Source organism: Cynocephalus volans, chromosome X (genome assembly GCF_027409185.1).
Source record: "Cynocephalus volans isolate mCynVol1 chromosome X, mCynVol1.pri, whole genome shotgun sequence".
NCBI classification, from domain to species: domain Eukaryota; kingdom Metazoa; phylum Chordata; class Mammalia; order Dermoptera; family Cynocephalidae; genus Cynocephalus; species Cynocephalus volans.
In genome coordinates this window covers 123,022,850-123,094,938 of record NC_084478.1, presented here as the reverse complement: position 1 = coordinate 123,094,938, position 72,089 = coordinate 123,022,850, and the positions used below count along the sequence as shown (strand labels likewise).

The window sequence follows — 72,089 nt, the reverse complement described above, 5'->3', positions numbered from 1 at the left end:
TCTACAATGAAAACTACAAATCACTGCTGAAAGAGACTGAAGAAGACTAAAAAGATGGAAAGACATTCCATGCTATTGGATTGGAAGAATCAACATTGTGAAAATGTCCATATTACCCAAAGTGATCTACAGATCCAATGCAATCCCCATCAAAATACCAATGACATTTTCACAGAAATAGAAAACAAACCTAATATTCATATGGAAAATCAAAAGACCCAGAATAATCAAAGCAATCCTGAGCAAAAAAATAAGATAAAATAAACAAAATAAAGCCAGAGGCATTAGATTTCCTGACTTCAAATTATATTACAAAGCTATAGTAACCAAAATAGCATGGAACAGGCATAAAAACAGATGATAAGACCAATTGAACAGAATAGAGAACCCTGAAATCAACCCACATATTTACAGACAACTGATCTTTGACAAAGGCAGCAAGAACATATATCGGAGAAAAGACTGCCTCTTCAATAAATGGTGATGGGAAAACTGGACATCCAAATGTAGAAGAATGAAACTAGGCCCGTACTTCTCACCATACACCAAAATCAGTTCAAACTGGATTAAAGACTTATATTAAAGACCTGAAACTATGAAACTCCTAGAAGAAAACATACGGCAAACACTTCAGGAAGTAGGACTGGGGAAAGACTTTATGAAGATGACCCCAAAAGCACATGCAACAAAAGAAAAATAAACAAATGGGATTATATCAAACTAAAAACCTTCTGCACAGCAAAAGAAACAGTTAACAGAGTGAAAAGACAACCTTCAGAATGGGAGAAAATATTTTCAAAATATGCATCTGACAACAGATTAAAATTCAGAACATACAAGGAACTTAAACAACTTCACAGTAACAAAACAAGTAATCCAATTAAAAAATGGGCAAAGGAGATGAATAAGCATTTCTCTAAGGAAAATTATATATATATATATATATATATATATATATATATATGGCCAACAGATACATGAAAAATGCTCAACATCACTAATCATCAAAAAAATGCAAATCAAAATCACAATGAGATATCATCTCATGCCAGTTAGACTGTCCATTATCAAAAAGACAGAGAATAACAAATGCTGGCAAGGATGTGGAGAAAAGGAGACCTCCTCCACTGTTGGTGGAACTTTAAGTAAATGCACCCATTATGAAAAACAGTATGCAGTCTCCTCAAACAACTACAGATAGAACTGCCATATGATCCTGCAAACCCACTTCTGGGTATATACCCAAAGGAATGGAAATCATCATGTCTAAGGGATACCTGCACTCCCACATTCATCACAGCTCTATTTAGAATTGCTAAGAGTTGGAGAGAGAACTTCCAGTTAACATGGCAGAACAGATGGTCCCCAGCATCACTCTCTCCCACAAATAAACTAATTTACAACCATTAAAAAGCAATGACAGCCAAGCTGCGGCCGCTAGAGCTCAGGGGAAGATGAGGAGAGACCTACGGAGTGCATGAAGGCCAGAGCAGCCTCGATGAGAGAAAGAAAACACCCCTCCAACTGTTTTGAGCCCCAGCCTCTTCCAGGCTGGAGCAGTTGAGTACCCAGAGCAGGAGCCAGCAAAAGCCACAGCTGTGCCCTTCAGATGGAGTTATTAGGAGGCAGCAGGGGAGAAAAGGGCCTTGGTGGCCCCCAGGCCAACAAGACCACTAAGAGTGTTCCCCTGGACCCACATAGGAGCAAGGAGCCACAATGACTTAAAAAAAGGAGCCACTCAGAGGCCGGTGAGTCATTGCAAGAGACCAGCATACAGCCCATCCCATGGGACGTGTTCGCAGCACAGGCAGAGGGGGAGACAGGCACACCAGGAGGACACTGGGACACAGCAAGAAAAGCTGATCTGCCCCCCAAACAGCATAGGGACCACTCAGAGGACACTGGTCAGGAATATACAATTGCATGGGGTGCAGTTTGATGAAAAGACTCAGGCCCAGACCAGTGTTTCCACACAACCCGGGTGCACTGGATTTCACTAAACCTGGAAGTACCTATAAAGTCAACCATTAAAACCTGAGCTGCACAAAAAGCCTTCCCCAGGGAATCAACAGCAAAGCAGCAATTTAGCTCAACCACAGAACTCAAGTACTGGTCCCCACAGGAAGTTCCCCCACTTTAGAAGTAAGCAAAGGACAACAAATTAGTTCCGGCACAGAGTTTAAGTGGTGGGAACAGCAAATAATCCAACACAGAACTGAAAGAAAAAACAGAGTACCCACAACCAGGGAGAAAGTTTGATATTAACTAGTAAAGGTCTCATTTCACCAAAGAACACCTATAACACCTAGAAAGACCAGAACTCTCTGGGCTACCGACCCAGAAAGGGGGGACAACCAGGCACACCACCAGTGCCACAGGGCCTGCCCTGGGTCTAGAGGCATGAAACCAGGGTCTGGACCTCCTGCCCACAACCAGGCACAATGCCAGAACCATAGGGCCCACCCAGGGTCTGGAGGAAAGGAGCCAGGGATCAGACCCTCCACCCACAACCTGTCACACTGCCAGCACCACAGGGGCTGCCCAGAGTCCTGAGGCATGGATCCAGGGACTGGACCCTCCTCCCACAACCAGGCACACAGTCATTTCCACCAACAACTAGTTAAGGAGCATGCCAAAACCATCACCTCCATGTGGGTGGCCCACCTCAGCCACCACAATAACCACAGCTGCTGCAAAAGCAGCTAGATGCCACAACCACCATGCAGATGGTCCACCAGCCACTGGAGTGCATTGACACAAGGAGAATCACCAGCAGAGACCAAACAAGAGAAGAGGATGTCTCTCTCCACAAAGCCTATTCCAGAGTGACAAAAGAAGCATCTGCTCTATGATAATACTGGGGGACCTGAACACACCTCTCAGCATTGGACAGATCATCTAGGTAACAAATCAGCAGAGTAACCATTACTCTTTCAGAAGAGGAGAAGAAATCTAAGGTAAATAGAGGGGGGAGGGGGTAAGGGGGAGGCGGATGGGGAGAGATTGGACAAGGGGCATAAAGAATAAGTATGATTTGTAACAATATATGGTAGTAATATTGATTTGATGAATGTATGTCAATGTTGAACCCCAAAACTATGTATAATCAATTATGATTCAATAAAAATTTTTTTAAAAAAAGAATAGTGAAGAGTTGGAACCAACCTACATGTCCATCGACAAATGACTGGAAACTGTGGTATACATACATGATGGAATACTACTCTGCCATAAAAAAAAAATGAAGTTCCGCCATTCACAGCAACATGGATGAACCTAGAGAAGATTATCATAAGTGAAATAAGGCAGTCACAGAGAGAGAAATACCACGTCTTCACTCATAAGTGGAAACTAAAATAAATAAATAAACACACATGCATGTGTGCGTGAAAGAAAGATCCAACAATCACAATAATTCACTGAACTTTCAAAAGCAGAGAACAGACATCTCGTCAAGATGGCAAAATAGACAGTACCCAGCATCACCATCTCCCACAACCAACCAATTTACAACTATTAAAAACAACAATAGCCAGGCTGGGGCTGCTAAAGCTCAAGGGAAGAAGAGGAGGGACCTACAGAGTTCATGAAGGCAGGAGAAGCCACGATGAGAGAAAGAAAGGACTGCTCCAACCATTTTGAGTCCCAACCACTTCAAGGATGTCCCTGGTGAGTGCACAAGCAAGGACTGGCAAAAGCCACTGCTGTGCCCTTCATATGAAGTTGCTTGGAGGCCACAGGAGAGCAGAGGGCCTTGGTGGCCCCCAGGCCAGCAAGACCACTAAAAGGGTTCCCATGGACCCACGTAGGAGCCACAGGCCACAGCCAACTGAAAAAATGAGCCATTTAAAGGCTGGGGAGTGATCACAAAAGACCAGCACATGGCCTGTCCCATGGTAAGTGTCTGGAGTGAGGGGGGTAGGGGAAACATGCCCACCAGGGAAATACTAGAGCACAGCATGGACAGCTGATCTGCCCCCCAGTCAGCACAGGCCGACTCAGTGGAGACTGGTCAGGAGTATAGAACTGCATTGGGTGCAGTTTGCTGAAAAGACTCAGGCCCAGACCACAGTTTCCACACAACCCAGGTGTATCAGACCTCACAAGACCTGGAAGTACTTAAAAGGCCAATTTTATTATTAAAATTATAACAATAATGTTGTCATATGGAAATAGCAGCAATGCTTTGAAATTACCTTTTAAGGTCAATTAAAACCTGAACAGCACAAAAAACCTTCCCCAGAGAATCAGCAACAAAGCAGCAATTTAGCTCAACCACAGGGCTCAAGTGCTGGTTCCCCCAGGAAGTGCCCCCACTTTAGAAGTAAGTAAAAGACAACAAATTAGTTCCAGTGCAGAGTTTAAGTGGTGGGGGTAGCTAATAATCCAACACAGAACTGAAAGAAAACATCAAACACCCACTGATCAGAGACAAAGTTCTGATATTAACCAGTAAATGTCTAACACCACCAAAGAACATCTATAAAACCTAGGAGGACCAGAAGCCCCTCAGGCTCCCAAGCTGGAGTGGAGGGAGAGCCGAAGCCTTCAGCCATGCCCCCGTGACATCCACATCCAGCCCAGCAACAACCAAACCACTGCCAGAAGCCCCCTGGCCTCCCCTGCTGGAATGAGGGGGTGCCGCAGGCCTTGACCACGCCCCCACCCTCCTTCCTCCTCCTCCAACCCTATCTTCCTCTCATTACCCTTTTCCCCTTCCCCCACAACTGCTCCACATCTTAGAATGTAAACAAATAATAATTAATTAATTAATTAATTAATTTTTAAAAAGAAGATTGAACAGACCTACACACACACAAAAAAAAGAAAGCAGAGAACAGAACTGAGACCACAAGAGATGGGAAATGGGGATGGGGGGTAGGGAGAATTTGGTAAAGGACCACAAAAAATGACTACATTGTGTAATGTTGAATATACTAATTATCCTGATTTGAGCATCATTTATTGCACATAGGTATTGATATTCAATGCTGTACCCCACAGATATGTATAATTATGTTTCAATTAAAATTATAGTAATAATGTTGTCATATGGAAATAGCAATGCTTTGAAGAAAGTATGCAGTGACACAATTTTATTGCTCCGTTATGTTTTAATAAAAATGTAATTTGTTGTCAAAATGGTTTTCCTGATTTGTTCATATGAAAATTTAAAACTATAGCCTGAGAAGAACAAAAAATGTTAACATTTTATGTTATCTAAGTGTACAATAATAGTAAACTATGTAGCCAGCAAAAAAAAAAAAAAAAAAAATACACACACAAACACACACAGAGATATATGGGGTTAAATGAGGAAAAAATAAATAAAACAAAAAAGTATTAATTTGCAGTAAGGTTACATAATACTATCTAAGCTAGGCACAGTAAAAAATCTGTATAGGGTATTGTATGATTTAAAAAATAACACAACTGTAAAACTTATGCATTATCAAAGCTGAGAAAATAAATTTTACCAAACTCTTAAAAAAAAAAGTAGGCTCAATAAATTGGAGATTCCAAAGATGGAGAAAGTGTGAACTGAAAAGGTAGGAGGTACTGATAAAGGAGTGGAGTACTTGAAATTGAGATTAGAAAAGGGCTGCTATTATTGGTAATGACAACATATTGAGTTTGGCCATGAGACTTTATGACTAAAGTAAGGTGAAAGATAAGCTCATTGAGGCCAAGGACCTGAGCATTCAAAGTATCGTATCAAAGTATCATCTTCGTGAATATGAAAATCACCAATTATTATGACAGGAAGTGTTGGACAGAATGACAATGAGGCAGGCAAAAATTTTTAAGTGTAGGGGGGAGCGACACAGGGTGGTCACCAGCAGAGTACTGAAACGAGGAATAGGAGTACATAGTAAAGTCTGATTGAGATTCAAAACTGTGGATATTTAAAGATGAGAAAGAATGAATGGTCTGGGTATATCAATAATAAGATGGGAGCCTTAAGAGTTATGGAAGATAACATATCCACTAATGAAAGGGCATCAGAAAACAGCTTGGCTTTAGGGCAGGACTGGGGAATCAAGTCTTCTGTTAAATTAAGGGGAATGCTCAAACAAAAGAATAAGGAAATAGGGGATTTTTTGATAAGGGACTATAAGTTGCAGAGGGCAAAATGGAATGATTTGGATATTCATAGAGGGTTAGAGGATGGGGACAAATTAGGGCATGAATAGAATGATATTGGAATTAGAATTTAGGGACTAAGATTAATTGGAATCCTTGGGCTCCTTCTGATGACTGAATACACATCACGGTCAGTTCACTTAATCTACCTGGTATTCTTGTGGTGAGGCCATGAGTGTTGTGAAGCAGCAAGAGAAAAGGGTGAAATATGCTGAGTTTTAGGGGCCCCACTTTATGCATATCAGTGGTGGCATTTGGGCTAGGAGAGGAGAGGTGCAGGGTCAGTAGAAATAACCAGTTTCCTGTGCCTCTCTGGCAGCTCCACCAAATGACGGTGTAAAGTCTGGCAGAAGGGGCTAGTACAAGGGGCTCTATCTGTGTGTACCTGTCACTCCCTAACAGTAATGCTGATAGTTGTACTATAACTGACCCACACAGTACTCAAATGCTCAAACTTACATAAGCTCTGTCTCAGTGATCCAGGACTTTTCATTAACAATGTTTAAAATTATTACTATCATCAGATATCTCATTTCATTCAAAATTTACACACTATGCAACTACAAATAAGTTCTCTAATGCTCTATGCTGCTACTATTCTAAAAGAATCAAACAATGGTTGTATGAGTGCAAACATTAGGCAGTGATAAACATCCCATCTTCAGGAAAATAAGCACTTTTAAATAAAGGAGGAATGAATATTTTAGAGTCAAATATGAGCATAAAGACAGAACTGGTCACTTGTCTTTTTTAAACCAGCTTTATTGAGATATAATTCATATAACAAAATTCACCCATTTAAACCATAAAACTCAAGGACTTTTATTATATTAACAGAATTGTGCAACTATTACAATCTAATTTTAGAATATTTTCATCACACCAAAATCAAACCCCACACCAATTAGCAGGCATTCCCCATTCTCGCCTCCACCTAGCCCCTGGCAACCACTGATGTACTTTCTGTCTCTGTAGATTTGCTTAAGCTTAACATTTCATATGAATGGAATCATGTAATATGTGACCTTTTATAACTACCTTCTTTCACTTAGCATAATATTTTTAAGGATCACCTGTGTTGTAGTATGTATCAGTACTTTATTCCTTTTTATTGTTGAATAATATTCCATTATATACTTATAACATGTTTTATTTATCCATCCATCAGTTAGTGGACATTGGGTTGTCTCCAGTTTTTGACTATTATAAATACTGCTGCTATAAACATTCCTATTTAAGCATTTGTATAGACATAAGTTTTCAAATCTCTTGCTTATATAACTAGCAGTGGAAGTGCTGGCTCATATATGGTAACTCTATGCTTAACAAATGAGGAACTGCCAAACTATTTTTTAAAACAACTGCAGCATTTTACAATTTCACTAGTGTATGAGAGTTCCAATTTCCTCATATCCTTATCAACACGTGGTACTGTCTGTCTCTTTTATTACAGCCATCCTGGTGGTTTTAAGTGCTATCTCATTGTAATTTTGATTTGCATTTCCCTAATGACTAATGATGTTCAGCATCTTTTGGGGGGGGTTATGAATATTCATGAGGTACAAAGCAAATTGTCACCACTCGTGCTCAGCATCTTTTCATACGCTCATTGGTCATTCATGTATCTTCTTTAGAGAAATGCCTGCTCAAGTTCTTTGCTCATTTTTAAATTTATTTGTGTTTAGATTATTGAGTTATAAGAATTATCTGTATTTTCTGGATACTAATCTTTGTCAGATACATGATTTACAAATATTTCCTCCCATTCTGTTGGTTGTCCTTTCCCTTTCTTGATGGTATTGTTTGCAGGACAAAATTTTTAAATCTGGTAAAGTAGCTATCACATGTGCTTTTAGTGTCATATCTAAGAAATTATTGTCAAACCAAGGTCAAGAAGACTTACCCCAATGTTTTCTTGTAAGAGTTTTATAGATTTCCCACTTATATTTATGTCTGAGATCCATTTTAGTTAATTTTTGTGTATAGTTTGAGAAACGAGCCCACCTCATTCTTTTGCAGCTGGATATCCAGTTATTCCAGTACTATTTGACCATTATTTCCCTAGTGAATTGTCTTGGCACCATTGTTGAAAATTGATTGACTATAAATTTATGTCTTTATTACTGAACTCTAAATTCTATTCCATTTATCTGTATGTCTATCCCTACACTTTTTCATTAATATAGCATTGTAGTAAGTTTAGAAATTGGGAAGTGTGAGTCTTCCAACTTAGTTCTTTTTCAAGATTATTTTGACTATTTGGGTTCTCTTGAATTTCTATATAAATTTCAGGATCAGGTTGTCACTTTCTGCACAAAATAACCTAGGATTGTGATAGTACTGCTTGCAACGTATAGATCTGATGAGTACTGCCATTTTAACAATATTAATTCTTATATTCCATAAACATGGGACATAATTCCATTTATTTAGATACTCTTTAATTTACAATATTTTCTAGTTTTCAGTGTAAAATTCATGCACTTCTTATGTTAAATTTATACCAATGCATTTTAATGTTTTTCATGTATGTGATATGCAGAATAATGCCCTCCGCCCTCCCTTACACACAAAGATCTCAATGTTGTAATCGCCACAAATTGTGAACACGTTATTTACATGGCAAAAGGGACTTTGCAGATGTGATTAAATTAAGGGACTTGATATAGGGAGATTATCCTGGGTTGTCAGGGTGGGCCTAATGTAATCACGTGGCTTTTTAAAATCAGATCTTCCCTTGCTGTGGTCACATGGAGATGTGAAAATGGAAGAATGGTTAGAGAGATAAAGTGTTGCTAGTTTTGAAGATGGAGAAAGGGACCACAATCCAAGGACTGTGGGCAGCCTCTAGAAGCTGTAAAAATAAGGAAATAATTCTCCTTTAGAGACTCCAAAAAGGAAAGCATCCCTGCCTACATCTTGATTTTAGCCCAGTGAGATCCCTGTCAGATTTCTAACCTAAGTTACTGTAAGATAATAAATTTGTTTTGTTTTAAGCCACTAAATTTTGGTAATTTGCTACAGAAGTGATAGGAAACTACTACAAAGCAGGTTACCAAAAGAGCACTGCAGCAGTAAGAAATTTCTAAAAGTGTGAAAGCAGCTTTGGAATTATACAGTGGACAGAGCTGGAAGAAATTTGAAGAGCATAGTAGGAAAAGCCTAGATTGCCATGCAAACAGAAAAGAAAAACGAGCTGGAGTAGCTATTCTTATATCTGACAAAATAGACTTTAAACTAAAAACTATAAAAAGAGACAATGAGGGACACTACTTAATGATAAAAGGACTGATCCATCAGGAAGACAAAACAATCATAAATATGTACACACCCAATGTTGGAGCAGCCAGATTTATAAAACAAACTCTATTAGACCTAAAGAAGGAAATAGACACTAATACCATAATAGCAGGGGACCTGAACACCCCACTGTCAATATTAGACAGATCATCTAGGCAAAGAATCAGTAGAGAAACACAAGATCTAAACAAGACTCTAGACCAATTGGAATTGGCAGATATCTACAGAACATTCCACCTAACAACCTCAGAATATTCATTTTTCTCATCAGCACATGGATCATTCTCCAGGATAGATCACATATTAGGTCACAAATCAAGTCTCAATTTGGCAGATATCTACAGAACATTCCACCCAACAACCTCAGAATATTCATTTTTCTCATCAGCACATGGATCATTCTCCAGGATAGATCACATATTAGGTCACAAATCAAGTCTCAATAAATTCAAAAAAATTGGAATTATCCCATGTATCTTCTCAGACCACAATGGATTAAAACTAGAAATTAATAACAAACAAAACTCTGGAAACTATACAAACACATGGAAATTAAACAGCATTCTACTTAATGACATATGGGTCCAAGAAGAAATCAAGCAGGAAATCAAAAAATTTATTGAAACTAATGAAAACAATGATACATCATACCAAAACCTGTGGGATACTGCAAAAGCAGTATTGAATGGGAAATTTATTGCATTAAACGCTCACTTCAGAAGAATGGAAAGATGGCAAGTGAACAACCTAACACTTCACCTTAAAGAACTAGAAAAACAAGAACAATCCAAACCTAAAGTTAGCAGACGGAAAAAAATCATTAAGATCAGAGCAGAACTGAATGAAATTGAAAACCAAAAAACAATTCAAAAGATCAATGAATCAAAAAGTTGGTTTTTGGAAAAGATAAATAAAATTGACAAACCATTAGCATGGCTAACAAAAAAAAGAAGAGAGAAGACTCAAATAACCAAAATTAGAATGAAAAAGGCGATATTACAACTGATTCATCTGAAATACAAGGAATCATTCGAGACTACTATAAACAACTATATGCCAACAAATTTGAAAATCTGGAGGAAATGGATAAATTTCTGGACACACACAAGCTCCCAAAACTGAACCGTGAAGACGTAGAAAATTTGAACAGACCAATAACAATAAAGGAGATTGAAGCTGTTTTCAGAAGGCTCCCAACAAAGAAAATCCCAGGACCAGATGGATTCACAGCAGAATTTTACCAAACATTCAGAGAGGAATTGGCACCGATTCTTTACAAACTATTCCAAAAGAGTGAAACGGACGCAAATCTCCCAAACTCATTCTATGAAGCAAACATCATCCTGATACCAAAACCAGGTAAAGCTATAACCAAAAATGAAAACTACAGGCCGATATCCTTGATGAATATAGATGCAAAAATCCTCACTAAAATACTAGCAAACAGAATACAGCAACACATACGAAAAATTATTCATCACGATCAAGTGGGATTCATCCAGGGATGCAAGGTTGGTTCAACATACGCAAATCAATAAATGTGATACACCATATTAATAAACTCAAACACAAGGACCATATGATCATCTCTAAGATGCTGAAAAAGCATTTGATAAAGTTCAGCACTCATTCATGACAAAGACCCTCTATAAGTTAGGTATAGAGGGAAAGTATCTCAACATAATTAAAGCCATATATGAAAAACCCACTGCCAATATCATCCTGAATGGGGAAAAGCTGAAAGCTTTCCCTTTAAGAACAGGAACTAGACAAGGATGCCCACTCTCACCACTCCTATTCAACATAGTGTTGGAAGTACTAGCCAGAGCAATCAGAGAAGAGAAGGAAATAAAGGGCATCCAGATTGGAGAAGAGGAAGTCAAACTGTCCCTGTTTGCAGATGACATGATCCTATATATTGAACAGCCTAAAACCTCTTCAAAAAAAATGTTGGAATTCATAAATGATTTCAGCACAGTAGCAGGATACAAAATCAACACACAAAAATCAGTAGCATTTCTTTTCTCCAATAGTGAACATGCAGAATGAGAAATCAAGAAAGCCTGCCCATTTACAATAGCCACCAAAAAAATAAAATACTTAGGAATTGAGTTAACCAAGCATGTGAAAAATCTCTATAATGAGAACTACAAACCACTGCTGAGGGAAATTAGAGAGGATACAAGAAGATGTAAAGATATCCCATGCTCTTGGATTGGAAGAATCAACATAGTGAAAATGTCCATACTACCCAAAGTGATATACAAATTCAATGCAATACCCATCAAAATTCCAAAGACATTTTTCTCAGAAATGGAAAAACCTATCCAATCATTTATATGGAACAATAAAAGACCATGCATAGCCAAAGCAATGCTGAGCCAAAAAAATAAAGCTGGAGGCATAACACTACCTGACTTTAAGCTACACTACAAAGCTATAATAACCAGAACAGTATGGTACTGGCATAAAAACAGACACACTGATCAATGGAATAGAATAGAGAATCCAGAAATCAACCTACACACTTACTGCCATCTGATCTTTGACAAAGGCACCAAGCCTATTCACTGGGGAAGGGACTGCCTCTTCAGCAAATGGTGCTGGGATAACTGGATATCCATATGCAGGAGAATGAAACTAGATCCATACCTCTCACCGTATACTAAAATCAACTCAAAATGGATTAAGGATTTAAATATACACCCTGAAACAATAAAACTTCTTAAAGAAAACATAGGAGAAACACTTCAGGAAATAGGACTGGGCACAGACTTCATGAATACGAACCCAAAAGCACGGGCAACCAAAGGAAAAGTAAACAAACGGGATTATATCAAACTAAAAAGCTTCTTCACAGCAAAAGAAACAATTAACAGAGTTAAAAGACAACCAACAGAGTGGGAGAAAATATTTGCAAAATATACATCTGACAAAGGATTAATATCCAGAATATATAAGGAACTCAAACAACTTTACAAGAAGAAAACAAGCAACCCAATTAAAAAATGGGCAAAAGAGCTAAGTAGGCATTTCTCTAAGGAAGATATACAAATGGCCAACAGACATATGAAAAAATGCTCAACATCACTCAGCATCCGGGAAATGCAAATCAAAACCACATTGAGATACCATCTCACCCCAGTTAGGATGGCTAAAATCCAAAAGACTCTGAATGATAAATGCTGGCGAGGTTGCGGAGAAAAAGGAACTTTCATACATTGTTGGTGAGATTGCAAAATGGTGCAGCCTCTATGGAAAATGGTATGGAGGCTCCTCAAACAATTGCAGATAGATCTACCATACGACTCCGCTATCCCACTGTTGGGATTATACCCAGAGGAATGGAAATCATCAAGTCGAAGGTATACCTGTTCCCCAATGTTCATCACAGCACTCTTTACAATAGCCAAGAGTTGTAACCAGCCCAAATGTCCATCATCAGATGAGTGGAAACGGAAAATGTGGTACATCTACACAATGGAATACTACTCAGCTATAAAAACGAATGAAATACTGCCATTTGCAACAACATGGATGGACCTCGAGAGAATTATATTAAGTGAAACAAGTCAGGCACAGAAAGAGAAATACCACATGTTCTCACTTATTGGTGGGGGCTAAAAATTAATATATAAATTCACACACACACACACACACACACACAAAACCGGGGTTGGGGAAGAAGATATAACAACCACAATTATTTGAAGTTGATACGACAAGCAAACAGAAAGGACATTGTTGGGGGGGAGGGAGGGAGGGAGAAGGGAGGTAGGTTTTGGTGATGGGGAGCAATAATCAGCCAAAATGTATATCGACAAAATAAAATTTTTTAAAAAAATGAAAAGCCTAGATTGCCTTGAACAAACTGTTGGTAGTAATACAGATGTTAATGACTTTGCTAGTGAAGACTCAGAAAGAAACAAAGAACATGGAGCAGAAAACCTAAATTGCCCCTTAGAATAGTATTTTGTTGTGGCATATATACCACATTTTCCTTATCCAGTCATCTGAATACTATTCTGCCATATAAAAAGAATGAAATATTGTCATTCACAGCACAGTGGATGAACTTGGAGAAAATCATGTTAAGTTAAATAAGCCAGGCACAGAAAAAGAAATACCGCATGTCCTCACTCATTAGTGGGAACTAAAAAATAAACATATAAATAAAAAAAGAAAGAAAGATAGAACAATCACAATAATGTGTTGAACTTTCAAAAGGAGAACTGAGGTTACTAGAAGTGGGAAGAGGGAAGAGGGAGGAATTGGTAAAAAAGGGCCACAAATACTGATGGCATTGTATAATGTTGAATATAATAATTATTCTTTTTTTTTTTTTTTTAATTTTATTTTGTCGATATACATTGTAGCTGATTAATGCTCCCCATCACCAAAACCTCCCTCCCTTCTCCCTCCCCCCCTCCCCCCAACCATGTCCTTTCTGTTTGTTTGTTGTATCAACTTCAAATAATTGTGGTTGTTATATCTTCTTCCCCCCCCCCCCCGGTTTGTGTGTGTATGTGTGTATGTGTGTGTGTGAATTTATAATTATTCTGATGTGAGCATAACATATTGCACACAGGTATTGATAGTCAACTCTGTACCCGACAGATGTGTACAATCAACTGTTACAATAAAAATTAAAATTAAAAAAATAAGTAAATAAATAATAAATGAATTGACTTGGAAAATATATGAAAACACAGACTATTAGTAAAAACATTAATATTGAAGGTGCTGCTGATGAGAGCTCAGAAGAAATGAGGAACATGTTATTAGGAACTGGAGGAAAGAGGATTATTGTTATCTGGTGCCAAAAAGTTGAATGGGTTTGTGTCTTACAACTAAATATTAAACAGAACTTGTAAACAATTAACTTGAATATTTAGCTTAGGAGATTTTCAAGTAAATCGCTGAAGGTAAAACCTGGTTTCTTCTTGCTACTTAATGTAAAATGTGGCATGAAAGAGGTAAAGTGAAGGAAAGCTGGTAAGCAAAAAGAAATCAAGATGATGGTTTTGGAAATTCTCAGTAGCTTCAGATTGTAAAAGATGCTAACACTAAGAGATTTATTGTCAGGGAAGTGCTGTGCTTTAAATGTATCCCCCAAAAGTTCATATATTGGAAGCAATCCCCACTGTAACAGTGTTAAGAGGGTGGGAAATCCTATTATGGTAATTTAAAGGTGGGACCTTTAAGAGGTGATTAGATTGTGAGTACTGTGCCCTCGTGAATGGATTGATCCATTTATGGAGTAATGGGCAGGGTTCTGATGGCTTTATAAGGAAAGTGAGTGAGAAGGTTAGCTGTCTTGCTCAGCCCATTCTCGCCAGATGACACCCTGCATTGCTGTTGGGAGTCACCACCACCTAGAGCAAAGCCCTCACCAGATGTGTTCCACAGACGTTGGACTTTCCACCCTCTGAAACTGTAAGAAACAAATTTTATTTCCTTTAAAATACCCAGTTTTGGGTACTCTGTTGTAAGCAACAGAAAAGGACTAATACAGGGAGCATGATCCAGAAAAAAAAAAAAAAAAAAAAAACACAGAGTGTAGTTGGACAAATTTTTGCTAATACCTCAGAATGATCAAAAGGCCAGAATAGAGGGATGGCCGGTTAACTCAGTTGGTTAGAGCATGGTGTTATAATGTCAGGGTCAAGGGTTTGGATCCCCTTACCAACCAGCTACCAAAAAAAACCAAAGTCGTAGTATTTACTTACACAAAAGGCTCTTTGAAGAGAATAAATGTTTGACTTTCAGATCCTCTCAATCAAACCAGACAGCATCTCAAAAACTTAAAGTCATATTCCCTCAACCATCTCAGGAAAAGCTGAAAATCAGTAAAGATTCAGAGATAAGCCTTTTGTCTAATGGGGTGAATCCTGCAAAATATACAGGAAAACCACAAGGTTCTTGAAAATTTTATATCATCACAGACAGGGCCTGCTTGGATTGAAAAGGATGAAAGAAGACTGTTGGAACCCAAAATCCTACCTGCAGGAAACAGGCTAATAAAGCTACTGAGCTGCAAATACACACCACTTTTCATGGAAAAGGAAGGATGACTCAGAACTTAGCTATAAGCCCAAAAGTTGGAGCTGTGAATCCAGAGCGCTTGTGTCTGGGCATGATTGTCCTATCCTTGTCTGGTTTGCATTTCAGGGTAATACTGGCCTCATGGAATTAGTCAGGAAATGTTCTATCCTCTTCTATTTTTTGGATTAGTTTGTGAAAAATTAGTGTCAATATTTAAATGTTTGGTAGAATTCGCTAATGAAGCCATCTGGACCTGGGCTTTTCTTTGTGGGATATTTTTAAATCGCTAATTCAGTTTCTTTACATGTTATAGGTCTATTCAGATATTTTCTCTCTTCTAGTTTAAATAGTTTGTGTCTTTTTAGGAATTGGTTAATTTCATCTGTATTATTTAATTTGTTGGCATATAGTTGTTCACAGTATTCCTTTACAATATTTTTTGTTTCTGTAATGTCAGTAGTAATGTTCTCTTTCATTCCCGATTTTAGTAATTTTAGTATTCTCTTTTCTTTAAACAGTCTAGCTAGAGGTTTGTCAATTTTGTTGATTCTTTAAAAGAACCAACTTTTTGTTATGCTGATTTGTTCTATTTTTATAGTCTCCATTTCATTTATCTCTGCTCCAAACTTCATTATATACATCATTTTGATTGCTGTAGATTTACTTTGCTCTCTTTTTTTCTAGTTTCATAAGGTGTGTGGATAGTTGTTTTTTTTTTTTAATAAAAACACAGCTATAAATTTCCAATTTTGTACTTCATTATCTGCCTCCCATAAATTTTGGTTTGTTGGGTTTTCATTTTAATTCATTTACAGGTATTTTTTAGTTTTCCTTATTTCTTCCTTGATGTATTGATTATTTAGGAACATGTTTAATTACATATATCTATGCATTTCCTACATTCCTTTTGTTAATTTCTAATCTTATTCTATTGTGGTTGGAGAACATACTTTGTATGATTTTCAATCCTTTTAAATGTATTGAGGATTGTTTTATGGCCTATCACATGGTCTATCCTGGAGAATGTTCCAAGTGCACTGGAGAAGAATGTGTATTCTGCTGCTATTGATGGACTGTTTGTAGATATCTTGTAGATCTCTTTGGTTTGTACTGTTGTTGAAGTCCTCTATTTTCTTTTTGGTCTTATTTCTAGTTGTTCTGTCCATTATAAAAAGTGGAGTATTGAGACCTACAACTATTATTTTCTCTAGCTTCTTTTAAGATATTTTCTTGGTCTTTAGTTTTCAGAAGCTTAATTGTGATGTATCTTGGAGTAAATTTCTTTGGTTTACTCTGTTTGGGGTTTGCTCAGCTTCTTGAATCTGCAGGTTCATATATCTTTCCAAATTTGGGGAGTTTTCAGCCATTATTTCTTTGAGTACTTTACCAGCCCCATCCTCTTTCTCCTTTCCTTCTGGAACACTAACAATACAAATATTATATATTAATTTTTAGTCCCACAGATTTCTATAGATCTGTTCAGTTTTTTTCAGGCTATTTTCTCTGTTCTTCATATGAGATTGTTTCTATTGTCCTATCTTATTTACTGATTCTATCATCTGCACCCTCTATTCCGCTCTTGAGACCATCCACTGAGCTTTCTGATTCAGTTATTATAACTTTCAATTCTAAAATTTTTGCTTGGCTCCTTTATATATATACCTTATTCCTCTGCCAAGCCTTTTGATTACTTCATTTGTTTCAAGCATGTTTGTAATTGTTCATTAAAGCATATCTATTATGGTTTCTTTATTTGTGAGGTAACCTTAACATGTCTTTCATCTTGAGGTTGGTATGAATTGCCTTTTGTCATTCAGTTTGCGATTGTTCTGGTTTTTGGTATGATGAGTGAATTTCTACTGAAATATGGACTTTTTGTATTATGTTCTGTAACTCTGGATATTATTTAAGTCTTCTGCTTTAGCTGGTTTTCCTTGACACTGCTCTGGCAGGGAGTGTGAGGATGATGCCTTGTGTTGCCAGGTTGAGATAAGGAGTCATATTTTCCACTCAATATCTGTTGAAATCTGAGGGGTGTGCTCATTACCGCTGGGTGATGGTGGGTATTCTAGCTCTCCAGATGGTCTTCAGTGACACCAATGTGGGGGTGGTCTCATTAGTGCTGGGTGATGGTAGACATTCTGACTCTCCACCAGGCCTCCTCTGACAAGATTCTAGCTGGGAGTAGAAGGGATACCTCATCACCACCAGATGGTGGTGGACTCCATATTTGGTCTCCAGTAACACCACTGGTATCAGAGCTAGACTGCTAAATCTGCTAGAACAATTTTCCACAATGTAGAGGTAGAGGAAGATGGGTATAATCCCTAGCTCAAATGTCATGGTGTGAGGAAAATAGGATAATTTAGTCAGGCTCCCTCCTCTCAGGTCTGGTTGGGGGTCGAGCAGCACTTTTCTTGTAAACAAGTTGTGTGTGGGTGGAGCTAGTGCACATGTGCATGAATGTATCTTTTTAGTTTTTTGCTATTGTGTGTTCTTCAGTTTGTGAAGCAGGCTGGCTGGCAGAAAGCTCAAGTCTAAAAATAGAGCATGTTTACTCTGCTTGCAGCTGCTCAGTTTTTCTTTGGACTTTCCCAGCGGCAATTGAGTTTCTGAATTTCTCTGTGGACTGCTTGGCTCATACTGTTGTGTGTGCTGAATAAAGACTATTCTTTATTCAACCATGACTCCAAGGAACTTTTTGCCAGTTACCTAGCTCATAGACCTGCATGTGAAGGGTTTGTGAATGAGCTCGAGGGGTCTGCAAGCTCCAGACCCAGCCCTAGCTCTACACAGGGTCTCCTATTGTTCTTAGCATTTTCATAGATTTCATTGAATAAATGCTTGTTAATTTGTTTTAAACCTTCTAATCAATCTCCAGAGACATTGAATAATTGAATTTGCTAATTTTTACCTTTAATAGACGTCTCTCTAGGGAAGTTTCTTCAAGCTCTTCACATTGCTATTCCAAAAGTTCTGCTTCTCTTATTCTCTTATAACATTTGTTTGAATCACATTTAATAAAAATTTTCTAGACTTTGCCTGCTTGTATTTGGGAGATTAAGTTCAATGGCATTTCAAAGTCCTGTCAAATGCCAGACAGTAGTTTTTTCAGGTATTTTTAATGAGACAAAATTCACACAACACAAAATTCACCATTAAAATCACTTTAAAGTGTATAATTCAGTGGTTTTTATTACATTCACAATGCTATGCAACTATTATTGCCATCTAGGTCCAAAATATTTTTTATCACTGTAAAAAGAAGCCCCATACCTGGAAGTAGTCAATCCTAACTTTCTCCTTTCTCCAACCCCTGGCAAAAACTAACAAACTTCTGTCTCTATGGTTTTCCTTATGCTGGACACTTCACGTAAATGGAATCATACAATATTCTGGCTTCTTTCACTTAGGATAATGTTTTGAAGGTTAATCCATGTTATAGCATGTTGATGAGTAATTCATTCACTTTTATGGCTGAATAATATTTCATTGTGTGAATATACCATATTTTCTTTATCAATTTATCAGTGGGAATCTAGCCAGGAGTGGGATTGCTAGGTCATTTGGCAACTGTATATTTTAAAACTGTTTTCCACAGCAGCTGAACCATTTTACATTCTCAATGTATGAGGGTTCCAATTTCTCTACATCTTCATCGATACTTGTAATTTTCTAAATTTTTAAGTTATAGCCAACCTACTAGGTGTGAAGTGGTATCTCATTGTGGTCTTGATTTGCATTTCCTTAGTGACTAATGATGTTGAGCATCTTTGCATGTGTTTGCTGGCCATTTATGTATCTTCTTTGGCGAGATGTTTATTCTACTCATTTTATCAATTTTAATTAGGTTATTTGTCTTTTTGTGGTTGAGTTATAAGACTTCTTTATATATTCTAGATACTAGAACCTTTTCAGATATATAATTTGCAAATATTCTCTCCCATTCTCTGGATTATCTTTTTATTTTCTTGATAGTTTCCTTTGATATACAAATGTCTTTAATTTTGATGAAATCAAATACATCAATTTGTTTTCTTTAGTTGTTTATGCATTTGGTGTAATATTTAAGAAACCATTGCCTGATCCAAGGTAACAAATATTTATAACTATGGTTTCTTCTAAAGGTTTTATAGTTTCAGCTATTATATTTAAGTCTATGATCCATTTTGAGTTAATTTTTGTATATGGTGTAAGGGAAGGACCCAACTTCATTCTTTTGCATGTGGATATACAGTTTTCCCAGAATCATTTGTTGAAAGGCTATTCATTTTTGTAGTTTACATTTTTATTTTTCTAATTGACACATTGTAATTGTACATATTTATGGGGTGCAATTTGATGCTTTGATATATGGATACATATATATATATAGTATAATAATCATATCAAGGTATCTAGCATATCCATAACCTCCTGCATTTATCATTTCTTTATTGTAAGAATTCAAAGACCTCTCTTCTAGCTAATTTGCAATATACTTGCTGTTAACCATCCTCACCCTACTGTGCAGTGGAACACCAGAACTTGTTCCTCCTAATTGTAACTTTGAACCCATTGACCCACCTCTCCACATTCTCTCCACATTCTCTGACCCCTCCACTTCCCTCCCCAGACTGTCTCTGGTAATCACTGTTCTATTCTCTGGTTCTATAAAATCAACTCTTTTTTCTACCTTTTTTTCTTTGTAGATTACATGTATGAGTGGGATCATTTGGTATTTGTCTTCTATGCAGCTTATTTCGCTCAGCATGATGTCCTCTAAATCCATGCAGATTATTGCAAATGACAGAGATTCATTCTATTTTATGAATGAATAATATTTCATTGTGTATTTATAACACATTTTTGTTTATCCATTCATCCCTTTTTGGACACTTGAGTTGATCCCCTATCTCAGTTACTGTGGATAGTGCTGCAATAAACAAGGGAGTGCAGATATTACATCAACATGCTGATTGCACTTCCTTTGGATATATACTCAGTAGTGGGATTACTGGATCATATGATAGTTCTATTTTTGTTTTGTTTTGTTTTGTTTTGTTTTGAGGAACCCCCATACTATTTTCTTTCTTTTCTGGTTTGAGGAGTAGTAGTGTTTATTTATTTTTATTTTTTATTTTTTTACATTTTAGATAATTTATTTTATTTTATTTTATTTTATTTTTTATTTTTTTATTTTTTTATTTATCTATTTATTTATTTTTAATTTTATTTTATTTTGTCAATATACAAGGTGGTTGATTATTGTGGCCCATTACCGAAATCTCCATCCATCCTCCCTCTACCCTGTCCCTCCCAACAATCTCATAGCTGTTCACCTGTCATATCAACTTGAAAGAATTGTAATTGTTGTATCTTCCTCCCCCACAGTTTATTTGTGTAATTATTTATTCATTTTTAGCTCCCACAAATAACTGAGAACATGTGGTATTTCTCTTTCTGTGCCTGACTTGCTTCACTTAATATAACTCTCTCAAGGTCCATCCATGTTGTTGCGAATGGCAATATTTCCTTCTTTTTTATAGCAGAATAGTATTCCATTGTGTAGATATACCATCTTTTCCAATCTGGATGCCCTTTATTTCCTTCTCTTCTCTGATTGCTCTGGCTAGTACTTCCAACACTATGTTGAATAGGAATGGTGAGAGTGGACATCCTTGTCTAGTTCCTTTTCTTAAAGGAAAAGCTTTCAGCTTTTCCCCATTCAGGATGATATTGGCAGTGGGTTTGTCATATATGGCTTTAATTATGTTGAGATACTTTCCCTCTATACCTAACTTATAGAGGTTCTTTGTCATGAATGAGTGCTGAACTTTATCAAATGCTTTTTCAGCATCTATAGAGATGACCATATGGTCCTTGTGTTTTATTTTATTGATATGGTGTATCACATTTATTACTTTGTGTATGTTGAACCAACCTTGCATCCCTGGGATGAATCCTACTTGATCATGCTGTATAATTTTGAGTATGTGTTGCTGTATTCTGTTAGCTAGTATTTTATTGAGGATTTCTGCATCTATATTCATCAAGGATATTGGCCTGTAGTTTTATTTTTAGTTGTATCTTTACCTGGTTGTGTTATCAGGATGATGTTTGCTTCATAGAATGAGTTTGGGAGAATTGCCTCTGTTTCAATCTTTTGGAATAGTTTGTAGAGAATTGGTGTCAATTCCTCTTTGAATGTTTGGTAGAATTCTGCTGTGAATCCATCTGGTCCTGGACTTTTCTTTGTTGGAAGCCTTCAGATAACAGCTTCGATCTCTTTTATTGCTATTGGTCTGTTCAGATTTTCTACATCTTCTTGGCTCAGTTTTGGTAGTTTGTGTGTGTCCAGAAATTTATCCATTTCCTCCAGATTTTCAAATTAGTTGTCTATAGTAGTCTCTAATGATTTCTTGTTTTTCTGAGGTATCAGTTGTAATATCACCTTTTTCATTTCTGATTTTTGTTATTTGGGTCTTCTCTCTTCTTTTTTTTGTTAGCCATGAGAGTGGTTTGTCAATGTTATTTATCTTTTCAAAAAACAAACTATTTGATTGGGGAATTTAATCCTTTTACATTAAGATTTGTTATTGAAAAATGTTGATTTACAACTAGCATTTTATTGATTTTTGTTTGGATGTCTTAAGTGTCTTTTTTTCCTTTCTTTCTGATTTACTGTTTGTCTTCTATATTTGTTGGTTCCTTGGGTTGTAGGTAAACTTTCTTTTTTCCTCTTCATTGTTGGCATCTTTATTTTACTAGTAGGTTTTGATTTTTTGTTTCATTTTATGGCAGTGGCAGTTATTTTTCAGGTACCAAACCCTGTATTCCCTTGAGAACTTCTTGTAAGGGTGGTCATGTGGTAGTAAACTCCCACAGTTTTTGTTTGTCTGAGAAATATACTATTTGCCCTTCATTTCTGAAGGACAGCCTTGTGAGGTAGAGTATTCTTGGCTGGCAATCTCTTTTAGTATTTTGAATATATCATCCCATTCCTTTCTGTCTTTTAGGGTTTGTGATGAAATGTCTGATGTTAGTCTGATTGGGGCTCCCTTATAGGTGATTTGATGCTTCCCTCTTACAGCTCTTAAGATTCTCTCTTTGTCTTTCAGTTTTGCCAATTTGACTATAACGTGTCTTGGAGAAGACCTTTTTGGGTTGGATACAGTTGGGGATCTTTGAGCTTCCTGAATCTGAAGATTTGTGTCTTTTCCTATACCTGGAAATTTTTCTGCCACTATTTTGTTGAATATGTTTTCAATGCAATCTCCTTTTTCCTCCTCTTCTGGAATACCCATGAATCGGATATTTGAGCACTTAAGGTTGTCTGATATCTCTCTTAGATTTTCTTCAATGTTTTTAATTCTTTTTTCTTTTTCTTTCTTTTTTTTTGTCTGCCTGTGTTATTTCATACATCCCACCTTCAAGGTCAGAAGTTCTTTCTTCTGCTTCTGCAAGCCTGTTGGTTAAACTCTCTGTTGTGTTTTTTTATTTTGTTGAATGAATTCCTCAGCTTGGCAAGCTCTGCTACATTCTTTCTCAGGGCATTGATTTCCTTGTACATTTCTTCTTTCAGGTCCTGTATACTTTTCCTAGTTTCACATGTTATCAAGCTGAGTTTTCCTGTATCTCATTTAGTTTCCTTAGAATTATCACTTAAAATTCCTTGTGAGACATTTCAAGGGTTTCTTATTCTATAGGATCTAGAACTTGAGATTTATTACCCTTTGGTGGTATACTTTCTTGATTTTTTATATTTCTGGTATCTTTCCTTTGATGTTTAGTCATTGCGGCAGGGGATTTCACAGTCCACTGTTTCGACACTATTGTCTGGCTAGGATACTGCTGGGGCTGCCAATTTGGCACAGCTGCCTCAGTGTCTGTTGGGTCACCCACTGGCGCCTCGAGTGCATGGTTGCCTCAGGTCTTGGGCCTCTCCAGGGAGGCACCTCTCTGGTTGGTGCACACTCAGCCGAGCTGGGGATGGAGTCCGGCGGTGGTGAGGCCTACCTACTCATTCGCACGCTGGCATCACAGGACGTTTGGTCTCCACAGATCTTGGGCCTCTCCGGTGGGGCACCTCTCCGGTTGGCACCCCCCAGCCAGGCTGGTGAGGGATTCGGATGGTGGCAAGGCCTACCTGCTCAGTCACATGCTGGCACCACAGGGTGTGTGGTCTCTGTGTATCTCAGGCCTCTCTGGCAGAGCACCTCTCTAACTGGTGCCAGGCCTTAGATAATTTATTATACATACATGTGTGTACAACAATTTTCAATAATTGTGCACAACGTGTGGTCATTAAATCAGTATAGTTAGCTTATTCATCATTACAATACACAGTCATTCTTTGTGTCTGTTGACCAGTTCCTCATTAGCCCCCCTCCCTACCCCCTCCCATTTTCCACCTCTAGTTTTCTAAAAGTTCAATGTATTACTGTGATTGTTGTTTCTTTCTTTCTCTCTGTCTCTGTTTATTGTTCATTTGTATATTTATGGATTCAGCTCCTGGCTATGAGTGAAAACATGCAATATTTCTCTTTCTGTACCTGGGTTGTTTCACTTAGAATAATTTTCTCCAGGCTCATCCATGTTGCTGCAAATGGTAGAATTTCATTCTTTTTTATGGATGAGTCATATTCCATTGTGTATATATACCACAATTTCCTTATCCAGCCATCCATCAATGGATGTTAGGTTGGTTCCATCACCTGGCTTTTGTAAATAGAGCTGCAATAAACATGGGAGTGCAGGTATTCCTTTGACTTGATGTTTTCCAATCTTCTGCATATATCCCCAGTAGTGGGATTGCTGGATCATAGGAAAGTACTATCTCTGTTTTTTAAGGAATCTTCATACTGTTCTCCATATGGCTGTGCTAATTTACAGTCCCACCAACAGTGCAGAAGGGTTCCTCTTTCTCCACATCCTTTCCAGCATTTGTTATTCCCTCCATACTATTTTCCATAGTGGTTGTACTGATTTGCAATCCCACCAACAGTGTGTGAGTTTTCGCTTTTCTTCATATCCTCACCAACACTTGTTTTCTTTTGTCTTTTTGATAATAGATGCAATCTATTGTGGTTTTAATTTGCATTTCCCTGATGGTTGGTGATGTTGAGCATTTTTTCCTATACCTATTGAACACCTGAATGTCATCTTTTGATAAGTGGGTTAAGATTCTCTCCAACTTTTGTTCTCCAAAGTAATTGTTTTTGGAGCTGGCCAGTTAGCTCATTTGGTTAGAGTGTGGTTTTGGTAACATCAAGGTCAAGGGTTTGGATCCCCATACTTGCCAGTCACTAAATAAATACATAAATAAATAAATTGTTTTCAATATGATAATGCAGAAGGTTTTTCATGTTGGTAATGTGCCATGTTCTGACACATTAAAGTTTATTTTTTTGTTTCGTACATGTAGCAAGTTTATTTTCTCCGATGTTGAATTAACAGAGCGATGAGGCTACCAATGAGGTAAAATTGCAACATTTGTATAAGAAAAGTTTCTTTGAGATATCTACTTTATCAAGACTTCTGTTGAAATGACCCATTGTCAGATTACAAAAATTTCAATTCCAAGTTTGTTCCTTCATTCAAAACTTGGGAACTTTCAAAATAGCAATGTTATCCCAAATTCATAATTACTGGGAGAAAATAACTGTTTTCTAGGCCAGACAGGAAGTTTTAGTAGCAGTGTGTTATTGAATACGTCCATATATACAAAATGACCTTCATTGCACCTTAACAAAGCTCATAAGTTCCTGATATATCATTCTTGGAAATGTACTTAATGTGCCTTTTTATCCCCACAAAAAGTTCAATTAATATAAATTCAGAAATGATTACAATGTACTTGTCATTCATTTCCTAAAGCTATGATGTATTCAGTAATATGTTTTTGTTATTAATAGCATGTGGATCACAATAAAGAAGAAACCTATGCCTACATAAATATATATGCAAATGTAGCATGGCCTGTCCTGAAGTTGGTAATTTATCATTCATTGATATTCAAAATAGTAAATTATTAAATTCAATTGTTTAGAAAGATGATTTTTTTAAGGATATACACTGCTGAACAAATGACCTCCTACCTGCTCTCTCAAATGTTATGTACAATTTAACCTCCAATATTGAACAGCATTAGGGCAATAATGCAAAATATACTTACGTATGATTAATATCTTGAATTAGCCAAAGATACAAGGAAAAAGCATTACAACTATAGGCTTAGCTTATACTTCTTATATATATATAAGAACTTACATATATATAATTTAAAACTATATAATTTTAAAAACTCATAATTTTAAACTATATAAAGTACAATTGAAGTTTCTTCTGTGACCATTCTTGTTTATTTGTAGCATAGAATATATATCTTAATAATATTCCTTAAAGACATATCAAAAGAGAGGTCTGATTTAGAAACAAGCAATCAGATTTGGATTCATCAGTTCCAACAAAGTGGAACTTAGATTGAAAAAGTTTAGGAACCTTCATTTAATAGAACTCAAAAAAAAATATTCCTGGAGTAAGCCAATCCAAAATCCAATTATTAGATTTGAAATATTCTCCTGGAACTTACAATCTCATTAAGAGAAAATACAGTTTTTGACTAAAGGTGCATTAAAAACTCAATAAGATAGCCTACAAACTAATTTCACACTATTTTAATGAGTTACAGCTAAAAAAAAGATGAATGCCAACTTAAAATAAGTTTTGTTTCTCTGCTGTGGGATATCTTTTCTCCAATGAGTTCAAAGGACTTCATCTGAATTTTAAGATGTAAGAACTAGAGAACTTGGATTAATGCACAGGAATAGGGGTCGCTTTTAGTGCTTGAATTTATGAGAATCGTGTTTATAGCTCTATGGAGAACCATTTTATCAGAAAATAAAAACATCTGGGAAAGGGAGGAAGATTTTGTTTTCATGATAATGCTTCATCTATAAGTCGCTAAGTTTCTGTTAAGAAATAGAAAACCTATACAATTCAAATATGAGCCTTAATACTTTGTATATGTGGATTGCACAGGTCAGTTTCACCAAATACTGGCAGGCATTGATGACTCTGATAATGAACAGCAAACTTAATATAAATCAATACATTTTTTCTCTAGTCTTTGCTAAATCCCGCTTTCATCCTGATTTAATCCTTTAATCAACAGCCATTAAACTATTATACTTGGCATTCAAAGCTTTTTATAATCTGATACCATTGAAACTACCCAACCTTAATTTTTTTCCACTTCTCAGCATCTGCTATTTTCCCTATTTGACTAACATGCCAAGACCAGTCCTGCCTATGTCTTCATTTGGAGTGTTTACTTTGCTCAAATCCTACTTATCTTTCAAATTCTAGTTCAAGACCCACCTCCTCTATGAAACATTCCTTAATTGCTCCAGTTCACATTGATTTCATTTTTTGTATTCTTATAGCATTTAGTATACAGTATATAATTTACTCTTTAATTATATATGGATTTATCTTGGAATAATGATTTTATGTGTTTTCAATGAACATTTACTGAATATGCCTCTGAAATGCCTGGCACTATGCTAGGCACTCAAGATAAGAAAGTGCATGAGATATGGCTCCTTTCCTCAAGAAGCTCACAGTCTGCAGACACACAAAATGGTAGAAGTAATATTAAAGGGTTATAAGTAAAGTGTTGTGATAACACAGGGAAACAATTAGTTAATTCTGCCTTATAGAAAAGTATAGAGTGGCAGAGAAGGTTTTATAGAAGATTAAACATGAGCCGGGCTTTGAAGGATGAGTAAGTTTTCTGAGTTGGTAAGGGGAGGAAAGCACTATATGGTTTCCACTTCCTAGTATGGCCTACCAGATGAACCCCTACTCTACTTCATGCAAAAAAAAGCTGTAAAACATAGATAGTCAGGAAACTGCAAATAGTCCAGTGTGACTGAGCAGCATTTCCCAAAATATCTTCTATAAGAGTTTTATGCAAGGTGTTAAGAGGTGTTCTTAAAAAAATTAGTTTAATGGTCAAATAAATTGAGAAACAATTGATTAATATAAATAGGCCTCTTCACTATAGGATTTTGTCAAAGCTTTTAACATACTAATATAAGAGCAGTATATGCATTTCTAAGAAGGAAATATAGTATGTGGTACTTTCTACACTTATATGATCATGGAAACTTTTTTCCCAGAGCTAATTGAACTAAGGATCTACAGAAAAGACGTTAGAAAAAAAATTAGACAATATAATGTGCATTGTGGAGAGGATAGAAAATGATGTAGCTAGAAATAGAGATTGGGGTCAAATTTTGAAGGATCTTAAATAACTTTCCAAGGATATTAGGTTTGATTTTTCTATAAGCAATAGAGAAACATCAAATATTTCACATAAGGGAGTTATATAATCAGACCTATGAAAAGATAAATCAGGCAGGAGAGACTGCCTCATTTACAGGCAACAGCTTTGAAGTGTGGAGCAGGAAAAGAACTGTTTCTTAGCTGCAAAAGTGAGTCTAGAAACAGGGAACACGGCGCCAGGGCTGCTGTGGATGCAGACAGGATCCCGGAGGCCGGGGCCACGCTGAAGGTGGCCAGCTGCCCTATTCAGGATTTGAGGTTTCAGGCCAGCATTAAAGAAGATTCCTCGGAGCGCCCGAGCCGCACCACGACTGAACAGCCCAAGGCGGCAGCGGCCGAGAACGGGAAAGGCAACAAATCAGAGGCAGAGAGTGAGCACCCGACCTGGCACAGCACGGTGAGTGACCCCTGGCCCAGCTCTGTTCGGGGGGGCTGATGCCCACCAGGCTCCTGCCTGCATCACCGGTTCACTCAGCACCCCGGAGCTGCCTCCATTTTCCCAGGTGGTGGCAGCTCCGCCCAGCTCGGCCATCACTGAGCCTTCCCACTTGCTTGGCCCGGCGTGAGGCTTTCTGGAGCCTGCGGGCCAGCCTCCCCTCCCACTCCCTCCGCGGTTCTCTGGCGGGGCTGGGGGCAGGGGGCGTGGGGCGTCCCCGGCCAGTGTCGAGAGGGCAAGGAAGCACTGGCGGGCCGACTGTCACTCCACCACACCCTGGACTCTGGCCCCCGGTAAACTTCCTGTTACTGGGAGGCAGATACCATCTCTGCGGCCACCAGTTCGGAAAAAAGCCTAACCAATTTCTGCTTGGGAATAGTGTGGTAGGAGAGTTCCCAGGTCCGCTTCAACCTGCCGGAGAGCTGGCTGCAGGTGGGCGCTAGATTCGGTCTATGCCGGGGGGATACAAAGGTGAACAAGCCCCGAGAAAGATCTACACAGTGCTACAAAGGCACCCAGAGCAACCGGTCGTCTGTGCCTACCAGAAACCTGGTAGACTTCCTGGGCGAGGCGGTGCCGAGCAGGGTCTTGAAGGCCCAGCTGAGAGACAGGGGTGCAGAAGACACGCCCCAGCCCAGCACAGTGCGCACAGAGTGGGGAGACGTGCGGCCAGGGAGGCGGAGACTTGACAGAAACCACACACCCGGTGGGGTCGCCACTGCACCATCCAACAGCCTGGGCCAGAGCACATGGAACAGGGAGAAGTCCTGCACAGGAAGTGAAAGCTCAACAGAGATCACACACCCTGTGGTACGTGATCCACCAGCCCAGCAGAGTGCAAGCTGACCAGAAAGGTGGCTCCCTGGAGAAGCCCAAGACCCGAGGCAACCACAAACACAAGGCACTAGAGGACAACTGAGCAGTCACGGAGGGAGCCATACAAAATTGGTAACCACAGCAATATCCTAGTTATTCATTAGTCTCAAAGCGGTGGACTGTGAAACCCCCTGCCACAATGAATAAACACCAAAAAAAAGATACCAGAAATACAAAAAATCAAGAAAATACACCACCAAAAGTTAATAAATCTTAAACTCTAGATCCTATAGAACAAAAAGCCCTTGAAATAACAGACAAGGAATTTCGAGTGATAATTCTAAGGAAACTGAATGAGATACAAGAAAACTCAGCTAGACATCATGATGAAATGAGGAAAAGTATACAGGACCTGAAAGAGGAAATGTACAAGGAAATCAATGTCCTGAAAAAAAATGTAGCAGAACTTGCTGAACTGAAGAAGTTATTCAGTGAAATAAAAAACACAACGGAGAGTTTAACCAGCAGGCTTTTCGAAGTTGAAGAGAGAACCTCTGAACTTGAAGATGGGCTGTTTGAAATAACAGAAGCAGACAAAAAGAAAGAAAAAAGAATCAAGGACATTGAAGAAAATCTGAGAGAGATATCAGACAACCTTAAGCGCTCAAATATCCGAGTCATGGGTATTCCAGAATAGTGTTTGACCAAATATATGGGTACCTCATGACCCAGTCAAGTTGTTACATAAAATTAACATACACACATATATGTGTGTGTGCATGTATGTGTATGTGTGTGTGTGTATCCTAGTTTTTTTTTCTTCCACCTTACTTATAGAGTCTTGGAAGATATAATCAAGTTAACATGAGACCTTACTGGATTAGGGTGGGCACTAAATCCCATTACTGGTGTCCTTATAAGGACAGAGACATTTGGACAAACACAGAAACACACACAGGGAAGAAGTCCATGTGAAGACAGAGGCAAGGATTCAAATGATGCAGCCACTAGCCAAGGGACAAGGATTGCCAGGAATCAACAGAAGCTAGAAAGAGGCAAGTATGGTTTCTTCCCTAGAGCCTTCAGAGGTAGCATGGCCCTACTGCCACCTTGATTTCAAACTTCTAGACTCAAGAACTGTGAGAAGATAAATCCCTGTTCTTTTAAGCCACCCAGTTTGTGGTACTTTGTTATGGCAGCCCTAGAAAAACAAAACAAAACAAAAGAAAAAGGTGTTAATCTGTAAAGTACTTCACATTATTCACTTTATTCAAATAATAGCATCTTTCAGTGGCAAGAATACACACGCACACAAATACGCACACATATGCAAACATACATGTACTATATAAAATACACAGACACAGACATCTTAATCTCAAGTCAGAATCAATTAATTCATACAACATGACCTTTCCATTTCTTTATTTCTTGGAAAATGTAATCATTGTCACAAAAGATTTGTCAGCTTTTCACCTTTTCAGAGAGTATTGGTGAATACAATTTCCTCTGAGTAAAGATTCATTTTACAAAAAGTAATAGAGAACATGTCCGACTATTACACATCACGAAGTGCTTGGAACTTTACTACAACATTCAAAATACAGAGTTGAGCAGTCTTTCTTTTCACTTTTTCCTCCTCCTCTCTCTAAAATTCTCTGGGTTTATTATTAAAGTTTTAAGACTGTGAAATGTGGGTGAGGGGATGGGGGTCAGGATGTGCTGCATTCTTCAAAAGTGTCAGTGACATAAAGGACACCGAAAGGCCATGACAATGTTCCAGACTCCAGGAGACCAAATAGACGTGACAACTACAGGCGGTTTACCTTATTCTAGACTGAATCGTGTACAGGAGGGGTTTTAAAACGAGTTTTAAAGACGTTCGTCGATTGACAAAACTAGAGTACAGATGCTAGATTAGATATAACTATTGCATCAATGTTAACTTTACTAGTATTATATGGCACATAGAGTACTGGTTTCTTTCCCTCCCTTCAGGAGTTCTTCAAAATTAAAGCGGTTTTACCTTCAAATTAAATTTTTGAAGACTTTAAATCTTCGTGAAAAATAAATTTGCCAAAACATTACCAAAAGTTACTTTAGAATGTACTGAGGTTGTTCGTACAAGACAGTGTTTCTCTTAGGGAATGCACATGGAAGTAAAGGGCCATGATGTGTGTGACTCACACACACACACACACACACACACACACACACACACACACACACACACACACACACACACACACACACACACACACACACACACACACACACACACACACACACACACACACACACAGATTAGGATAAAGCCAGTGAGGTAAAAGGTTAAGGGAAGGTGACTCTGGGTGAGGGGTAGAGGGGAATTCATTGAACTGATCTTCCTTATCCTGGAAACTCTGAGCGGAGTACCCTGCGTGCGTGTGGCCCTACTTGCCACCGCAGACCACGAGCTCTGGGTAAGATCCACAGCCCCTGCCCCCCTTTCTCCCCTCGCCCCTCCCCTGCTTCCCCTCCCCCCCCCCCGCCCCCAGCACCAGTGGGACGCGCCCTTGGCGACGCTGCACGCGTGGTCAGCGCGGGCCGCTGTGACCTCACAGAGCGAATCACACCCCCTCAGTCTGCCTCTCTGCGGCCGTCCTCCTCCACCGCCGGCCCCCTGGATCCACCCGCCGGCCCAGCCACTCTCCGGTGCTTCCACCCCGGGATCCCTGCCGCCCTCTAGTTGGTGCCGGGCCCTGCGACCGGGATTGGCCGCCACATGCTGCCGTCGATGGCTCTCAAGCGCATCGAGAAGGAGCTCCTCGAACTGGCCTGCGACCCCCCGGCCCATTGCTCCGCTGGCCCGGTGGGGGACGATTTGCTCCACTGGCAAGCAACCATAATGGGGCCCAACGACAGCCCCTATCAGGGAGGGGTCTTCTTCTTGAAGATCCAGTTTCCACCGGATTACCCCTTCAAACCACCCAGCGTCGCGTTCACCACCCGCATTTACCACCCGAACATTAACAAAAACGGAAACATCTGTCTGAACATCCTGAAATCCGAGTGGTCGCCGGTACTGACTGTATCCGAAGTGTTGCTGTCCGTCTGCTCTTTATTGTGCGACCCCAACCCAGATGATCCTCTGGTACCAGAAATTGCGATGATCTACAAATATGATAGGCAGAAGTATGAAAAAACAGCTCGAGAATGGACTCAAAAATATGCCACGTGACACCAAAATATAATTCCATCTACTTAATAATAAAGATAGAGAACGTGGCAGTGCAATTAATTGGTTGTCTTTCGATTACTTTCTATGAAGCAATGTATTCTGCGTCCTTCTGGGCACAGCCTTCATATCAGGGTGTGTGAGGAGGGGGTATGGGGGGATGGGTGGGGTGGAGGGAATGTGAGGGTGTGGGGGGAGCGTGACACAAAGAGACCAGTTTTAATCTACTTTTCACTACAAATTTATTGATTTAAAATTGAAAAACAAAGCAAGAACAAGGGGGGAGGGTGGCTTTAGGATGAGGAGAGCAGTTCCACCGACCAGTGGGAACATTTTTAATGTGGAGTCTTTTAGAATTGACAACAGTTAGGAAAAGCTGGGAAAAGGCTACAAAGCTGGCTGGAGTCTATTTCATTCTGAAGTACCTTCATCTTCAGGCATTTTGGTTTTGACCAAGATTAATATTAAACCATATCCTCTATTTTGAGGTCCATGTTTAACTGGCCCAAAATGAAATGGATTAGGAGTTCTTGCAAAATAAAATGTTTTGTTCCCAGCTTTCTCCACCTCCCACCCCTTCAACCCCCACCACTATGCCCGCTGTGCGTCTCTCCCACCCTCTGGATTGTACCTGGCTTCTCAGAATATACCCACTATCTCTGATTTCTTCTACATTTTCTCAAGACCCAAGTAAGGTCTGAGATTTTACCCAGCTTGCAGTCCTACAAGTTACCGGTCACAGTTTGGTGGAGGTTGGCGGAAATGACAGCGACCCCTGTGTTAGAGACAAAGGCTGTTATTAGTCATGGCAGAGCAGGCAGCGTGGCTTCACTGGCACCGTTTTCCCTTGTTCACCAAGTCCCAAGGGGGAGATGTGGGAGCAGACCAGGTGGGTGCTGCATGCCCAGTGGGTTTGTGTCACAGCTGAGAAACCCCAGGTGTAGGAACCCCCAAGTCTTTGAAAGGGGACTCCTAGCAAGCAGAGACAAACAGATCTGCCCTCTGCCACGGAGAGACCTCTGTCTTCCAAGGCTGTTTGCTATAAACAATACCTCAACAAAGCTGTTTTTTAAAAAAGAAATATAAAACCGAACTTTTTTTTTTTTTTTTTTTTTTTAACCAGTAAGGGGATCGTAACACTTGGCTCAGTTTCGTCCGCACCACGCTCAGCCAGTGAGTCATCCCTATATAGGATCCGAACCCGCGGCCTCGGGGCCACCAGCGCCGCACTCTCCCGAGTGAGCCATGGGGCCGGCCTGAAACTGAACTTTTAATAATCCCCTTTTAAAAACTGAGACACAATTTTTACATTTATTTTTACTTTTGGTTTATATTGTTACAAGGAAAATCAGATTATTAAATAAAGATCAGTAAGTATATCTATAAGAAAATTTACATTGTGTCAGTTTTTAGAAACATCTTTGAAATGATAGCCCAAGACAACTGCTGCCACAAGACGGCCCCACCCCCTCCAGGCAAGCCATGCAGCCAGCAGAATCCTGCGGGTCCTGCGATGAGGGTAGTTGGACCAGCCTTGCACCCACCCACAGCCATATCTTAGAATGTACTTATTAGCCACTTGTGTTTCTTTGGGGTGAGTGACTCGTCTGCTCATGTCCTTCACCAAATTTGTGGCTAGATTTTTCTAATTCATTTTTAAGAGTTCTTCTTGGAATAAGGATGTTAATATTTGTGTGTTTAAAAAAAAGAAAGAAAGAAAGAAAACTTTACAAGAAAAAAACAAGCAACCCAATTAAAAAAATGTGCAAAAGAGCTAAGTAGGCATTTCTCTAAGGAAGATATACAAATGGCCTACAGACATATGAAAAAAATGCTCAACATCACTCAGCATCCTGGAAATGCAAATCAAAACCACACTGAGATACCATCTCACCCCAGTTAGGATGGCTAAAATCCAAAAGACTCTGAACGATAAATGCTGGTGAGGTTGCAGAGAAAAAGGAACTCTCATACATTGTTGGTGGGACTGCAAAATGGTGCAGCCTCTATGGAAAATGGTATGGACGTTCCTCAAACAATTGCAGATAGATCTACCATACGACCCAGCTATCCCACTGTTGGGAATATACCCAGAGGAATGGAAATCATCAAGTCGAAGGTATACCTGTTCCCCAATGTTCATCACAGCACTCTTTACAATAGCCAAGAGTTGGAACCAGCCCAAATGTCCATCATCAGATGAGTGGATACGGAAAATGTGGTACATCTACACAATGGAATACCACTCAGCTATAAAAACGAATGAAATACTGCCATTTGCAACAACATGGATGGACCTTGAGAGAATTATATTAAGTGAAACAAGTCAGGCACAGAAAGAGAAATACCACATGTTCTCACTTATTGGTGGGAGCTAAAAATTAATATATAAATTCACACACACACACACACAAAAAAAAAAAAAAACGGGGGGGGGTAGAAGATATAACAACCACAATTACTTGAAGTTGATACGACAAGCAAACAGAAAGGACATTTTGGGGGGGGAGGGAGGGAGGTTTTGGTGATGGGGAGCAATAATCAGCCACAATGTATATCGACAAAATAAAATTTTTAAAAAATAAATAAAATAAAAAATAAAAATAAAAATAAAAAGCCTGCTGGGCATTGCACTGAAAAAAAATAAAAAGAAAAAGAAAGAAAGAAAGAAAAAGAAATAGAGAATGGAATAACGGTTACCAGAGGCTGGGGGCGGAGCGTGGGGGGGAAGGTGGAGAGGATGAGGAATGAACTAATGAGGACAAAACTATTCCATCTACCCTAAGTGAATCATTGTGCAGTATATGAATGTATTGTAACAACATACTGTACCTTACAAAAATAAATATAAGTAAAATTGAATTAAAAAAAATAAATACAATGGAGAATTGGACCCTGATAGTGTTAACTGCTCTGATCTATCAGGTAAAAATTAATTTTATGAAAATATATGTGTGTATTGAAACCTCCCAATTTTCCCTGTAGAAAGTGTACATTTAGGAATGTCCAATCAGTGAAATAAGCAAATTTCTGATATCATTACCTTTAAAAATATTTTTTAATAACCTACTCTTTTTAAGGAGTGGGGAAGTGCATGGTATAAATGTGCACCAAAATTCATGTGTTGAAACTTAATCATCAATGTGAGAGTATTAAGAGGTGAGGCCTTTAGGAACTGATTAAGTCATGACCTCATGGAGCCCTCATGGGTGGGATGAGGGCCCTTATAAAAGAGCTTGAGGGAGTGGGTTCACTCTCTTCTGCTTTTCTGCCTCTAAAGACACAGAGTTCACTTGTTTTGCCATGTGAGAACACAGCAAGGAGGCCCTCAGCAGGCGTCAAATGCCAGCACCTTGATTGTGGACTTCTCGTCCTGCAGAATTATAAGAAATGAATTTCTATTGTTTATGAATTACTCAGTCTCAGGTATTTTGTTTTAGCAACACCAACAGACTAAGACATGAGGTGTTACAATTTTAAATCAAAACATGAAAATAATAATGGCTTAAGATTTTAAAAATATTTATCAAAAGAAGACTATAAATATATGGAAAAGTTTTGTTTCTATACCAAAGGTACTAACCCCTCAGACATGAAATTTTCTTTTACCTATATATTAAGGCAGTATTGCCAAATAAGACTGTTCTATATCTGCACTGTCCAGTATGGCAGCCAATAGTCACATGTAGTTATTGTCCACTTGAAATCTGGTGAGTATAACCAAGCAACTGAATATTTTACTTTGTTTAATTTTAATTTATTTTATTTATTTTTCTTTTCTATTACTTTAATGTCATGTTGCCAAATCCCAAGCCATGTCCCCGTTTTCACTTTCTTTAAGTGCTCTATACACCTTAAGAAAGTGAATCTTAATTTTAAATATAATATTAATTAAAATGAGTTAATTGCATTAAAATAGCCATCTTTGGCCAGTGGCTATTGTATCATGAAATTGGACCTTAAGGTAGGAAATATGTATAAGCGTTTCTTTTTAGTGTAATTCACAGAGTCAATGAAATAGCTGATGATGTACCAGAGGTGGAAGAATTTATCATGGGACTTATCAGGACTGAGCTGAGATCCCGGAGTAAAGACAGCAGGGGAGTCCTAAAGACTGTGACACTTTAGCTACCACTACCATGAAAGAAAATGAGGATATGGGTGGCGTAGAGGCCTTTTTTCTTTTACCTTTTATTTTAATTGATTGATTGCAGTATGGAAAAAGCATGGGTATTTGAATCAAAAACCTGTGTTTTATCCAGTCTCCACCAATAACTAGTTATATGTCCCTGAACAAGTTACTTAACTGCAGTAAACCTATGTTTTTTCAAGTATTAAGTGAGAATAGTATCTATAATACTTCCTAGAGTTAAAAAAAAAATGATGCATGGAAAATATCTAACCTATGCCATTGAACACACATTCAATAATGGGACTATTTATTATTATCTCTCCTCATTAGATTGCTTCTTTACAGATAACCTTGTGCTAGGGTGCCAATAAGATGATCAGACTGGCCAAATCTATAGTTCAGATATTCCTAGCATGGCTAGAGGAGATGGCAGGGACCAAGACAATCTGTGAATTTAATTCATTTGGGGATTCATGAAAGAGAACACTGACAAAGATGTCACACAAGCTCTCTCTCCACCCATCCCCACTTATTTAGAAATACAAACATTAGATTGCATGAAAATCAATTTGAAGGCTTGTTGAAAGTATAGATTTCCAGTCCCACCTCCAAAGGCCTCTAGAAAGACCCAGTAATCTGCATTTACAATAATCAAAAGTGATTTAGAATCAGGTTGGAAAGGAGCACCCCTTGATAGATGAGCACTGAATTTCATTGAACTTCTTGTTGAATTTTTATTTGTTACCAAAAGGGGGTGAGAATTTGCATTGTTAATGCAGATCGCCAAGGTTAATGAAGTTTGACTTAGTTACCAGCATACCTCTTCCCCAAGCCAAATTTTTTACATAAAAATGTTTTGATTAACTTTATTGGCAATATTCAAACCCATTTACACTCATATGTATAGCTTACATACTTTATAGCTTTGCAAATAAGAGAATTTGAGTTGTTCAGCCTCAGTACAGATTTTAGGAAGGGCAGGAATGGATAATTTATTCTAAGAATGAAGACTACAAATTACATTAACAACTGTTTTATAAGATTTAAAGACTTTTTTGATTGTGGGACACAACATCCTAACCTCGTATAGATGAAGGGCAGAACTCTTTGATACTTACAGCTCCAAAACAGAGAAGAGGGCCACAAGAGGCCACACAAGGAATTGCACCCGGGGACAGGGTAAGAGCAAGCTGGAGCTGTAGGTAGCAGCTTATGTATGGTGAGTGGGGTGTAGTTAGCTGGGGTTTCACGGGTTTCCTGTGGATTGGTTAAATTGAACAATTGGTCTAAGGGCTGTTCTTGGTTGTCCGGTACCTGGTCTCTGGGGTGTGGGAGTCTGAGGAGGGAGGCAATGGGTGTGGGGGCTTAGCAAACTGACATGAAGGGGAATTAAGAATTTTTAGGCAAGATTTCAAAACTAGGTCAAGACATGACTTGTTAAATATTATAATACACTAACCTTTCCCCTCCATTTAAAATAAATGACCTTAGACAATTGTGTGAATGAATCTTCACAAGCATTTTATGTTTGTAGTAAGGGAACAAATTTCCACACTATATTAAGCATTCATTGATTATGGCCTATTTGATAAGCATTTTTGAAATGTTAATGCATGTCTTCTTCATTCTTTTTCAGCTAGAGATACCAGACACCACCCAATTCTTTCATGGAGATGGGAGGGGAGTGTGGTACTAGGTAATTATACCTGACTTGGACGTTGAGGAATGAGTAGGATTTCATCCAGTGGATAAGAAATAGAAAGGACATTGTGGATAGAAGGAATATAACACAAAGGTACAAAAGATGAGAAAGTACATTGTGTAAAAGAAACAGCTTTTCATTCAATATGACTATACAAATTATTGGAGAGGCAGGCAGAAGCCTGAAGATGGATGCTCTTATATGCCATACTAAAGACAAGTTTAGACCTGATCCTATAAATGATAGAACCATTCAGTAATTTGAGCAGGGGAGTGATATTGTCAGGTTTGCATGTTAGAAAAATCATTCTGAGGAGAGTATGGGAACCACATTATGGAAGTCAGGTGAAATATAGAGACAAGTTATCAAGGTATTTTGACAGTCCAGATAAGAGATAATTGTGGCCTGAATGAAACTAGTATTAATAAGGATGCAGAAAACAGGACAGGCCTGAAAGATTTTTTTAAATATACAATTGACAAGATTTGGATATTGGTTTCATAGTAGGGTGGAGTTGCATGAGAGAAAGTTATCTAAAATAGCGGCTTTCAAAGTGAGGTCCCAGGACCCTAGGGTCCTTGAGACCGTTCAGAAAGTCTGCATGGTCCTGCCTTTTCCAACTACATGTCTGTGTGAGGCCAGATTTTCTTCACATACTTCAACCCAAACAGTATATTACAACAGCTTGCATGCAGAAGCAGATATGAGAATCCTGCTATCTTCTACTAAGGCAGAAAATAGAGATTTGCAAAAGTAGTTTTTAAAATGCCACTTCTCTCACTAAATATTTTTATTTTGGGAAATACAGTTAGTTTTCTTAAAAATACATTATTTATATTAACGTGTAATGTGTTTATTGTTATTTTTAAAATAATAAATAGTTTAAAATTTCCGTTTTAATTTCTAATATGGTAAATTTAATACATATAATCCATCTGTTTGGGGTCATCAAGAATCTTTAAGAGTGTAAAGGAATCCTAAGGCCAAAAAGTGAAAAGCATTGATCTTGGATGAATTCCAAGTATCTTTTTTTTTTTTTTAAATTTTATTTTGTCGGCGGTGACTGCGGCGGTTGGTGCGGAGTAGCTGAGGTGGAAAAGGCGGCCACTGGGCCTTAGGCAGCTGGGAAACTTGTGGACCTTCCTCTTGCCATCTCTTAAGGGAGGACCGCTGCTGGTGGCCGGTCGTGGGGGCTGACCGCCACTTTGCCCTTGGCAGGAGAGGCTGCCTCATTTACAGGCAACAGCTTTGAAGTATGGAGCAGGAAAAGAACTGTTTCTTAGCTGCAAAAGCGAGTTTCTAAACAGGGAACACAGCACCAGGGCTGCTGTGGAAGCAGCCAGGATCCCAGAGGCCGGGGCTGCGCTGAAGGCTGCCAGCTGCCCTATTCAGGATTCGAGGTTTCAGGCCGGCATAAAAGAAGATTCCTGGGAGCGCCGAGCCACGCCATGGAACCGAGCGAGCAGCCCGAGGCGGTGGGAGCTGAGAACGGGGAAGGCAACAAACCAGAGGAAGAGAGGGAGCCACCTGACCTGGCACAGCCCTGTGAGTGACCCCCGACCCGGCCCTGCTTGGGGGGCTGATGCCCGCCCGGCTTCCGCCTGCATCACCGGGCCACTCACCGCCCCCGAGGCTGCCTCCATTTTCTCAGGTGGTGGCAGCTCCTGCCCGGCTCAGCCAAGCCTGTCCTCCTCACCCGGCTCAGCTCCACACTGAGCCTTCCCACTTGCTTGCCCCGGCATGGGGCTTCCCAGGGCCTATGAGCTGGCCTCCCCTCCCACTCCCTCTGCGGTTCTCTGGCGGGGCTGGTGGTGTGAGGCATCCCCAGCCAGTGTCGGGAGGGCAAGGAAGTATGGGCAAGGTCGACTGTAACTCCACCGCACCCTGGGCTCTGGCCCCCAGGAAACATCCAGTTAGTGGGAGGCAGATACCATCTCTGTGGCCACCAGTTCGGAAAAACGCCTAACCGATTTCTGCTTAGGAATAGTGTGGTTGGAGAGTTCCCAAGTCCGCTTGAACCTGCTGGAGAGCTGACTGCGGGTGGAAACCGTACTCAGTCTGCACTGGGGGTATACAAAGGTGAACCATGTGCTGCAGGATCCTCCCCCGAGGAGCTCACGCTCTGCTGTGGGAGACAAGACAAGTACACAAATAACCGCGATATCAGGAGGAAGGTGAGAAGTCCCGAGAAAGATCTACACAGTGCTACAAAGGCATCTAGAGCGACCAGTCGCCTGTGCCTAGCAGAAACCTGGTAGACTTCTGGGGCGAGGCAGTGCCGAGCAGGGTCTTGAAGGCCCAGCTGATAGACGAGGGTTGCAGAAGACACATCCCAGCCCAGCCCAGTGCGCACAGAGCGGGGAGACGTCCGGCTAGGGAGGCAGAGACTCGACAGAAACCACACACCCTGTGGGGTCGCCACTGCACAACCCAACAGCCCGGGCCAGAGCGCACGGTACAGGGAGAAGTCCTGCACGGGAAGTGAAAGCTCAGCAGAGATCACACACCCTGCGGTACCGCCCCGTGATCCAGCAGCCCAGCAGAGTCCAAGCTGACCAGAGAGGTGGCTCCCAGGAGAGGACCAAGACCCGAGGCAACCACACACACAAGGCACTGGAGGCCAACTGAGCAGTCACGGAGGTAGCCATAACAAATTGGCAACCACAGCAACATCTTAGTTAGTCAATAGTCTCAAACCGGTGGACTGTGAAACCCCCTGCCACAATGAATAAACATCAAAAAAAAGATACCAGAAATACAAAAAATCAAGAAAGTACACCACCAAAAGTTAATAAATCTCAAACTCTAGAACCTATAGAACAAGAAGCCATTGAAATGACTGACAAGGAATTTCGAGTGATAATTCTAAGGAAACTGAATGAGATACAAGAAAACTCAGCTAGACGTCATGATGAAATGAGGAAAAGTATACAGGACCTGAAAGAGGAAATGTACAAGGAAATCAATGTCCTGAAAAAAAAATTGTAGCAGAACTTGCTGAACTGAAGAAGTTATTCAGCGAAATAAAAAACACAATGGAGAGTTTAACCAGCAGGCTTGTCGAAGTTGAAGAGAGAACCTCTGAACTTGAAGATGGGCTGTTTGAAATAACACAAGCAGACAAAAAGAAAGAAAAAAGAATCAAAGACATTGAAGAAAATCTGAGAGAGATATCAGACAACCTTAAGCGCTCAAATATCCGAGTCATGGGTATTCCAGAAGGGGAGGAAAACGGAGATTCCATTGAAAACATATTCAACAAAATAGTGGCAGAAAACTTCCCAGGTATAGGAAAAATCACAGATCTTCAGATCCAGGAAGCTCAACGATCTCCAAATGTATTCAATCCAAAAAGGCCTTCTCCAAGACATGTTATAGTCAAATTTGCAAAACTCACGGACAAAGAGAGAATCTTAAAAGCTACAAGAGAGAAGCGTCAAATCACCTATAAGGGAGCCCCAATCCGGCTAACATCAGACTTTTCATCACAAATCCTAAAAGCTAGAAAGGAATGGGATGATATATTCAAAATACTAAAAGACAAAGATTGTCAGCCAAGAATACTCTACCCTGCAAGGCTATCCTTCTGAAATGAAGGGCAAATAGTATATTTCTCAGACAAACAAAAACTGCAGGAGTTCACTACCACATGACCACCGTTACAAGAAATCCTCAAGGGAGTACTGGGTTTGGTTCCTGAAAAATAGCTACCACTGCCATAAAAACCCGAGAAAAATCAAAACCCACTAGTACAATAAAAATGGCATTCATGAAGAGAAAACAAACAAACAAAAACGCTATCTACAACCTAAGGAACCAACAAACACAGAAACCAAACAGTAAATCAGAAAGCAAGGAACAAAAGACACCTAAGACAACCAAACAACCAATAAAATGCTAGGAATAAATCAACACCTTTCAATAACAACTCTTAATATAAAAGGCTTAAAATCCCCAATCAAAAGACACAGACTGGCTGACTGGATTAAAAAGGAGGACCCAACTATATGCTGCCTACAAGAGACCCACCTCACCCATAAAGATTCACATAGACTAAGAGTGAAAGGATGGAAAAAGATTTACCATGCAAACAGAAAAGAAAAACAAGCTGGAGTAGCTATTCTTATATCTGACAAAATAGACTTTAAACTAAAAACCATAAAAAGAGACAATGAGGAACACTACTTAATGATAAAAGGACTGATCCATCAAGAAGACATAACAATCATAAATATGTACGCACCCAATGTTGGAGCAGCCAGATTTATAAAACAAATTCTACTAGACCTTAAGAAGGAAATAGACACTAATACCATAATATCAGGGGACCTGAACACCCCACTGTCAATATTAGACAGATCATCTAGGCAAAGAATCAGTAGAGAAACACAAGATCTCAACAAGACTCTAGACCAATTGGAATTGGCAGATATCTACAGAACATTCCATCCAACAACCTCAGAATATTCATTCTTCTCATCAGCACATGGATCATTCTCCAGGATAGATCACATATTAGGTCACAAATCAAGTCTCAATAAATTCAAAAACTTGGAATTATCCCATGTATTTTCTCAGACCACAATGGATTAAAACTAGAAATCATTAACAAACAAAACTCTGGAAACAAACACATGGAAATTAAACAGCATTCTACTTAATGACATATGGGTCCAAGAAGAAATCGAGCAGCAAATCAAAAAATTTATTGAAACTAATGAAAATAATGATACATCATACCAAAACCTGTGGGATACTGCAAAAGCAGTATTAAGGGGGAAATTTATTGCATTAAATGCTCACCTCAGAAGAATGGAAAGATGGCAAGTGAACAACCTAACACTTCACCTTAAAGAACAAGAAAAACAAGAACAAGCCAAACCTAAAGTTAGCAGACAGAAAGAAATCATTAAGATCAGAGCAGAAATGAATGAAATTAAAACCCAAAAAACAATTCAAAAGATCAATGAATCAAAACGTTGGTTTTTTGAAAAGATAAATAAAATTGACAAACCATTAGCATGGCTAACAAAAAAAAGAAGGGAGAAGACTCAAATAACCAAAATTAGAAATGAAAAAGGCGATATTACAACTCATTCATCTGAAATACAAGGAATCATTCGAGACTACTCTAAACAACTATATGCCAACAAATTTGAAAATCTCGAGGAAATGGATAAATTTCTGGACACACACAAGCTCCCAAAACTGAACCATGAAGACGTAGAAAATTTGAACAGACCAATAACAATAAAGGAGATTGAAGCTGTTATCAGAAGGCTCCCAACGAAGAAAAGCCCAGGACCAGATGGATTCACAGCAGAATTTTACCAAACATTCAGAGAGGAATTGACACCGATTCTTTACAAACTATTCCAAAAGATTGAAACGGACGCAAATCTCCCAAACTCATTCTATGAAGCAAACATCATCCTGATACCAAAACCAGGTAAAGCTATAACCAAAAAAGAAAACTACAGGCCAAAATCCTTCATAAATATAGTTGCAAAAATCCTCACTAAAATACTAGCAAACAGAATACAGCAACACCTATGTAAAATTATTCACCACAATCAAGTGGGATGCATCCCAGGGATGCAAGGTTGGTTCAACATATGCAAATCAGTAAATGTGATACACCATATTAATAAAGTCAAACACAAGGACCATATGATCATCTCTACAGATGCTGAAAAAGCATTTGATAAAGTTTAGCACTCATTAATGACAAAGACCCTCTATAAGTTAGGTATAGAGGGAAAGTATCTCAACACAATTAAAGCCGTGTATGACAAAACCCACTGCCAATGTCATCCTGAATGGGGAAAAGCTGAAAGCTTTTCCTTTAAGAACAGGAACTAGACAAGGATGCCCACTCTCACCACTCCTATTCAACATAGTGTTGGAAGTACTAGCCAGAGCAATCAGAGAAGAGAAGGAAATAAAGGGCATCCAGATTGGAAAAGATGAAGTCAAACTGTCCCTGTTTGCAGATGACATGATCCTATATATCGAACAGCCTAAAACCTCTCCAAAAAACTCTTGGATTTGATAAATGATTTCAGCACAGTAGCAGGATACAAAATCAACACACAAAAATCAGTAGCATTTCTTTTCTCCAATAGTGAACATGCAGAATGAGAAATCAAGAAAGCCTGCCCATTTACAATAGCCACCAAAAAAATAAAATACTTAGGAATTGAGTTCACCAAGGAGGTGAAAAATCTCTACAATGAGAACTACAAACCACTGCTGAGAGAAATTAGAGAGGATACAAGAAGATGGAAAGATATCCCATGCTCTTGGATTGGAAGAATCAACATAGTGAAAATGTCCATACTACCCAAAGTGATATACAAATTCAATGCAATCCCCATCAAAATTCCAAAGACATTTTTCTCAGAAATGGAAAGAACTATCCAGACATTTATATGGAATAATAAAAGACCACGCATAGCCAAAGCAATGCTGAGCAAAAAAAATAAAGCTGGAGGCATAACACTACCTGACTTTGAGCTATGCTACAAAGCTATAATAACCAAAACAGTATGGTACTGGCATAAAAACAGACACACTGATCAATGGAATAGAATAGAGAATCCAGAAATCAACCCACACACTTACTGCCATCTGATCTTTGACAAAGGCACCAAGCCTATTCACTGGGGAAGGGACTGCCTCTTCAGCAAATGGTGCTGGGATAACTGGATATCCATATGCAGGAGAATGAAACTAGACCCATACCTCTCACCGTATACTAAAATCAACTCAAAATGGATTAAGGATTTAAATATACACCCTGAAACAATAAAATTTCTTAAAGAAAACATAGGAGAAACACTTCAGGAAATAGGACTGGACACAGACTTCATGAATACGACCCCAAAAGCACGGGCAACCAAAGGAAAAATAAACAAATGGGATTATATCAAACTAAAAAGCTTCTGCACAGCAAAAGAAATAATTAACAGTGTTAAAAGACAACCAACAGAGTGGGAGAAAATATTTGCAAAATATACATCTGACAAAGGATTAATATCCAGAATATATAAGGAACTCAAACAACTTTACAAGAAGAAAACAAGCAACCCAATTAAAAAATGGGCAAAAGAGCTAAGTAGGCATTTCTCTAAGGAAGATATACAAATGGCCAACAGACATATGAAAAAATGCTCAACATCACTCAGCATCCGGGAAATGCAAATCAAAACCACACTGAGATACCATCTCACCCCAGTTAGGATGGCTAAAATCCAAAAGACTCTGAACGATAAATGCTGGCGAGGTTGCAGAGAAACAGGAAATCTCATACGTTGTTGGTGGGACTGCAAAATGGTGTAGCCTCTATGGAAAATGGTATGGACGTTCCTCAAACAATTGCAGATAGATCTACCATACGACCCAGCCATCCCACTGTTGGGAATATACCCAGAGGAATGGAAATCATCAAGTCGAATGTATACCTGTTCCCCAATGTTCATCGCAGCACTCTTTACAATAGCCAAGAGTTGGAACCAGCCCAAATGTCCATCATCAGATGAGTGGATACGGAAAATGTGGTACATCTACACAGTGGAATACTACTCAGCTATAAAAACGAATGAAATACTGCCATTTGCAACAACATGGATGGACCTTGAGAGAATTATATTAAGTGAGACAAGTCAGGCACAGAAAGAGAAATACCACATGTTCTCAGTTATTGGAGGGAGCTAAAAATTAATATATAAAGTCACACACACACACACACAAAAAAAAAAAAAAAAAAAAAAAAAACCGGGGTGGGGGAGAAGATATAATAACCACAATTACTTGAAGTTGATACGACAAGCAAACAGAAAGGACTTTGTTGGGGGGGATGGGGGGAGGGAGAAGGGAGGGAGGTTTTGGTGATGGAGAGCAATAATCAGCCACAATGTATATCGAAAAAATATAATTAAAAAAAAAAAGAAAGAAATGAAGTTTGATGAAATGAAAGGTAAAACAATGAAAAGAAAAAAAAGAAAAGATAAATCAGGCAGCAAAATAAAGGATGGATTCAAAAGGGCAGTGTCTGGAACCAAGTATATCAGTGGAGATGTTAGTGCAATGGGAAATAAGATGAGGGCCTGCACTAGATTAATAGCAAGGTCTCAACTGAATTTTGTTTTATTTCAAAGCTAAAATTACGTTAATTGCTATACTTCTTATACCCTTTTCCTCCAACCACAGGATCTAGCACAATGCTAAGGATGTCAGAAGTGTACAATTTTTTAAAGTGAATGTTCATTAAATATCTTCTGAGAAGTAACTCAGTGTGGCAACTTTGAGCTCCTGGGGAACACTGGACAGAAAAAAAAAATTCTTTAAATTAAGACCTTTAAGTATAAACTTTTAGGTGATTTTCTAAGACCGTTATAGGACTCAGCCTCCAAGCCAGCCACTAGGATCCTAGCCTTCTAGTATCACATTCTTAAATAGCCCCGAATTGCACCAGGGTTTGTCTGGGTAACCAACAGAAAACAGCCAAAACGATAGTTATGTCACTTCCGAGATTATGTTATAAAATGTATCTTGGTCACCCATACTTTTTCTCTCTTGAATCAGTCACTCTGGGGGAGGCCAGTTGGGATGTCATGAAGCCCTGTGGAGAGGCCAACATAGTGAGTAACTGAAGCCTCAGCCAACATCCATGTTAGTAAGCTTGGAAGTAGATCCACGCAAACAGTGAGCCTAAGAAGCCTACAGTACCTATACAAATATCCAAAGAAATACATTTTAAAACAAAATGTACTACCAATGATGATAATATTATTACCATAATAACAAAAGAGTCAATTCAACAGGATATAACAATCATAAGTGTGTATTCACCCAATAACAAAGCTTCAAAATGAATGAAGCCAGACTGATAGACTTATAAGGGAGAAATGGACAATTTCTCAATCATACTAAGGGTTTTAACACCTTTCTCTCAGAAATTGATAGAATAAGCAGACAAAAAAATTAGCAAGAACTTCGATCTGATCAAAACTACCAGCCACTTGAATTTAATTGATAATTATAGACCACACACAATAATGACAGAATACACATTTTTTTTCAAGTGTGCATAGTACTATTCCATACTTACAGAGTCAAATGATATTTGACAAATGTGCCAAGGTAATTTTACGGAGAAAAGATAGTCTTTTCAGCAAATAATGCTGGGACAACTATATAACTGTGTAGGAAAAAAAATTAACCTTGGCATTTATTGCATACCATACACAAAATTTAACTTCAAATGGATCAGATATCCAACTGTAAGTGATTAAACTCCTAGAAGAAAACATAGGAAAAAAATTTTGTGACATTGGATTAGGTAAATAGAAGACACAAAAAATGCAAAGTACGAAAGAAAAAAATAATGAAATGGACTCCATCAAGATTAGGAAAATTTGTTCTCTGAAAGACATAATTAAGAAAAATAAATAAATAAGCCACAGCCTAGGGATAAATGTTTGAAAAGCATACATTTGACCAAAGGCTCTTATGTCAAGAACATATAAAGAAATTTTACAACTCAAAAACAAAAAGACAAATAACTCAATTTAAAAACGGGCAAAGGGTTTGAATAGATATTTTCCCAAAGATATACAACAGTTAATAAGCACATGAAAAAATTCTCAGCATTATTAGTCATTAGGGAAATGCAAATCAAAACCTCAACACTATGTACCCATATGGATAGCTCAAATCAAACTGTCAGACAACAATTGTTGGTGAGGATGTGGAGCATGTCTGATGGGAATGTAAAATGGTGCACCCATTTTGGAATGGCAATTCCAAAAAACGTAAAGCATAGAGTCACCACATGACCCAGAAATTCCACTTCTAGGTATTTACCCAAGAGAAAGGGAAACATATATCCTCACAAAAAATATATATGTGCATGTTCACAGAAGCTTTATTTGTAATATTCCAAAACTAGAAATAACCCAATTGTCCATAGGCTAATAAATAAATAAACAAACTGAAGTATATTCATACATTGGAATACTAATCAGCAATAAAAAAAAAGTGAACTATTGGTACATCTAAAACATAGATAAATCTCAAAAACATTATGGTAAGTTTGTAGTTTCCAATCAGGAATGATTTTGTCCCCCAGGGAACATTTGGCAATATCTGGAGACAATTTTGACTGTCACATCTGGGGGATGCCACTGGCATCTAGTACATAGAGGTCAGCAATGCTGCTCATCATCCTACAAAACATAGAACAGCCCCCACAACAAAGAATTAACCAGCCCAAATGTCAATAGTGTCAAGGTTGAGAAACCCTGTGCTAAATGGAAAAAATCAAACGTAAAATATTACACACTGCATGATCCCGTTTATAGTTCTAGAAAAGGCAAAACTATAATGACACAAAACAGATAAGTGGTCCCCTGAAGCCAGGGATAATGAGAGGGCATCAAGTTAAAGGGTCATGAGAAAACTTTTTAGGGTGATGGAACCATTCTTTATATTGATTGTAGTAGTTTTTACGCAATTGTATACAATCACCAAAATCCATCAAGTTGTGCATTTAAAATTGATTTTTTAAATATTGCATGCATTTTAATCAAATATTAAATAAAAAGGTATCACAGTGGGGAAAAAAGCATTGAAGGAGAAGGTAAGGAAACTCCAAATATGATCTTCGCCAACCTCGCCTATATAATTGGCATAACAGATCTAACCTTAAACTGCATCGACACTTCCGTCACTGAACTATTATTCAGTAGAACATCACATCAGTGGACCTTGGTGCATTAAAAAGAAAGAGTTAAATCAGTGTCCTGCTGAGTTCTACAAGGGATAGTGAATAATAAAGATGGCTTACATACTCTTCTAACTCTTTAATTCTTCAAAGACTATTTCCATTAATAGCAAACCTAATTCAAGGTTATTCCACCAAGTGAGAATTTGTGTGAGATTATTGGCCATGGCAGGCAGAGTATTATATATATTACTTTTGTAAATTGTCATAAACTTTACTACAGAGTTTTCTTGATAAATAAATAACAGCTTTTCTGGAGATCCTGAGATGAACTTATTCCTTTGAAATTCTGGAAACACTGGAGCTCTCTTCATAACAGAGGCTTATATTTGCTCTGTGGCCACAAAAAGAACATATATTACACTTCCTTAACAAATGCTGCTTTGACTGTGAGAAGTAAAAAAGGTAGAATTACAGTGGATGAAGTTTCATCAACAAGAGGTGAGAGTTACTTTTTCCTTCTGGAGTTAAATCAAAACTTTCTTTCATTTTGAGTCTTGTCGAGACAGTTATATACGAAATAGCCCTTTACCTCTGTTACTCTGAAAAAAAAGTTGTTTCTCCCATCTGTCCCATTAAACCCTTACAAAAAAATCATCTTAGACATAATAAAAATCATTACATTTAGTTCTGTGTAGAGTTCTTATGAAGACAGCGAAATAGAAATCCAGGTTGCCCCCAGAGTCCCTGGAGGCTATAGAGTTCTATGAGTCCTGGCAATCCTACTAGGGCTATAAAGAAAAGGAAAAACAAGAAGATGTGGAAAACTCTCTTCTAGTGTTTCAAACTCTGAAAAGCAAGCATTTTTGATGCTGACTTAGAAAATGTGTTAGATTTGCCACATTCATAAGAGTGAATGCCTGTCAGTGCTAACAACCTACCCTTGCATATCCCTCAGATGGCTTGCATGACTCCTAGGTCTCATTCCATGTTGGTGCTATTCTAAGGGTTTTTAATTTGGGGCTTCCAAATAATGACTCTGGGATGATACCACAGCTAGGAATGCTGTCAATAGGTAGACCAAATGGCCAGTCTAGTGTTACATAGCTAGCTCTTAGAAGTTGAATCATAGTCACATTTTAGTAGTAGTATGAGTCAGAATAAACTATTCTTATTTACAAATAAGAAAATACTGACTATTATATCTTGGTCTTTATGCTGATTTTCTAGAAATTCACACAAATTAACCAAGAACTTTCCAGTATGACCTTGCCTCGGAGCAGGAGCTAGGAAAAATCAGACTGAGTTGAGTTGCCCCACCTTCCCCACCTTCTCCACCTCCATCTGTGCCTTTTTGTGTCCGCGTGGTGTATAAGAGTTTCGTTGGAAGAAGCAGAAAAAGAACTTATAGCCAGGGTGTGGAAGGGGAAGGCCTTGGAATAGTAGAAAAAGAGAGTTTAGGGGAAAGAGAAATGCAATATTCTCAAAATATTACTACTCAGTAAGTAGGTTATATATGAATGCATATTATGCACCAAATTGCCTAGTTACCTTAAAATTATCTTGCTATAGGGAAAGTGTAGGGATTGCCTATGTCATCATATATCATATAGTTACTGAGCCAAAAAAATTCTAAAGTATTCAATTCTTTTTGAATTACACTATTTTGATACCTTGAGTAGCTCCAACTACCCCAATCTTTCAACAGCCAAGGGTGAATGCAGCTCTGGAACATTCTCTTTTCATGTGATCTGAATGCATTATATACGCCAGATATGGAAAAGGAGTTAAGGACTTTGGAAAATCGAACAGTATCTTAGCTGTCTAGATGAGCTATTTTCTGTTTGTCACCCATGTCACACACTCTGCCCTTGAGCAATCATTCCCCTGAAACACCAAGAAACTCTATGTTGCTCTATTGCCTTGTCAATAGACCAAACCCAAACATGATCCTCTCTCTCCCTTATTTTTTTTTCTTTCCCCTTGTAATTCTCATCATCACCTAGATCCTCTTCCTTCAGGCCCTTGCTTTCAAACAGCATCACCCACAAAATGCAAGGAGCTAATCATAACGGGTACTTATGGGAAGACAGGCCAGGCAACCTAATGCATTTTAACGCTATTCAAAAACCAGCTCCTCTTCCTATTCCAACACATCCTTTCCTTCCAGAATGATCCCAAAGCACAGTTTTCTTTTGTAAGTTATTCCAATTTATACCACGCACTCTCAAACCTGCCAAAAAAAAATCTCAACTTCCTCAAGATATTTCTGTGAACACAGGCACACATTTATTGGCACAAAAAGCAAACTTCAGCTCCAGATGTGACTGTAGCACCATGAGAGATCCCAATTCTGTCTCATTAATCTACAGATGGAGTAAGCACATTCTCTTCCTGCATAATCCTACAGTCAGTCCACTCTTCAAGCTAAAATGAGGTTGTTGCATACAAATACCCTGATAATATTTTTCAGTGAAAAACTGATACTCTTACATTCAGTGTAACACACTCAGTGAAAGGACACTCAGTGGCACTCAGTGAAAGGACAACGCAGCTACTTAGAAAGAATGTGGTAAAGGCAAAACTCAAAAACAAAAAGAAAAAGCCTATTTGGAAATGAATTTTCTTTTTTTTTTTTTTTTTTTTTTTTTTTTTTTGACCGGTAAGGGGATCACAACCCTCAGCGTGGTGTGGTCTGCACCATGTTCAGCCAGTGAGTGCAAGGGCCATCCCTATATAGGATCCGAACCCGCTGCCTCGGCGCTCCCAGCGCCGCACTCTCCCGAGTGAGCCACGGGGCTGGCCCGAAAAAGAAGTTTTTTGATAATGAGCTCATTAGCTGTCAATTGTCATCTGTGCTCATACCAGCTTTGAGAGATTCGAAGATGAGATACAGAAATTGAGTTAATATTCATAACACGCATACTACTAGGGAGCTTTGGGTTTTCGTTTTTTATGTATTTTTAAGTGAATAATTATTGCAGTCAATTCATACATTTATCTGCACCATTTATCTTAGCACCTAATCATATACATTTCATATTGCTGTTTAATTGTGTGATTTGTTCATTTTTGTGTGCTTGTATGTTTATGTTATATGGATAAGACTTTGTCTCTATGTAGCCCATAAATTCCTGGTGGGGGTGTTCAATAAATAATTACTGAGCTGACCTGAATGGAACTGGGGGGAAGAATAGCACGGATAATTCCCAGCTCATCCCCATGTGGCATTTTGATGTATGCTTGTATTTCCATTTCAATAGAGATATGTCTGTGATATTAGGAATTTGCATAATTTCAGATAATGAAGTCACACTGGAAAGAGGTGATTTTGAAGAGAAATGTAAAGCGACCCAGTTTATACTCATTCTGAGGACTGAAACAAGGCACCAAACCTAGACTTAGGGGCTTTTGACAATTACAGGCTGAAATGACGCACATCTTCCCAAGGGAAGGGAAGAATGAATCACAAGCCTGTTTAAAAAGACCTCTCCTGACCACGGAGCATGGATGTCCAGGGGCCAGAAAGCTAGTGGGCTGGAGGATGCACATACACCCTGAAAGCTCCCTTCTTTCTAGCTCCTCGTGAGCAGCATGCAGAATAAGAAAAAGGGAGTTAAGATAAATTATGATAATGTCAACAAAGGAACTGAAAAAAAGAAGAAGAAGAAAAAGAAAAACCAACATGGCTTTGTTCCCTGTACTAATCACTGAGCGGAGAATTTAAATATTTGCTTCTGATAAACCTTAATGCAATAACTGAGAGTTAACTCTTTCACTGACCACACACCCATCCATCACTTGCCACACACAGACAAGTAAATCCTACCTGAAAATCACTGCTAGATAAATCTTCTTAAGGCACTGCTTTCAGCATGTCACTCTCCTACAAGGGCATTCATTTGCCTGTAGGATTAAGTCGAAACTAATCAACCTGGCATTCCAGGTCTTCCATTAACTGGTTCCACCCTACCTATTCATCCCAAACCTCCACTAATCTCCAACATGATCACTGGCCCCAATTCTGTCAAACTGGTCTTCTTACAATCACATACCACATTCCTGCCTCCATACCTTCACACATTACTCTTCCCTATACCTAAAATGCTTTTTCCCCTTTCTCTCTACCATTCAAAACCCAAAATTTCATTCTTTTAAAGCTCTAGGTTCAATACTCATCTTCTCCATAAAGGCTGTCCACTCTAACCCCGTCCCACAGTGAACATTCCATAGCTGAAATGCCTACAGCCCACATACATATGTCTGCACCAAATGACTTCCACATGTACCTTGATGTCAAGTGTATGACTTGCTTCCATAATTAGATTCTAAGCAAAGGACAAAGGATCCTTTTTTCATCACCAACATCATTTAACACAGTGCTCAAGATCCAATCATTTCTTTAAAAATACTTGTTCCAAAAACAACAAATATATATGTATCTTAATATTAATTATCAATAAATAGAAGCCTGTATTGGTTTTAAGACAATTTAGAGTTAATTTGACATGGAAATGCAGGCACATTTCTGTTCTCTACATAGTTATATAGTTATTTTAAATGCCCAAATCCCTTAACAAGCTTTATTTTTCTACATTGAACTCATTTTCACTTTACTTTCTTTTTTAAAAGAATCTGCAAAATCATCCCTCGGTGCTTCCTCAACTCTCTCATCAGTCGTTGGACCGCTTGTTAAAATGAACACAGGCAAAGCTGAGTCAAGAAAATCAAACTTGGGGCCGGCCTGTGGCTCACTCGGGAGAGTGCGGTGCTGATAACACCAAGGCCACGGGTTCGGATCCCTATATAGGGATGGCCGGTTAGCTCACTGTGTGAGCATGGTACTCACAACACCAAGTCAAGGGTTAAGATCCCCTTACCGGTCATCTTTAAAAAAAGAAAGAAAGAAAGAAAATCAAACTTTGCAATTGTAGGAGCAGGTTCAGCAGGCTGGGTGAAAGCCATTGAGTTTGTTGCTGGGCAACCTTACTGTGGCCATACCGCCCCCTTCCTGCACTGAAGCACCCCTGCAGGACTCAGTGACCAAGGAAGAATCAAAGAGCAAACCACTGTGGAAACAAAGCAGCCGCTTTGCGCCTATGCTGCAGTGGAAGAGTGCCAGTATGGGAAGAACTGTGTGTATCTCCACGGAGATTCATGTGACATGTGTGGGCTGCATGTTCTACATCCAATGGATGCTGCCTAGAGGTCACAACATATAAAATCTTTCATTGAGGCTCACAAGAAGGACATGTAGCTCTCATTTGCCGAGCAGCATAGCAAGGACATTGTGTATGGGATCTGCATTGAGATGGTCTATGAGAAAGCCAACCCCAGTGAGCACTGCTTTGGGATTCTCTCCAACTGCAACCACACCTACTGTCTCAAGTGTATTCGCAGGTGGAGTAGTGCTAAGCAATTTGAGAGCAAGATCATAAATTCCTGCCCAGAATGCAGGATCACATCTAACTTTGTCATTCCAAGTGAGTACTGGGTGGAGGACAAAGAAGAGAAGCAGAAACTCATTCAGAAATACCAGGAGGCAATGAGCAACAACCCCTGCAGGAATTTTGATGAAGGACATGGGAGCTGCCCATTTGGAGGGAATTATTTTTACATGCATGCTACCTATATAGATGGCTATAGAGAGGAGCCACAGAGACAGAAGGTAGGACCACAAAGCCAATACCAGGCCCAACAAAGGAGCCACTTCTGGGAGCTCACTGAGGAAAGAGAGAATAACAACCCCTTTGACAACCATGAAGAAGAGGCTGTCACCTTTGAGCTGGATGAGATGTTGCTTATGCTTTTGGCTGCAGATGGGGACAGCGTACTGACAGTCTCTGAAGCTGAGTGTGACTTATTTCATGATGAGCTGGAAGATTTTTATGACTTGCATCTATAGCACCTTTGCATGGAGTGTGAACTGCTCTGCTAAGCCTCAGACAGTAGCTGTCCCCTGTGGTGGTGTGGCAGTGCCTTACGTTTCTTGTCTAGGCAGACCTATCAACTTCAGATTCTGTCATAATAACTTCTACTCAGGTCCTGTCCTCTCCATTGCTCACCTTTCCCCAAGGAGTGTGTTGTTCCCTCTGTTTAAAAAAATTGCAAAAAGAAATCTTAAAAGTTTCTTTTTAAAAAAATGCTACCTCCTCTGTGAAGCATTCTCTAACTTTTCCAGGCAGCTGTAGACACTCTTTTCCTTTAAGCTCCCACACTGTCCCTTGAATTCCACCCTAGCATTTATCACATTACTTTGAAATTATCTCATTATGTGCTTGTCCCTTAAGATTGAGTTCCTCAACGGCATGAACTGTGCCTTATTCAACTTTGTTTCCCAACCATAACAGTTTCTCCAAATATTCAATATTTTCTGAATGAATTAATCACAGGATTACCATAAATAGAATGTTAAACAGAATCCTAATTTACTTCTATAAGTATCAAATGGTCACTTTATCTTAAACCATGAAGACTACCCAAACACAATCATAAGCTTTATCAGAGTAAAAAAAAAAAAAGGCTATTAACTGTGTGGAGAAACATCAAATTTTAAAAAGGTTGGCATTCTGTTACACTAAAATTGGTTATTTTGAAAGAAATCCCAGATTTTGTGAGTTCCTAAATATATTTCTCCTGCTTGACTTTTAAAGTTCTTCCAGATCCACCTTTTCTTACCATAACTTTCAGAGCTAAACAAAAGAGCCAGATGGAGAGCAGTGAATGTGAGATCAATCATTCATTTATTCATTGAACAAATATTTATCAACTCCCTACCATGTACAAGACTACAATGGTGAGCAAAAGAGACATAGTCCTTGCCTATGTGAAACTTACCACTTATGGGGAGAGCGGATAATAAATTAGAAAGAGAGAGAAAGAGAAAGAGAGAGAGAGAGGATATCAGCTGGTGATAATAAGTGTATAAAGAAATAAAGATTCATAAGGATTAGAAGATCAAAAGTAATAGGGCAGAGATACGGCTATTTTAGATAACAAGGTTCCTTTGAAAAGATGATAGGTGAGAAAAACGTAAAGGTAAAGAATGAGTAATGTCACTCTCAGTCGGAAGAGGAACAGGGTCAAAATCTCAGAATAGAGGAAGAACTTGAACCTAGCAACAGCAAAGAAACCAGAGTGACTTGAATGGAGTGGGCCGGGGGGAGCCTTGTAAAAGATGAAGTCAGAGAAGTAGCAGGGATCCAGATCATGTGGAATCTTGTAGGTCATAGCAAAGTCTTTGGACATTATTCTAGGTATGAAAAAAAGTCATTTGAGAGTAATTAAGCAAAGAAATTACATAATTTAACTTGTATATTTTTATGATGTGTCTTAGCTCAGGCTGTCATAACAAAATACAATAGACTGACTTTTTTAAAAAACAGGAATTTATTTCTCACAGTTTTGGAGACTAGAACTCCAAGATCAAGGTGCGAGCATGGTCAGTGTTTGGTGAATGCTCTCTTCTCAGGTCGCAGACATTTACCTTCTCTCTCTGTCCTCACATAGCCTTTCCTCAGTGCATGCAGTAGACAGAAAGAGATGAAATAAGCTCTCTGGTGTCTCTTGTAAGAGCACTAATCCTATTACCAGAGGCCCACACTCATGACCTCATCTAAACCTAATTACTTCCCAAAGGCCCCATCTCCAAATACTATCACATTGGGGGGTAGGACTTTAAAATATGAATCTGGAGTGAGGGGACACAATTCAGTACATAACAGAAAGTTTGATCAGAATATTGTGTGTAGAATAGGCTATCAGGTGAGAAGAGTGGAAATAGGAAAACTAGCCAGAAATTAATTGTAAGAATCCAGATGAGAGATGATAGTAGCTTGCGCAAGGGTAGTAGTGTTGGAAGTGGTGAAAAGTGTTAATATTCTGGGCACGTTTTAAAGGTAGAGCCCACAGGAATTGCTAATACACTATATGTATGTTATAAGAGGAAATAGTCAAGAATGACTCCAAAGATTCTGGCCTGAACAACTTCAATGGGAAACTGGGAAAAGAGCAGTTTTGGGGTGGAAAGGAGTAGATTCAGGAGCTCAATGTTGAACATGTTAGGTTTGAGCTGCCAAGTAAGCAGTGGAATATACCAGTCTGCAGCTTATGGAACAGGTCTATGATGGAGATGTAAATTTAGGAACCAATAGTATGTAGATAATATCTAAGGCCAAGGGATCTCCTATGGAACAAATGTAGATAAAGAAGAAGATAGGTATAAAGACAGAGTCCTGGAGCACTCTAACATTTAGGGGATGGGAATAGAGAAGGAGAATCCAGAAAATAAGACTGAGAAGGAATAGCTAGCGGGGTGTCAGGAAAAAGCAAACAAACAACAACAACAAAAACAACAAACAAACAAAAAACAGGATAACGTAGTTTACTGGAGGCCAGGTGAAGGAAGGGTATCAACTTGAAAGGAGTGATCACCTGTGCCAATGCTGCTGAGAAGTCAAGTAAACGCCAAAAATTGACCATGGGATTTGAAAACATAAGCATAATGCCCTTTATTAACAGTTGTCTGGATGTGAATGAACTGAGCAGTAGCCACCTTCAGAGAGAATTTAAGTGAAAATAGGCTAAAAAGTAGAGTAGATAAAATAGAGAATTTTATCCTGACAATAAGTTTTGGAACATTAAACATTAACACTGCAAGTTTGTCTCAAAAGCCTTCTCTGGAGGTCTATAAAACACGATGGGGTAATGATTTATGGCTGCTGGGGGAGAATTATTCAAAGGTAATCCTGCAGGGAGCTGTATGCTAGATTGTCTACAGATCATTTTGAGCTTTCAGGAAGCTTTGCTATCCTTTGTGCAAACCAATGGTTTTTACAGAGCTGCCAATAAAGACTCTAGTTCACTTTTATAGATTTATTTGTGCATGGAAATGTTCGTGAAGTGTATCTCAGGTTTTAAAAAAAAACAGGGAGGTTTAGAGTTAGAAAGAAATAAGAGATTGGCAGTGGTGTTCAGAGAAAGAAGAGAATTAATGAAAATGCTGGAGAGTCTATTTCTGGTAATTGCTCATAATAAGAAGCTGCCAAGTGTGGAGTGACTACTTTTGACACCTACATGTATTTTTTTGGCCTAGCTATGATAATAGAGTTGACAAAATTTTTTATTGGAAAAAAAAAAATCTGTTATACTTGACTAAATATTAGTCAAATCCGTTGTTTGGGGTCAATGTAACATAGTTAGGGTTAGACACAAAACCAGATTCCTTTACTCATATATCAAGGATGAAAGAAACTTCAGGTCATAAAATCACAGAATGTATTTACAGTTGAGTGTCTTCTTACTGGGAAGTAAAGCACCAGAGGAATAACTCAAATAAAACTTGTTTAAGTAAATGTCCATCATTTTCTAAAAATGTGAGTGTTATTTTTGCTGGCAAAATGAATTTCCCTTAAGTGAAAATTTTCTGTGCTGATTGTATCTTCCCCCCAAGCATAAGTTTTTTCCACAAAAATGTTCTGTCACATCCATCTGCTTTTGTAAACAAAATAAAACCTTACTGAGTTTTATTTAATGTGAGACATTCAGGATTTATGTGTATCTCCTATGAAATCTTATGTTTGGCTAGATTATTCACCAAATAAGAAATGTAAGTGACTAACAAAGACATGTTAAAAAAAAAAAAGTTAAACATCACTACACATTTATTAGAATGACTGAGATACAAAAACTGACAGCACCAAATGCTAGCAGGGATATGAAGCAACAAGGATTTGTATTCATTACTGGTGGGAATCCAAAAATGGTACAGCCATTTGGTAGTTTCTTACAAAACTAAACATGGTTTTATCATATGATCCAGCAATATGTGTTCACCTCCAGGGGAGGTGAGGGGATATATGGGAACTCTGTATTTTCCACTCAATTTTTCTGTAAACCTAAAACTGTTCTAAAAATAGTCTATTATTTTTAAAACCTCACAAACTTCTAAAACTGATTCAGTAAAAAATAGAAAATTTGAATAGATATATACCAAGAGATAAAATTATTAATTAAAAAACCTTTGCACAAAGAAAAGTTCAGGTTCAATAGCTTCACTGATGAATTCTACCAAATATTTAAAGAACTAACACCAATCCTTCACAAGTCCTTTCAAAAATAGAAGAGAACATTTCCCACCTCAATTTATAAGGCCCTAATATCAAAACTAGACAAAGGTATGCCAAGAAAATAAATTACTGAGCAGTATCTGTCATAAATGTATGCACAAACATCCTCAATAAAATTAGAGCAAAGCAAATGCAGCTACATGTAAATGGAGTTGTGTTTTTAACTTCAAATTCCAATTTTCACTGTTGCTATATAGAAATGCAATTGAGTACTATATATTAACCTTGTATCCTACAACCTTGCTATAATTCCTTATTAGTTCCAGGAGTTTTTGTTGATTCTTTTCTTTGGGATTTTCTACATGGACAATCATGTCATCTATGAACAAAAAACATTTTATTTATTTCTTCAGAATCTGTATACATTTTATTTCTTTTTCTTGTCTTGTTGCATTAGCAAGGACTTCCAGTACAATGTGGAATAAGTGATGAGATGTGAAAACCCTGCTTTGTTTCTGATCTTAGAAGGAAAGCATCATTTCTGACCATTAAAAATGATGTTAGCTGTGGATTTTCTGTAGATGTTCTTTACCAAATTGAGAAAATTTTCTGTAGATGCTCTTTACCAAATTGAGAAAATTCCCCTCTATTCCTAATTTGCTGAGAATTTTTATCATGAATGGGTGTTGGATTTTATCAAATGCTTTTCTACATCTATTTATAAAATCATACTACTTTTCTTCTCTAGCCTGTTGATGTGATGGATTACAATAATTGATTTTCAAATATTGAACCAGCCTTGCATATCTGGGATAAATTCTATTTGGTCATGGTGTATAATTATTTTTGTACATCATTTGATCTGATATGCTAATAATTTGTTGAGTATTTTCACATTTATGTCCATGAGAGACATTGATATGTAGTTTTTCTTTCTTGTAATATCTGGTTTTGGCATTAGGGTAATGCTGGCCTAATAGAATGAGTTAGAAAACATTCCCTCTGCTTCTATGTTCTGGAAGAGATTTCTGCTTTTATTTGTATTATTTCTTTTCTTTGGCTTACTTAGATTTAATTTGCTCTTATTTTTCCGGTTTCCTAAAATGGAAGCTTAGATTACTAATTTTAAATCTTTCTTCTTTTCTCATATATGCATTCAATGCTATAAATTTCCTCCTAAGTAATGCTTTCACTACATCCCAGAAATTTGAAAAGTTCTATTTTTCATTTTCATTTAGTTCAAAACATTTTTAAATTTCTCTTGAGACTTATTTGACCAATGTATTATATAGAAGTATGTTGTTTAATCTTCAGGTTTGGAGTTTTCCAACTATCTTACTGTTATTGATTTCTTGATTAATTCTATTTTCCTCTAAGAGCATACTTTGTCTAATTTGTATTTTTTAAAATGTATTAAGTTGTGTTTTATTGCCCAAAATTTTGTTTTATCTTGGTGAAAGTTCTGTGTAAAATTGAGAAGAACATGCATTCTGCTGCTGTTGAATGAAGTACTCCATAAATATCAATGACATCCAGTTGATTGATAGTGTTGTTCAATTCAATTATGTCCTTAACTGATTTTCTGCTTGCTGGATATGTCAATTACTGATAAAGGGATGTTGAAGTCTCCAACTATAATACTGGATTCATTTCTTTCTCCTTGAAGTTTTATTACTTTTTACCTCACACACTTAACACAGTTGTTAGGCACATACATATTCAGGATTGTTATGTCTTCTTGGAAAAATGACCCCTTTGTTATTATTACCCACTTTATCCCTGATACTTTTCCTTGTTTTGAAGTCTGCTTTGCCTGAATATAACATATAATATTAATATAGCTAGTCTAGCTTTTTGGTTTCTTTTTTTTTTTTTTTTTTGTGGCAGTTGGACTGCACAGGGATTCAAACCCTTGACCTTGGTGTTTTAAAACTGTGCTCTAACCAACTGAATCCCTTTACTTTTTCTCTGGGTTTTTATCTTTAATTGGGGTTTCTTGTAGATAATACATAATTGGGCCTTTTTTTATATATCCACTAAGACAGTTTCTGTCTTTTAATTTGTGTATTAAAACCATTGACTTTTAAAATGATTATTAATATAGTTGAATTATTATCTACTGTATTTGTTACTGTTTCTATTTGTTGATCTTGTTCTATTGTTTCTTTTCCTTCTACTCTTTTTTTTTGTCTTGCACTCTTTTTCTGCCTTCTCTGCTTTTTAAAATTTATTTAATGTTTAGATAGAAAATTATCTTCTCAACATGCAAGTGAAGGAAAACATCACAGATTGAATTTAAAGTCAATTAATAAGGAATAATTTCACACAAAAAGATTAACACCCTTAATACATAAAGAACACTTAAAAATCAGTTAGAAAAATCTTAACAGAAATTTGTTAAAGGACATGAGCAGACAAGTCACACACCCAAAAGAAACACAAGTGACTAATAAATACATTCTAAGATGTTCATAGAAATGGAAATTAAAACAGAAAAATTACATTTTTCATTTCTCAAACTTAAAAAGTATGATAGTGTATAAAACTGGTGCTATGAGAGAAACAATGTCAAAATCTTCTAGTATAAGTACAAATTGGTAAACCTTTCTGAAGAACAGATTGGATTCAGAAATAGAAGTCTTTAAAATGTTCATACTCTTTCAAACAATTATCCTACTTTTTGAAACTATAAGCAAATAATCAAAGAAAATATATATTTTTTTAAGTGGAAGGCAGTTATATGAATTTTAAAAATTGGGAATAAAGTGAATGTCCTATAATATGACAATGGCTAAATAAATTATGGACCTCCATAAAATTTAATGTAATGCAGTTATTAAAATCATAATTTTGAAGAGTATTTAAGACAAATTTTCAAGATGTAATATTAAGCAAAAAATCAGGAAGAAAAACTGCACTAAAAATAACTAGGTATGTTTAAACTCCAGATATACCTCCAAAAAAATAACTGAAAAATATTTTTTAATATTTTTTTTTTGCTGAAAGGCGAATTTATTTAATGTAAATGCATACATTAATAAAAAAGAAAGATCTCAGATCATCAATCACCTTTACACCGCAGGAAACTAGAAAATGAAGAGCAAACTAAGTCCAAACATGGCAAATGGAGTACATAATAAAAATCAGAGCATAGATAAAAGAAATAGAAAATAGAAAAGAAAGAGAAAATCAATGAAACCAAAAGTTGGCACTTCGACAAGATCCACAAAACTGACAAACCTTTACCAAGATTGACTAAAAAAAAAACCAGAGAAGACACAAATAACTAAAATCAGAAATGAAAGAAAGGTCATTACAACCAGGTTTACAGACATCAAAAGGGTTATAAGAGAATACTATGAATAATTGTTGGTCAACAATTTAGATTGTGTAGATGGAATGAATAAGTTCCTAGAAACATGCCATCTACCAGGACTGAATTATGAAACAAAAGAGAGTTTGAACAGACTAGCTAGTAAGATGAGTGATTATTGTTGTTTGAATTCCTGTTGCAGCATACCCTTGAAGATTTCTTGCAGGGCTGGTCGTGTGATGGTGAACTCCCACAGTTTTTGTTTGTCTGGAAAATACTCTATTTTTCCCTCATTTCTGAAGGATAGTCTTGCTGGGTACAGTATTCTTGGCTGGCAGTTTTTTTCTTTCAGTATTTTGAATATATCATCCCATATTCTTCTGGCCTGTAGAGTTTCTGTTGAGAAGTTCGCTGTTAGTCTGATAGGGGCTCCCTTATAGGTGACTTGACACTTTTCCCTTGCTTCTTTTAAGATTCTCTCTTTGTCTTTGAGCTTTGTCAGTTTGACTATAATGTATCTTGGAGAGGATCTTTTTGGGTTGAATCTGTTTGGGGATCTTTGAGCCTCCTAGATCTGAAGGTCCATGTCTCTCCCTATACCTGGGAAGTTTTCAGTTATTATTTCATTGAATAGGTTTTTCATGCCTTTTCCATTCTCCTCCCCTTCTGGAATACCCATGATTCAAATGTTTGTGCACTTAAGGTTGTCTGCTAGCTGTCTTAGATTTTCTTCAGTTTTTAAAATTCTTTTTTCCTTTTTTTTTTTTTTTTTCTCTGTCTGCCTGGGTTATTTTGAAAAGGCTGTCTTCAAGATCAGAAATTCTTTTTTCTGCTTGTTCTAGCATGCTGCTTAAGCTCTTGGTTGTGTTTTTTATTTCACTGAGTGAATCTTTCAGTTCAATGTGTTCTGCTACTTTCTTTTCTTAGGGTATTAATCTCTTATAAATTTCCTCCTTCATACCCTGGATTTTTTTTCTCAATTCATTGTTATCAAACTGAGTCTTCTCTTATCTCAGTGAGTTTCCTTAAGATTGTTGTTCAGAATTCCTTTTTAGTCATTTCAAGGGTTTCCTGCTCTATAGGGTCTGGTATTTGAGCATTACTGTATTCTTTTGGTGGTGTCATATTTTCTTGGATTTTTGTATTTCTAGTATCTCTATGTTGATGCCTGGACATCTGGTAGATCAGTTGCTTCTTCTGTTACTCTGGAGTGGGCTCTGAGAGAGACATCCTCTTCTGTTTCCAGTCTCTGCTGGTGACACTACTTGTGTCAAGGCAGTCAAGTGTCTGGCAGGTTGCCTGCACAGTGGCTGTGACTACTGCTGTGGTGTCAATCTGCTTTTGCAGCAGCCATGGCTGTGGCTGTGGCAGTGGGGGGCCACCCACACAAAAATGGTGTTTTTATCATGCTCCTTGCCTGCTTCCAGGCAGAGGCTGCTGCCCTCGGCTCCTGCCTAGGCCTCCTGGATGTGCTCTGCTGCTTTCCTGCTTCTGGGCAGAGGGGGCAGCTGCCATCAGCTCCTGCATAGGCCCCCCAGGCCTGCTCTGCTGTAACTTTTTCTAGTTCTGTTTGAGCATTTTTTATGGTTCCCTTTTTTTTTTCTATCTTAGCATATCGATTGTACATTGTAATGGTAAATTTTATGTATCAATTTGACTGAGGTTCCCAGATTAAACATTATTTCTGGGTGTGTCTCTAGATGAGATGAACATTCTAATCGGTGAACTCAGTAAATTAGATTGCCGTACCCAATGTGAGTAAGCATCATCCAATCCATTGATGGCCTGAATAGAACAAGAAGGCAGAAAAAGGAGGAATTTGCTTGTTTTGCTTCCTGCCTGCCTGCCTGAGCTTGAACACTGGTTTTCTCTTGGTCTTGAACTGGGGTTTTTACTATTGGCTCCCCTGGTTCTCAGACCTTAGGGCTTAGACTGGAATTACACCACCAGCTTTTCTGAGTCTCCAGCTTGCAGACAGCAGACCATGAAACTTCAACCTCCATTATCATGTGATCTTGTTTTTCCTATTCATTCTTTTCTGTGGAGAATTCTGATACGTACTTCTTAAAAAAAAGAAAACCAAAACTTTTTTTTTAATGGTTGCCCTTGAGTTTGCAATATACATTTGCAACAAATCCAAGTCCACTATCAGATAACACATACCACTTTATGGATGTGAGAGCATCTTATAAATGAACATTCCCAATTTCTACCTCCTGTCCCTTATAACATTGCTGAAATTCATTTCACTTATTTATAAGCTATAAACACCTAATACATTGTTGCTACTGTTATTTTGAATGAATTTTGTCTGCTACACCAATTAAGAATAAAATAATGAAATATTTTATTTTAACGTTCATTTATTCCTTCTTCATTGCTCTTCCTTTCTTTGCGTTGATCCTAGTTTTCAACCTATATCACTTGTTTCTGAAGAACTTCTTTTAATATTTTTTTGTAAAGCAGATCTACTGGTGTTGAATTCCCTCAACTCTTGTTTGTCAGATAAAGTCTTTATTTCTCCTGCACTTTTAAGTATTTCACTTCACTCTCTTCTTGTTTGCATGGTTTCCAGTGAGAAGCTTTGATGTAATTCTTGATCCTCTATAGGCAAGATGTTCCTTTTTCTATGGCTTCCTTCAAAATTTTACCTTTGTCTTTGAATCTCTGCAGTTTAAATATAATATGTCTAGATACAGTTTGTTGTTGTTGTTGTTGTTGTTGTTATTTATCCTGCTTGGTGTTAACTGAGTTTCCTGGATCTGTGTGTTACAGGGCACATTCAGCTATGGCTGAGGCTCCCCAAAATTTGATACCAAACTCACAGGTCCAGCTGCCTTCCCCCAGAGAAAAAAACAAACAAATTCAAATGTTGGTGAAAATGGAAGTCAGCTTTTATTCAGGAATACCAGTGACCTGAGGAGAGATGTCAGGCTAACTCATCTCTCCAGTAAACCTGAAGGAGAATGGCCAGGCTTAAAGCCATCTCAAAGACTCAGGTTTACTGAGGGAGTTTTATAAAGGGCTATGAGGAATGGAATGTGGGAAGTGAAAAGCAGGACGGAGGTGCATGTGAACAGGAAGGGCTTCGTGCATGGTCTCAGGTGCAAAGTCTCACCAAGGCTCGGTCTGTTTCTGCTCCTGTCCTTATCTCAGGGTATGGATAGTATGGGTAAGTCTGCAGCTTCAGGCTGCCTGGAAAACAACTTTACATTCATGTAAATCATGTTGTCTTGCTTCGTAACCAAGTTTCAAAATATCAAATAACCATAGGAAAAGAGGGAGCTCAACAAAATGCATGCCCAGAAAAAAAAAAAAAAAAAAAACTGTGTCTTTTGAAAATCTTTTAGAGCCTGTGTGGTTTTAGGTCCCAACATGGCTTCCGTCCTGCTCACTCCAACATGTGGTTTTGGTGTCTATAATTAAATTAGGAAATCTCAGTTATTATTGCTTCAAATACTTCTTTGGTTCCTTTATCTCCTTCTTCTTCTAATATCTCATTGCACTTATGCTACACCTTTTATAATTGTCCCATAGTAATTGGATATTCTGTTCTTCTGTTCCACCTTTTTTATTCATTTTCTTTCTCTTTGCATTTCAGTTTTGTAAGTTTCTATGGACATTTCTTCAAGCTCACCAATATTTTTCTTGGCCATGCCCAGGCTATTGATGAGACCATTAAAGGCATTCTTTACTTCAGTTATGGTATTTTTTATTTCTACCATGTCCCTTTGATTATTTCTTAGAATTTTCATCTCTCTGCTTGCATCACCCATCTGTTCTCACATGTTGTCTACTTTTTCCATTAGAACCCTTAACATATTCATAGTTGTTTCATTTTTTTTTTATTGAATTGTAATTGATTGTACATATTTTGGGGATTCAATGTTGACATATGTTGATCAAATCAATATTACTAGTATGTATATTGTTAAAAATTGTATTTATTCTTTATGCCCCTTGTCCAATCTCTCCCTATCCCTCTCTCCCTCCCCACTCCCACCACTGATAACTCTAGATTTCTTCTCTCCCTCTGAAAGAGTAATGGTTACTCTGTTGATTTGTTGTCTAAATGATCTGTCCAATGCTGAGAGGTGTGTTCAGGTCCCCCAATATTATCATAGAGCAGATGCTTCTTCTGCCACTCTGGAATGGGCTTTGTGGAGAAAGACATCCTCTTCTTTTCTTTGGTCTCAGCTGGTGACTCTTCTTGTGTCGATGCACTCCAGTGGCTGGTGGACCGTCTGTGTGGTGGTTGTGACATGTAGCCACTTTCACGGCAGCCATGTTTACTGTGATAGCTGTGGTGGGCAACCCACATGGATGTGATGTTTTGGGCATGCTCCTTGGTGCTGGTGGCATGCCTGGTTGTCAGTGGGGGATCCAGTCCCCGCCTCGATGCCCCGGGCCCCTGGGCGGGCCTTGAGAAGCTGGCAGTGTTCATAGTTGTTTTATATTCCTGATATGATAACTCCCACATCTCTACCATATCTAAGTCTGGTTATAATGCTAGCTCTATCTCTTCAAATTGTATTTTTTGTCTTTTAGCATGACTTGTAATTTTTTACTGAATGCCGGACATGATGTACTGGGTAAAAGGAACCGAGGTAAATAGGCCTTTAGTGTGATGTTTTATATTTATCTGGTTAGAAGCTAGGCTGCATTTTCTGTTTGCCGTATCTGTATATGTCAGAGACTGAAATTTCCTCTGATGCCCTTATTTTTGTCTCCCCATTGTCTTTGATTTCCATAGAGACTTCTTAAATGTCTGAAATGTGTGGTTCTTCCCATTATATTCTCCTGTTATTATGCAGGAGCCCTATTGATATAGTGGTATGGTGTGGGCAAAGGGGAAGAATTCTACAGTTTTATGACTAGGTCTCAGTCTTTTAGTAAACCTGTACCCCTGGGCTTGACCTATACAATTGCTTCTCAGTTTTTTTTCCTTTAGGTGAAACATGAGGCTAGAGGAGACTAGGATTGGTATTTTCCTTCCTCAAGACAAAAGTCTAGACAGAAGGAGCTGAAGTTGGTTATTCCCCTTTCCCCAGGTTGATTATATTCCGGTAAAACCCTAGTATGTTAAGCTCTGTAATTAGTTTCCCTTGAGGGCAGGTCTTGTTAGGAAGAACAGAATAATCTGGGCATATTTCAGCATGGTTACTTTTCCTGTCCCCCTGCTAGAACTATGACAGGATTTTTATCCAATCTTCATTGTGAAAACCTGGAAAGGTTTCTGTAGGTAAAACTCACAAAATGTGAGGGCACCCCAACAAGACTGGAACCCCTATTGAGTTTTTAACTCTCAAATTTGTCTTGTCCAAACTCAGCCTCTAGCAATTCACCAATTACAGTCTTTTTTTTTCTACCCAGGTACCTCTTCCAGTGGAGATTTCTGCCCTCAGCTTCTACTCCAATAAGCCATGATTCTCTATGTCCATCTGTCTGTCTTTCCAATTTATAGGGTGGGGGCAACAATTTGGCCTATGATCTCAATTCATTGAAGAACCTAAGAAGAGTGGTTGATTTGCAGTTTGTTCAGCTTTCGACTTATTGTGAAATGAGAGTGATGACTTCCAAACTTTTAACTGGACCAGAAACCAAAAGGAGCAATTTTTATTTTTTAGAAACTTCTACATTTTTTCCTGGAAATCTACCCTGATGGCATAAAATTGTACACAGTATTCTATTATAATCCTTTTTATTGCTGTAAGGTCAATAGTAATGCCCCCTCTTTCGTTTTGATTTTTTAAAATAAATTTTATTTAAGATATATGACAATATTATAAGATACATATATATATAGTAAAATAATTACTATAGTGAAACAAATTAACATATCCATCATCTCACATAGTTACCTTTTTTGATTCTTCTCTCAATAATTTTTTTTTAATTCTAACTTCTCAATATTCATTGTAGTTGATTTTCGTGACCCTTTACCCATTCCTCTTTCCCCTCCTCCCTCTCTCCCATCTACATCGTATCTGTTCACTTGTCTTAACAAGTTCAAGGAACTGTCGTGATTGCTGTGTCTTCTTCCCCCCTACCCTTTATTTGTTTGTGTGTTTATTTATTTATTTATTTATTTTTAGCTCCTTAGTGCCTGACTTATTTCATTTAATATAATTCTCTCTAAGTCCATCCATGTTGTTGTGAATGGCAGTATTTCATTCGTTTTTATAGCAGAGTAGAATTCCATTGTGTAGATGTACCACAGTTTCCTTATCCACTCATCTGATGGTGGACATTTGGGCTGGTTCCAACTCGGCTATTGTAAACAGTGCTGCCATAAACATGGGAGTATACTTTCAGGGATCATTTCTGTAGTTCGTTTCAATAACTTTTATTTGATTAATCTAGATAGGAGTTTGTCAATTTTGCTCATCTTTTTGAAGAACAAACTTCTGGTTTCCTTGATTATCTCTATTGTTTTTCTACTTAATATTTCATTAATTTTTTCCCTAGTCTTTACTGTTTTTTCATTTTGCTTTCTTTGTGTTTACTCTGTTCTCATTTTTCCAGTGCTGTAGATGAAAGGTACAGTTATGGATTAGAAATCCTTTTTGTATCGGTGTTTACAGTTATAAATTTCCCTGTAAACATAGCCTCACCTACAACCCATAAGTCTTTTTTTCTTTTTTTATTAAATCACAATTGATTATACATATTTTGGGGGTTCAGTGTTAACATATGTTGATCAAATCAATATTATTAGCATATATATTATTACAAGTCATACTTATTCTTTATGCCACTGTCCAATCTCTCCCCATCTCCCTCTCCCTCCCCCCTCCCACCACTGATAACCCTGGATTTCTTCTCTCCCTCTGAAAGAGTAATGGTTACTCTGTTGATTTGTTGCCTAGATGATCTGTCCAGTGCTGAGAGAGGTGCGTTCAGGTCCCCCACTACAATAAATAGAACAGGTGCTTCTTCTATCACTCTGGAATGGGCTTTGTGGAGAGAAACATCCTCTTCTTTGGTCTCCACTGGTGACTCTCCTTGTGACAATGCACTCGAGTGGCTGGCAGGCCATCTGCAGAGTGGTCGTGATGTCTAGCCACTTTTGCCACAGCTGTGGTAATTGTGGTGGCTGTAGTGGGCCACCCACATGGAAGTGGTGTTTTTGGCATGCTCCTTGCCTGGTTGCAGGAGGAGGGGTTGGTCCCCAACTCAATGCTTCAGGATCCTAGGTGGACCTCATGGCAGCAGCAGCATGCCTGGATGTGAGAGGAAAGGTCAGTCCCTGGCTCAATGCCTCAGGACCCTGGGTGGGCCCCTTGGCAGCAGTGAAATGTCTGGTTGAGAGAGGAGGGGCTGGTCCACAGCTCCATCTGTTTTTACATTCTAGTTGTTGTTGCAGATCAGCTGGGTGGGAGAGGGAGAGGGGAAGGGGGAAGGAAACAGGATAGGAGAAGGAGGAAGGAAGGGACATGGCTGATGCCCATGGCAGCCCCCTCTTTCCTGCAGGGTAGACCAGGGGGCTTCCAGTGGTGGCTTGGTCATTGCTGGGCTGAATGCAGATGTCAGGGAGGTGCAGCTGAAGCCCTCAGCCCTCCACTGCCCTGGCTTGGGAGACCAGGGGGCTTTCAGTGGTGGTTCAGTGATTGTCACTGGACTGACTGCAGATGTCACGGGGCTGTGGCCAACGCCCTTGGCCCCTACTGCCCAGCTAGCAAGGCTGGAGCACTGCCTGCAACAGTTTGGTGGTTGTCACTGGGCTGGATGTGGGTGTTGGGGGGGGCCTGGCTGAGGCCCCTAGCCCTCCCCTCTCCCTGGCTAGGTGTCCCAGGGGGCTTCCAGTCCTTCTATGTTTTATAGGTGTTCTTTGGTGAAGTGAGATCTTTACTAGTTAATATCAAACTTTGTCTCTGGTCTTTGGGTATTTTGTTTTTTCTTTCAGTTCTATGTTGAATTATTTGCTCTTTCCACCACTTAAACTCTGCACTGGAACTAATTTGTTGTCCTTTCCTTACTTCTAAAATGGGGAACTTCCTGTGGGGACCGGCACTTGAGCCCTGGTTGAGCTAAATTACTGCTTTGCTGCTGATCCCCTAGGGTAGGCTGTTTGTGCTGCTCAGGTTTTAATCATTGACCTTGTAAGCACTTCCAGTTCTTGTGAGATTTGGTACACCTGGGTTGTGTGGAAACTCTGGTCTGGGCCTGAGTCTTTTCAGCAAACTGCACCCCTGCAGTTCTATATTCCTGACCAGTCTATACAGAGTGGGCTTGTGCTGATTGGGGGGCAGATCAGCTGTCTCTACTGTGCCCCGAAGTTCCCCAGGTGGGACCATCTCCCCACCACTTGCACTCCAAACATTTCCCATGGGAAGTGCCCGTCCCTTGGGATGACTCACCGGTCCCTGAGTGGCTCCTTTTTTCTGTTGCTGTGGATTGTTGCTCCTATGTGGGTCCATGGGAACCATGTTAGTGGTCCTGCTGGTCTGCGGGCCACCAAGGCCCTCCTCTACCCTGCCACCTCCAAGCAACTTCATAGGAAGGGCATAGCTGCGTCTTTTGCCATCTCCTTTTCCATGCGCTCACCAGCTCTGGCCTTGAAGCTCTCAGGATTTGAAATGGTTGGAGCAGTCCTTTCTTTCTCTCATCATGGTTTCTCCTCCATTCATGCACTCCATAGGTCTCTCCTCCTCTTCCCCTGAGCTCTAATGGCCCCAGCTTGGCTGAAATTGCTTTTTAATAGTTGTAAATTTGTTGATTTGTGGGCGAGAGTGACACTGACAACCGTCTATTCTGCCATCTTGACTGGAAGCTCCCATAAGTTTTTATATGTTGTGTTTTTATTTTCATTCCTCTCAAAGGATTTTCTAATTACCTTTGTGATTTTTTTCTTTGACCCATTGGTTATTTAGGACTGTGTTTTCTAATTCCCACATATTTTTGAAGTTCAAAATTTTATTTCTCTTATTTATTTCAAATATTATTCCATTGTGAACAGCAAAAATACTTATGTTGTATTGTTTTAATCCTTTTAATTTATTGATTCTTGTTTTGTGGCATGGCATATGGATTATCCTCGAAATCTTCCACATGCACTGGAGAAGAATGTGTATTCTGCTCTTCAGAGTATTGTATAGACGCCTGTTAGGTCTGGTTGATTTATACTGTTGTTCTTATCTACTATTTCCTTCTTGATCTTCTGCTTATATGTTCTATCCATTGTGTAAAGTGAAATATTGAAGTCTACAACCATTATTAATGAATTGCCTACTTCTCCCTTCAATTTTTTCAGTATTTGTTTCATAAATTTTAGGACTCTCTTGCTAAGTAAAAAGATGTGCCTTAGTCTGCTAGGGCTGCCAAAACAAGATGGGGTGACTTAAACAACAGAAATTAATTATCTCATAATTGTGAAGGCTGGAAGTCCAAGATCAAGGTACCAGCAAGGTTTGTTTCTCCCGAGGCCTCTCTCCTTGGCTTGTAGATAGCTGCTTTCTCACTGTGTCCTCACATGGCCTTTCTCTGTGCATGCACATCGCTAGTGTCTCTCCCTCTTCTACTAAGGACACCAGTCACACCTTGGATTAGGGCCCTGCCCTATGACTCATTTTCTATTTCTTCTTGAGACATTTTGCATGTTATATTTTTATAGGAATCTTCCCATATCATATGAGTTACCAAATGTACTGGCATAAAATTTTTCATCATATTCTTTTGTAATATTTTTAATAACAGCTACATTTTTTGTTATATATCATTTTGCATCCTAATATTGTGCATCTGTACCATATCTCTTACATTTTTATTCCTTGCTTAGTTTTGCCAGTGATTTATCAATTTTATCTTTCATCCTAAAGAACTAATTCTTGGCTATGTTGGTCCTCTCTATTATATGTTTGT

General features: G+C 38.4%; 1 protein-coding gene and 1 pseudogene across 1 annotated transcript; both read left to right on the top strand.

The window, feature by feature from the left end:
- The first annotated feature begins 31,847 nt into the window (after window positions 1–31,847).
- Window positions 31,848–32,291, top strand: LOC134367654 (ubiquitin-conjugating enzyme E2 D2-like). Its single transcript, XM_063084402.1, has one exon. The coding sequence runs from the start codon at window positions 31,848–31,850 to the stop codon at window positions 32,289–32,291; it is 444 nt and encodes a 147-aa protein (XP_062940472.1).
- A 759-nt stretch (window positions 32,292–33,050) lies between these two features.
- LOC134368318 (E3 ubiquitin-protein ligase makorin-1-like) lies at window positions 33,051–54,753 on the top strand (annotated as a pseudogene).
- Window positions 54,754–72,089: the final 17,336 nt, after the last annotated feature.

What these genes read in the sequence shown, in the direction of transcription:
- LOC134367654 (XM_063084402.1), top strand. Translation starts at nt 31,848, where the DNA reads ATGGCTCTCAAGCGCATCGAGAAGGAGCTCCTCGAACTGGCCTGCGAC.